General features: G+C 40.1%; 6 protein-coding genes, 1 long non-coding RNA gene and 1 other non-coding gene across 8 annotated transcripts; 3 read left to right on the plus strand and 5 right to left on the minus strand.

Annotated features, from left to right (window-relative positions):
- The first annotated feature begins 3,196 nt into the window (after positions 1-3,196).
- On the plus strand, positions 3,197-4,209 carry grp (gastrin-releasing peptide). Its single transcript, XM_034224094.1, has 3 exons — positions 3,197-3,350; positions 3,866-4,068; positions 4,156-4,209. Exons 1-3 carry the CDS (start codon positions 3,197-3,199, stop codon positions 4,207-4,209), a joined length of 411 nt encoding a protein of 136 aa, XP_034079985.1.
- Positions 4,210-6,821: 2,612 nt separating this feature from the next.
- Positions 6,822-10,080, minus strand: rx3 (retinal homeobox gene 3). The gene is made up of 3 exons (XM_034224159.1): positions 9,661-10,080; positions 9,092-9,321; positions 6,822-8,324 (listed from the first exon to the last, which is right to left on the minus strand). Exons 1-3 carry the CDS (start codon positions 9,917-9,919, stop codon positions 7,884-7,886), a joined length of 930 nt encoding a protein of 309 aa, XP_034080050.1. The 5' UTR covers positions 9,920-10,080; the 3' UTR covers positions 6,822-7,883.
- A 2,697-nt stretch (positions 10,081-12,777) lies between these two features.
- cplx4a (complexin 4a) lies at positions 12,778-19,794 on the minus strand. Its single transcript, XM_034224177.1, has 3 exons — positions 18,938-19,794; positions 16,259-16,346; positions 12,778-13,701 (listed from the first exon to the last, which is right to left on the minus strand). The coding sequence occupies exons 1-3, from the start codon at positions 19,099-19,101 to the stop codon at positions 13,474-13,476; spliced, it is 480 nt and encodes a 159-aa protein (XP_034080068.1). The 5' UTR covers positions 19,102-19,794; the 3' UTR covers positions 12,778-13,473.
- A 1,731-nt stretch (positions 19,795-21,525) lies between these two features.
- trnae-uuc lies at positions 21,526-21,596 on the plus strand. The gene has a single exon. It is a non-coding gene; the product is annotated as a tRNA-Glu (tRNA).
- Positions 21,597-35,362: 13,766 nt separating this feature from the next.
- On the minus strand, positions 35,363-35,730 carry LOC117551308. Its single transcript, XR_004569769.1, has 2 exons — positions 35,693-35,730; positions 35,363-35,526 (listed from the first exon to the last, which is right to left on the minus strand). It is a non-coding gene; the product is annotated as an uncharacterized LOC117551308 (long non-coding RNA).
- Positions 35,731-41,985: 6,255 nt separating this feature from the next.
- On the minus strand, positions 41,986-55,150 carry lman1 (lectin, mannose-binding, 1). Its single transcript, XM_034224133.1, has 13 exons — positions 54,859-55,150; positions 53,417-53,571; positions 51,084-51,191; positions 50,095-50,156; positions 49,649-49,748; positions 49,003-49,126; positions 47,723-47,781; positions 47,432-47,564; positions 47,065-47,252; positions 46,168-46,247; positions 43,330-43,486; positions 43,110-43,234; positions 41,986-42,494 (listed from the first exon to the last, which is right to left on the minus strand). Exons 1-13 carry the CDS (start codon positions 55,076-55,078, stop codon positions 42,458-42,460), a joined length of 1,548 nt encoding a protein of 515 aa, XP_034080024.1. The 5' UTR covers positions 55,079-55,150; the 3' UTR covers positions 41,986-42,457.
- A 2,411-nt stretch (positions 55,151-57,561) lies between these two features.
- Positions 57,562-60,077, minus strand: LOC117551304 (tripartite motif-containing protein 16-like). Its single transcript, XM_034224132.1, has one exon. It carries the CDS (start codon positions 60,070-60,072, stop codon positions 58,396-58,398), a length of 1,677 nt encoding a protein of 558 aa, XP_034080023.1. The 5' UTR covers positions 60,073-60,077; the 3' UTR covers positions 57,562-58,395.
- Positions 60,078-60,882: 805 nt separating this feature from the next.
- Positions 60,883-62,721, plus strand: LOC117551307 (pollen-specific leucine-rich repeat extensin-like protein 3). Its single transcript, XM_034224135.1, has 2 exons — positions 60,883-60,933; positions 61,845-62,721. The coding sequence occupies exons 1-2, from the start codon at positions 60,903-60,905 to the stop codon at positions 62,102-62,104; spliced, it is 291 nt and encodes a 96-aa protein (XP_034080026.1). The 5' UTR covers positions 60,883-60,902; the 3' UTR covers positions 62,105-62,721.
- The last annotated feature ends 8,166 nt before the right edge of the window (positions 62,722-70,887 follow it).

Consider the following 70,887-nt stretch of genomic DNA (forward strand, 5'->3'; position numbering starts at 1 on the left):
TCAAATGACATTTTAAAAGAATTAATTAGAAGAGACGGATGAGATCACTTATTCCTCACTTTGTTGAGAATGTACTAAATTAGCCCCCAGAAACATGAGAATATTTCGATTTTGTGTAATATAATATCATAGAATTATATTAAACATTTATAATTTATAGAGCAAATTTATATCAACATGTTATATTATATGTGTTATATACAATTTAAGAAATGTACATGACTCATCATAAAATTACATTTACTGAGTCAATAAGTCACCCCACAGTGCCATCTGCTGTTTCTACTCAACAAATGAAGTTAAATTAGAGGAAAACAGGATTGTGTAGTAATTGTAACATTATCCACTCTTAAGTTTTTTAGTTGTTGTTTTTTTAATTGTGTGTTTTTGAAATTAGTTCAGTGGCCTAAAGTAGGTGATGAAGGGCTGGCAATCATGAGTCATGATTGGTTGTTAGTGAACTCATGAGGAGGTTGAATATTTAACTAACTCCAGAAATCAGTCTTTTTAATAATGTCTGTGCATTATTAAAAAGGTAATTATAACAGATGTATTGAAGGTGGTAAGAGTATTATCACTAGAACTCCCTGATTTTTCAATATGTATTTCTTTGTATGTTCATATACGCAAAATAAAGCAACATCTTTCCATTGCCTTGGACCATAAGTGACTCATCCTGCTTTGTTAAGGTCATCCTTGGCCAGAAATATTCCCTTTAATATATTTCATATAGGTTGTGTGTGTGGGGGGTTTTGACAAGACAATACCCAGAGGAAGTCTCCAACCTTTTCAACACAAAATGTTACTTACCTGCGTGGACTCCTTATCTGTCCGCATCTATTCTCCTCCTGCAGCAATCTGTCTGTCAATACCATCATGAAAGGGATCAGTCAAGTAAGAGAATTTCACGCAGGCACATGCGTGGGCTCCTCTGTGTTTGAGGACAGCTTAATTCACACTGTTGACCTTTCCAGGGGGATAAATACACTGTAATAAACTGCATCGATAAAGGATGTGGACTACGCATAACGAGCTGGCGTATGCTACATTGTCACATTTTTGTAACTGAGCACAAGGCAGCAAAAATATGCATCATCACCCTTCAGGATCTGTGTTCCTCCAAAATCTTTGTTGATGTATTTTTTTTTTAAACTTCTGCATAATTTCCTCTGCTCAGGAAATAAGGTGGTGTTTAGAAAAATGTATGAGTGCATTTGGTAATTGCATGTTATTTGTACTTGAATTGACTAATCAATTTATTCTGCCTATTACTTCTACTCCCCCTTTATTTCAGAGACAATTATTGTACTTACTCCAGAAATCCAACAACATTGTGAAATGGGGACCTTCTGCATGACGAGTAGTTTTCATTATTTTATTTGGTGATAGTACTATTTTTCTTTTGTAAAATGTCGAGTGGACACATAATGTTATAGATTACTTTTACACTTTGGCATAACCAGTGTGGATATGAACTAAGTACATTTAGCCAATGTGCTGAAAGAGATAATTAATGGATTTTGTATTCCAGATCTATAAAGTTGGGAGACACATTTAGCCAATACAATTCAAGTCAAAATGAAAAAGATTATCCTCTAAACAAGAACAACAACATCAGTTGTAGCAGAACATATGATGACTGTATGTCTGGGTTCAAGGGAGGGATCTTTAATGTGTTGTCCTAAAGTAGACAATGTATTTTGTTTTATGGTAGGATCTGATTAAACTAAACACAAGGCAAAAGTACAAGTCAGGCTCAATTAACATTGGATCCTACACCCATGTTTCAAACCTGTTAGATCTTCACTGCCTAATAAATGCTCCTTTTGTAACACAAGCTTTCTGTTGGAGATATTAACCTTAATGACTTCATCAAGGTGGTTTCTCTCAGACTTGAAAAATACATTTTGTGCAGTCACTTACCCCTTGGCTGGCCCCACTTTCTGATCTGCCAAGTCATTCTTTCCACTTTGAGTCCACTTTGAGTCCACTTTAAGTCCAAATGTGAAAACAACATGGATGCTTCTGCCAAGTGTAAGACCATGGACGCAACGGACATTTGCTTTATTGATGTAACATAAAGATGAATTGCTATCCAAGTGGTGCAATGGTTTTATTAGGGATTTCGGCCAAGACTGTTTGATTCACTTGTACATTCCTAAGACCTTTTAGCAAATAATAAAAATATAGCACTTGAATTAATAAAACGTTCCTACATATGTCAATAGCCAGATGTGTTCTAAAATGATGCAGACTTCCATTTGCAAATGTAAGCAAAACACACCTGAAATCTCAGACTAAAATGTAGCCTGTCAAGTGCATTGTGGGTAATGTAGGTGGCATGTCTTGACAAATAAATTCAATGAGAGGAATAAAAGACGGTTCTGCTGCGTCAATTTGATCTTTTAAATGATATCCCAGAGGAATGCAATGCAAATGTTGTGTAGTTTTCTTATTTCTCTTGATACGTTATAGCCTACTAAAATGTTGAACCATAGTTTCACTTGATTTATTTTACGTTTATTGCTACTTTTAACATTAAGATTTAGCATTCACAACAATAGAACACGTTGTGAAGATTCAATATTGACTGAAAGGCCAAACAGGCTATATAAAATATAAAGTCAACATCTGACATTGTAATCAAAGTAGAGGGGCCATAGTGGAAGTCTACCATTACTCCCTGTAGCTTAAGTGTGCTTACATTTGGCTAATATTACATACAACTGGTTATTTTACAAGTTATTCTTACAAACATGATCTGAATAATTTCCATTTTCCACACACAATGAAACGGAAGCAATTACCCAGAAGTCCCGTCAATCATCGTGAGGTGACGTTGACACCCCCCGCAATCACTGGACAAACAATGACGAGCAATAATAATTACAGGCTATGGATGCTAATTTGTCATCATGACTTTCTCGTCACCGTGGTACTTTTAAAAACAGCTGCTGACGTACAGTTGGTATCAGGAGGGGCATTTACTTTCATCCTCGGTCATTTCTATCAAAGGCATCGGGAGTGTAACTCCAACAAGTCTGCAGCTGGAGCACTTTCCCCCCCCCGCTGCGATATCGGTTCACGCAAATACCGAGTATGGTGGAGACTTTCTGAAGTTAGATCAAACCGAATAACTGCGGGGGAAAAAGGATTCAGAAAGCTGCTGTTTAGATCTGACCTCTCCTCTGATAACATGGGTGGAGTGTGCGTGTGTTATTCATGGACTTGCAGACCGATGTGGCCACTTTTCATTATTCTGGCGACAATGCCCTGCATGCTGCACAGCTCCGAGAGCCCTCCAGCTGCGGTGGGCAAAATGTATCCACGAGGCAACCACTGGGCAGTAGGTAAGATAAATGTCCTCATATTTAAACAAAAACTTAAACTAATATTGAATTTTAGATTCGTTTTTTATTTATTTAATTATTTTTATAAATTAAATATCTCATATCAGATTTGTTTTAAAGCATAACAGTAGCCTACCTCCTAGATATGTTGTATAATATAATATAATCTTATTATTGAGCTTTTTTTGTAATGTATTTTGTATAATAAGGCAGTCATATGCTTTCTCATCCCTGTTTAAGGTAACTCATAGTTTACCTCTTAATGTAATGGAAAGATACATCTTTCTTTTTTTACTGTGTAGGTTAGCAAAATAAATGAAGTGAATGGAGAAAATAGAAAAAAAAGCTGTTCATCTACTGAATACATTTAGCTTTATCCTGGCTAGCAATGGTGTGAAAATGAGTTAAAAAAAACTAATAATTACAGTTGAATTACAGATTATCATGTTGCAGTTGGACGACAATCAGATATTTTCCAGAATAGTTCATGTTTAACATTGCGTCCTACTCCCCAGGTCATTTGATGGGAAAGAAGAGCATCGAGCCGCTGCAGGAGTCAGAGGGTGAGCGTGTCTACCTCTCTCCCTCAGAAGCAGCAGGGGTCACAGAGCGCCTGTTGGAGGCTCTGATGCAGCAAAAGGAACAGAAACCTGCAGACCGGCTGCTCCTGCTGCACAGCGGCTGGAGACAAGAGGAAAGAGACAAATATCTCAGAGAGGTCAGTGTGTGGGCCATCAGTTTTCTTCATATGTGACGATGTTTGAAAATAAGATCTTATGGATGTATTTCTATTTTTATAACATAGATGTCAAACCTGCTTCTTCTGGCTTTGAAACTGCGAGACAATGGTTCCACCTGAATGCAAGACGACTTCCCTCAAGTCATCACAAAATACAAACTTGTGCCCTGTAGTCACATATTCATTTAAAGTGTATATTTTCTTCTGCTATAAGAGTACGCTGGAAACTATATGTTTGTTTTCACTAATTTAAAATATTTTAATATGCACATCTTGCAGCAGTTTGGTTGTGAGCTGAGAGTGTGGAATAAATGTAACGTTGTGATAACTGCATTGTGGATGTCTCTTCATGCTTTGCAATGTCTTTTCACTGTTCTTTCTTAAAGGTTACCTATTATGCAAAATGCACTTTTTGATGTATTTTATACATGCATATATGTCCCTGGTTTGTAAGGAGATTCACAAAGTGACAGAAAATACAACCCTCTCACTTTTCCTCCTCACCCACATTTCTAAAAACGAGGGTTCAACGGAGCTGATCCAGATTTGCTGCGGGCTTGAAGTGATATTGGAAATGCGTGACGTGCATTGGAAGTAATATGGTCTGTGTTTACATTACATATACAAGCATTGCCAGCACTCATAGCTAACGCTGTACTTTAGAGAATATGTGTAAATAAGCTGGATATAAAAGGTACTTGTGGTATAGAGAGAAAACATTTGAGCTCCATACTGTTTCAGAAATAATGCTTGATTGGTATGGAACATAATATGGCGTTCAATCACGGCAGCATTTAGCTGAATTTCTGCAAGTAGCAGTGGCGTTTTTATATGTACAAAAGTGGTGGGGCACAAAAAACGTAGATGTTTATATATAAGCTTCTGCAGTGACGTGCAGTGAGGTTCATGGCTGGTGAGGCACTGGCACTGACTCTTCAGGTTTACAAATATTCTATTTTGACCTAAATCAAAATATTCTATTATTTTCAAACGCTATTTTAGTCTGATGCTTCGATTAATTTTAAACAGACAGTTCAACAAAAAGATACCCCAAAAATGTAATTTTATCATTTCAATATTGGATTGTTCTCTCTTAGTAAGATCCCATTTTCAATAAAATGGTGGTCTTACCTTGACTTGAAGATGAAGTCCATTTGCCTATCCCTCTGGACAAAAATCTCTATTACTTTTTTGTAAAAGTGCATTTATCTAACAGGTACGTTTCCCACGGATCTTATTTCCAGCTATTTTCTAAAATCCTATGGAGAAATCTCATTGCTTTTTTGTCGAGGGAAGCCATGCGCAGCTTACTTCCGGGTTTAGGACGCATCACTGCACCTCTCTCGTCTCCTCTTCACACACTACACTTTTCGCGGCACACGTACTTACAGCCAATCAGCTCTGAATGATGTGAGATGACGTATGGTGGGGATGGCAGCTCTATGCCCCTATGGTCATAATTTTTTTGCCACACACATTAAATAGGAAAATACTCTGAGCATGCGCAGTGTAGTTTTTACAGTCACCGTTCACTTAGACAGTGAGAGGGAGGGGCATGATCGGGTTTTGTCCCACATGGCTCTAAACAGCTCAATAGGCACACACTGTAGACACTAATTAGAAGAACACAGACTAAAACAGCAATGTACAGACGAATCAGAGGATTAAACATGATCTTAAAATATATTTTATATATTTTTTTTTTTGCATTTCTTTGCATTTTTTTGTAATCATTATTTGTAATACTTTCTGCTAACACTAGGTGGCCCCACCTGCCCCTAATGACCAGTCGCCACTTGCCAGTAGACACCCTTCTCTTCACAGAGCTCACCGCTCCAAAGGGGCCGTGGTCAGCAGCAGCTCAGTTAAATACAGACTACAGACTCAGAATCAGCACTTTAGTAACAGGGCTGAAATAGAGGGATGTGAGGCATGGGTGCTACAATGGGTGATCTGTTTGGTATTTTGAGCAAAACACTTCAGAGAGCTGTTTTGTATAGATATGGCCCTATAATATATTGTTCAAATATAGTATAATATGGGACCTTTAAAATATGAACTCCACCTGTGTACAGTAACCAGTTTGTGCCACCAGATGGGAAAGAAGAGCATCCACATTTTGAGAAACTTCACTTTAAGGTGAAGCATTTCATGATTATAATTACAGATGACAAGAGCAGTTTATGGTCCATTCAGTGAGCTTTGATGCTGCTCTTCCTCATCAGAATAAACACAAACACACCCCAGTGTGTATTTAGGACAGTAGGATAAATGATGACTATTATTAGCCCACAGGGGTTGCAGACAATAGGAAATGCTAATTGAAAGAATTTGGTTACACATATCTTTTTTTCCTAAAGTGTTCTCTTCTGTCCTCATTTGTCGTGGATGATTGGACAACAATAGAGGTACAAGCCACTTTCACCCCGTCATTATGAGCCCAGGAGTGATAGGATACATTTGACTGGAGTTAATGAAGTGGAAATAAGTGGGTTGACAAAACTATATGCAAATCAGAGAGAGGAAGTCTGGGAGCTTAAGCTGCCTCTTTATTCCACCCTTCTTTGTCTTTAAATTAAATGATTACATGTTATTAAACTTGATACCTTTTGTAGTTTGATGATCGGCCTTATTACATCGTGTTTAGACAATAACAAAATAATCTCAATGTGAAAAAAAGAAAGAAACTCCTAAAACTGTCAATCGACTTTCCCCTTGTAACAAGTTTTGCATTTAGTGTTAAATTGATGTTTTATTGATAATGTTTCCCAACAAGGATAGTCATGTTAGAGGAATCCACCACTAAGGGGTGCTGTATTCATGTACTTCCACTCTGTAGCAGATTTATGATACTCAAATATTTTTGACATACATTTGATTTCAACAGATGAACTATATAAATGCTGTATTGCAATATATTTCCTTTTGCATCTCCTGAACATTTTATTCATTTTGCCAATTTGTGACAAATTGCCCATTAAATGTAAAACATTCTCTAAGAAAACAGGCCAGCCACAATTTTGTTTATGAAATGTACATATCAAGTTGATTGTGTAGAGAAAATATTCACATTTTTATAAAATCTTTTATGATGAAGATCAAAAAGCAGCAGGGACAAATTAATTAAAATGAGGAGTGCTCCATTTACAAAAGAAGAATAAATACTGATGGGTTATAATGGATTTGTTATATCGGCAACGTAACACGGATAACAATGGGATGGGGCTGAATGAATGTAAAGTAAAAACAGCTTATAGAGGAAATAAAGCAGAGAAAAAGCACCAGATCATCAGTGTAGTTTTCATAATTTCACAGGAATTTCACAGTTATTTTCACAGATTTTCTGATATCTAAGAGTTTCTTAAGGGTGACATTTTCCTCTAAGTCTCCCTTGGCATTCATAAGCAAAAAACACACATTTAACAAGTGATTTATAACACATCATGATGTGGTTGTAAATAGATACAAGGACATTTTAAGTGTTTATTATGTACAGTATAAAGACCGAATTGTGTCTGTTAATACCTCAGCTAACTGGTAGGCGTGAATTATAGTTGTATCTTGTATTCACTTACAACTTTATCGAAGTGTGTTACAAATAATTTATTAAGTATTTATATCCTGCTTATGAATGCTAAATAGTGAGAAGTAAAGTGTTACCCTTATTAGTGACGAGTCTCTAATCCTGCAGTTTTCCCTCTTCCAAAAATAACAATCCCGTCATCATGAGGAGTCCGTTTCTCAAAAGATGCAGCATGATGCATTCTGGGTCCATTTTATACCTCCCCTCTTCATCACCACGTCTTCCCAATAGACTGAATATGTTCCTTTGCCCTCATCCTCAGTGAAGCAATGCTGGTGTTCCTGGGGTCAGCAGAGCAGTGGTAGGCGGGGGGCGGGGGGCACATGGAGCCCATGGAGCCCATGTGGGGCAGGTGATGGCTGTGTCCCAGGAAGGAAGCCGGCATGGAAGAGGTCATTGAGGGTGGAGTAGAGGGGGTGTAAGTGCCCGGGAGGCCCTGCGAGCCTGTGATGAAGCCGGGGAGGGACTGCAGGGAGGTGGAGGTGGTGAGGGAGGTGGAGAGCCAGGGGTCCAGCTGCAGACTGGAGCCCAGGGAGCTGCTGGGGGATCGGCTGAAGGAGAGCAGGGAGGAGGAGGTTTCCTGCAGCTTGATGGAGCTCACCTCCAGCTTCTCCTGGCGACGCCACTTGGCCCGTCGGTTTTGAAACCACACCTTGAAAGTAAGAGGAGGATTTAAATTTTCAATTCAATTCAAATGTATACAGCTTCCTTTATCCAAAGGCATTATAACAGATAAGAGAAGAGAGGGAGAGAAAAACAACTTTTAGAGCTAAAAACAAAATCTTTAAAAAGAACAAAAAAACGAATATTGTGTAAAAGTCTTTGAACATGAGAAATCTGGAGGTTGACAATAATCAGTTACTAAGCACTTAGGATTTAAAGTTATATCATTGTATAATCATTAACAAGGGATTGTTACAAATATAATAGTGAGAGAAATGTCGTTCATTATTGAAACCATGATGAAAGCTAATTGAAGTTTAACATTCTGTGAATACATTTTAAATATACATTTCTAAAATAAATTAAATCAGTTTTTGCTGTTCCTTGAAAAGTACAAAATGCACTGATCCAAACAATGTAATTTCTATCAGGTTTATTAGGTTAAAGATTACAAATTAAATCACTTTGAACAAAATAATTGCCCAATGTCATAACTTGGTTCTTTATTGGTGTTTTTTATACATCTTAAATGTGATGTAGTAAAATAAGATCTACACAATATAAACTTTAAATCGAACATTTCCAACATGCTTTTGGAAACACTTTTTGGTGTTCTTCTATATTTCTCTATATTGCCACAAATTCCTATTCACTTTTTTTTATAGAGACATGGTTCCTAATATATGGCGGCTGAATACATATGGCTATACTCAGTGAGAAACAGGCCGATGGCAGAGTTAGTTTCTGGGACTTTACCTGCACTCGGACCTCCGGCAGGTTGACCTTCAGAGCGAGCTCTTCTCTGCTGTATACATCCGGGTAATGGGACTTTTCGAAAGCTCTCTCCAGTTCGTGGAGCTGGAAGGTGGTGAAAGTAGTCCGGTTCCGACGGTGTTTCTTCTTCGGGTTATCGTCATCCGACAGTTTGCCGTCCGAAGAGTCCGGGCACACCGAGGCTTCCGCGGCGCCGCCGGAACAACAAACACCTGCGGGGAGAGGAGAGTGTGAGCACCGGGAGAAACAGCCGGGACAGCTGAGCAACATTTATTTAACATCTCAAATATAATGATTTTAATTTTGTCTTCTTTTTTAGTATTTTTTTAAATCTTCTGAAAGATTCAATAATGTGCGCACTATCATGAAAATTAGACCTGACTCCAAACTAATAACAAGTGGTTGCGTTTCATCAGAAATGGCTAAATTGAATATAAAGTTATAACGGTAAGCCTCTCTTTTACAGATATATAACATGACGTGTTGTAGATTATACACTCTTTACACTTAATTGATTTATTATTTTTCTGGAGAAAAAGCACGAAACTTACTGTCAAAACTTTCTGAAGAATGACTTTTCTTCAGTGGAGACATAATGACATTCCGCTCAGCATCTTTCACCAGGACTTTCTCCGTCACGACGTAGCAGGCCGACTTGTGGAAGAGCTGGTCCTCTTTAAATCCCAGTATGGCGTCTATGCTGTGGATTGTGGCCGGGTTGTCACCCGGGCTCTGGACGGAGCGTGCGGAGGGAGACAGGCGCTCATCCATCATCATCATCACCTGGGAAGCTGATCCAAGAAGCCACATTGGTCGAAAGTCCCAAAAAATAGTCGGAATAACGCTGTTTAAAGATTTGCAACTAGGCTATTCAAATATATTGCTACTCTTTGTGCTTGGTAAAGTTGTAAATTGCAGAGCCAAGAGTGGAGAAGTTACGCACAAGACTCCAGTAAGCCCGTCTTGCTCAGTGGATAGGGAGCATCTTCTGAGGGGGCTTTTAAAGTAGTGCCGGCTGTAAGACCCCCTACCCATGTGGCACCCCCCTCCTGCACGTCAGAAAGGGGACGTCCTGTTGGATTTGGCCCCGGATTTAGGGGTAACTGTGCGCCCATGCAGGCACCAGTGCGCACACCCTGCCCGTAACTCCTCCCCATTTTAAGTGCATCAGTCAGTGTTGGCTCTAAACCTACTTACATAAATCTTAAAACCATCTTTTCACTCCTCCAGATGTCATGTTCATGTCAGTCTGCGAAAAAAAGAGGAAGATTAGGCCCACGGAGGCACAGATTAAGGTACAACAAAATCATAATTACAAGATTTCTGGTCAGGACATGGATTGCAAGATGAAAGCTTAATATTTAATCAAAGATATTGTGGCCAAAAAAGAAAGACATTTCATTTAGTTTATTTGTTTTGTTGACCTTAAGGACAAATCATGCACCTCCTGACACATGTTGATTAAACAAGACTTTTATAGACTCATTGTAATGTAATTAATAAATCATATTTAAAATAAAAGGGGATTCTCTAACCCGTTTTTCATAAGTGTTGAGTCAATTAGGGTTACAAAGCCCAAACGACAACACGTTTTGGCTATAACCACTTAACAGCAAACAAAGATTGACAGCAGTGTGGTAATCCTGCTTAAGGGGATTACATTATTTTACTCAAAAGAGTTAAAACCCTTAAAACTATTTAGCTTCTCCTAATTACAGAAGGTGACCTTATCCTTTGTTTGGCTAATGGGAGGGGGGTCAGAGGGAGAAGCATGCACTGTTCTAATTAGCAGCAAAAAGTTGTGACTTGATGCAAAAGTTTATATAGCAAAGGTTCTTGAAGAAGTTCTATTTTCTTGTGGCTGTCTGGAGCTTTGACAGCATTTAAGGTACGCATTCAAAGCTTTATAATAGTTTCTTGAGGTCTATACCTGAAACGTTTATTTGAGTTTGAATTGACTCAGTCTTATTGTTAAATGTGAAAAAAGCTGATCATACAGAGTCTGTCAGATGCTGGTTAACCTTGAAAGATGCTTGAACACAAGCTGAAAGAAGCTTCAACATAATAACTTTCAGTTTGCACAAATTAGAAAAGGAACCAAGTTAGAGAGTAAAAGTCTTGCATGTTTCTTATGTGTGCTATTCATCTCAAGTCAAACTTAATTTGAAAGTGAAACTTCCACAATCTGAGACCGATCATGGTGCTTATTCTACAATTTGTTCAATATTATTATAAGGAATAAAACATTTAGAGTTTTAAAGTAACAGTTTAACATTTTGAAAAGAAAGGCCACTCTTGTAATTGTCTGGTAAATGTTCTGCTATAGCAAGCAGCTGGTTAGCTTAGCTTAGCACAAAGGCTGGAAGGGAAAGGCTGAGGGAAACAGCTAGCATGGCCTTGTCAGAATTTTGTTTTTTAATGGGCCACAACATTGAAGCTAATTCATTTAAACGTTACAATTGCGACATTGATCATCATACTAAAAATAGGATGTAATGGTAATGTGTGTTTTTTTCCCAGGGGGTTTTGTGCCAGGCTTTTTCTTTGCCGTTAGCAGCAGTGAATCAGTTTATTTTAGTTTGACTGTTTCAATTGTTTTTTTGCTTTTTTGCTTTTATTGGACAGATTGAAATTGGAATATCAGGAATCAGTTATAACAGACACAACATGTTAGTTAGTGAGCTTTAGAAGTGTCGGTAGGTGCTTTTGGTTTCCTTCAGTTGGAGCTGCTTCATTGGGTTTGCAGTCTTGTGCTAAGCTATAAGCTAACAGTTGCCTAGCTGTTACTCTATGAGAGCAATATCAACTACTGATATAACTCCCTGCATAACAACAGATGAGTTTATTTCCAAATGTGTCTTACAACAGCTAACATTAGCTTGTGCTGAAATAGGACTGAATAAGTGAGTTTAATTTAGACTTTATATTTTTCATACTTGATGACAGGCTCTGTCCTATGACTATTTTTTCATCCTCTTTTTCTTGAACAAGTAGAATGCAATTTCTGCAGAACTTCATTTTGTCCTGAGCTATTCTCAGATCCACAGAAACAGAGAGAAAGAGAGCGCGGTGCACACACTGAAACCTTGTCTCTGCTGATCCTATTAGATGATAATCTCCAGACTTGCACAGCCGTTTAAACTTGGGTTCATGTGAAACTAAACGTGGAGTCCTCCTCCCCCCCGTTCTGCCTAATCACTCCTCACAAGTGTTTGGATAATGCCCAATTAAATTAAGACCATTATCTTAATTCACTGCATTAGCCCTGATTCAGGTAATTGGGATTAATTGAAGTTGCTTGATTTAAAATACTTAATGGTTGTACAAGCATAAATCACTGTACAGACACACAGTGACTTTTGACAAGCTAAGGATCTTTTAAATGAATAATAATTGGCTTACACTTGGAGCTTAGTAAAGACATGAAAAACCATATTACGTTGTATGTGAAATGTTGGAATACGTTTTCTAGCACCACAACACAAGCCGACATATTTCATGTATTCAATATACATCTTTATTTAAACAATACATTTACAAGTATACCTCGATTCTTTCATCTGTGTTTATGTACATTGCTTTAAGTTTTGTGGAATAAATGATTCAGTATTCTAAAGTTAGTTTCTGCAAATGCTTAAGGCTCAACACCTTTTCTTACAGTTCAAATGTGTATGTGTAGAAATGTTAAATAAATAAAACATGTTGGGATTTATGAACACTGCTTTGTGACAACACCAAAAGAAAACAAAAATCTAAAAGTCATAATTAATTCAAACACCACATACATACAAAAAAAATAATCTAAAATAACCAACAAACCAAAAGGAAAGTTGAAACACTCACACAGGGTAGTTTTGGTTAGTTATATATTTGACTGAAAACACACTTTCAGAGACTTTAACTGTCTCATTTTACAACAAACAGAAAAAGTGAACATTAGATGGCGTGAAATCAATGTTTTGAAAAGTATTGTGGCCTTTAAATGTGAAAAGGAATACTTGGCTTGGAAAATCACTTTTCTACAAAATGCATCAAAGGAAAACAGCCATTGGGGAGAGATGGGGCACTGTGGTTGCAATTCAAATATGTTCAGTTTATTGCAATCATAAGTTGTAAATGACTACCCATTCGTAAACAAGCTAACAGGGAATGTTACAGTAAATCCTTCAGTAGATGTTAGCAGGATGATTTAGCTTATAATAAAAGTAAATTATTGGTTTGCTGTTGTAACCAAATCCCAAATGTATTTATACAGCTCAGCCTGCAGATACCCAGAAAGTGTTGGAATTCATTTTCCTGTGTCATTCTCTTCCTCGTATTCCTCATCATTCAAACATAGACTACCCCCCCCCCCCCTCACATGTTCACATGACGGAGCACTTCTCCTCTGCTTTTGTCTTCATTTCGGTGACGGTGGCTGACGCCTTCTCCTTTAGCTGGTCCATGTCCATGTTCTGCAAGTTCTGAAACTGGCCCATGAGGGAGTCCTTGCCCTCCTCCTCCGTGGCGTCCTCATCCACCATCTTCAGCAGCTCCTCGGGAACGTCCACGTCGTCCCCGGCCATCTCAATCATGTTGTCATCCTGCTCGCTCTGCACACCAGGAGAGAAACACAGACAAGATTTAACATTCAGTGTGTGTGTGTGTGTGTGTGTGTGTGTGTGTGTGTGTGTGTGTGTGTGTGTGTGTGTGTACATTACATGTTACTTGTGTACAATCAGTGTGTATTGAGGAGGCCTTTGTTTTCAATCTATAAGATATCATAATGGCTCTTAGTTGGTATGAAATCTCTTTGTCATCCAGATATATTTCTTTATGGTAACATCTTGGAAGGAAACAGGTCATAATACTCTATTTTAGAGATTTTCAGGTAACGTTTGGGTAATTTAATTGAGATGTACTACATTAATTAATAAACATTCACAAATGTTATCTTTAAATCATTGGTGCTTGTTCTTAAACACTATAAGGTCAATTGTAATAGTTTCCCCAAAATATTATTGTAATGACAAGTTATGATATATATTAACTTTCAAAGTACCAGACAGGACCGAGGGTATTTTCTATTGTTTTCCCCGATTATAACAGACTCTATATTTTTGGCATTGAATTAATATTTGCAGGAGTAAACAACTTAAAGGCTTTTTACAGGATTAACCTGCTGTCAGTCTGCTGCATATCCAAAGCATTCATAATATCTTTGACAAACATTGCAGGTGTCAAGCTCAGTTTGTTACATAATTTCTAGCTATTCATTGATTAATTGAAAAATGATACTGCCCTTCTTTTATTAAACTTCAATTCCAATGTAAACACATAGCAACTTTCTAATACTGCAGATTGGTCTGTGTTTGTTTTCAAATTGTAAGACCTTAGGCAGACTAGCGAACACAAATAGAAGAGCTCTAGGATCTAGGTCTTAATCCACGTTCAAGAAGCTGCTCTCCAGGATATTCTGCTCTCTCTGTTTTCTACATTTTCTTAAACAGACTGGAGTCTCCTTTGACTTTACTTTATGTGCCTTTTGCATCATAGAAATGCTACATTTAAAGCCTTTTCCAACAAACTCAATCTAATCGCTTGAATAGTCATGCAACAGGCAGCGTGCTGGGACTACTTTAAACTCAATCTGTGGGATTACTTCGGACCTGCTTTAGCCTTTCCTCTGAATCCCAGCGATAGTCTAAAGATATCCACTATAGCGTTGCACGAGACCCTAATTCCATTAGACATACAGCACCAACTTCCTATTTCTACCGCACACTTGTACATTCAAATATATATATGATTAGATTATAATTGTTTCTAACTAACTCAGCATGTATGTACATTCCAAACCTCCTACCCATTCAAAGAAACATAATTAACAGCACAGGATCCCTTTAGGTTCCTTATTATTGTTTGAAAACCCATTTAAATGCACATTTCACCTCTAATAAAGGCACTTTGTCATTTGTTCCTTTTCAAACTGGAATGCACTGTAAACACCATTGAGGGAAAATAATTAGATCTATATGTTTAGACTAATGCTATTGTCCTCATCATATATGTGTGGTTTCAATTTAAAAGACAAACAGTGAAAATAAGTGCAGCCATTGTTTGAAGCAGGAGACTGAACAATAGAGTCTGTCGCATTACATATAGGAAAAACCTACAGCAGCCAAGGTCATCACTGCATTCAGATAAACACAAATAATGGTATTAGAAAAGCTGTATAAGAAATCAATTTTGCTCTTATATCATAAAAACACACTGTTAAGTACTAGTAAGTTTTAAATTAGATTGAATTATAGGATAGGAAACACTCCTGTATGAATCTCTAAAAGACCTAATTAAAACCCCAACATACCTGTTGTGCTCCTGCCATTACAGATTTTTGTTTAACAGTCCTTTAAATCCTGCAGTTGCTCGGTTTACATCCACTAAAATAGATGCTGCTCACACTGCCGGCGTTCCCTAATGAGCCTGGGACACCTGCTCAGAGGCATTTGGCTTTCTAAGACCCAAGGTACTACATGGGACACATATTAACGTCTTCCAGAGCGCAGGTTGAACGTCCTCCTCGCTAATCTATACTGGCACGGCTTCCACCTCCTGTCGCACACGCTGCAAAGTGCTGTTGTTGGATCATTATAACCTCAGCCATGATCAATTCAGAATTTGATATATATAAAAAAAGTATTTAGTATGTTGGATGGTTTCTTATTGGCAACACTTACATTTGTATTCTTATTTGTCATTTATTAGCAGCAAAAATAACCCTATGTTTTTAAGTCACTATAATTTAGTGAAAAAGCAGATGTTAGTGTTTATCAATGTACTTATCAAGGAAGTTAACCCCTGTGTGCCTTCATAAGTTTGAGCAGCTGTATAAAATGATAATGAAAGACAATATATTAAAATATCGTAATCATATAAAATATGTCTTCATCTGAGAAGTTATAAACCTTGAAAATACTGGCCATTTATAAAACACTTAAAATGCCCTTTACTCTAGTGTATTAAAAATCACTTATTAGACATTCCTTTGGTCCTTGTAATAATAATAATTTATATTAATAGTAAAGTATTATGCATTTGTGTTCCTTTTCAGAATATGAATATAGAGTACAGATTGAATTTTAAATATGAGAAATGATAACTCTTTACCTTTGGCAGCCTGTATTTGTCTCTGAGGCACACCCTGAGTGTCGCCCTCTCTGCTTTCTTGTTTAAGAAATCTGCATCTCTCTCCATCCTGAAATAGAGATTGAAAACATGTTTACTACGATAAGCTTTGCTGCCGGCCTCAAGAACATCCCAGGTTAACAAGAATTGTTTCAGTTTAATCCCTTAGAAAGGAGGAAAGCTGCAACAAAATACCAACAAAGTGGAACATAAGGACCTTGTGTTGTCATCAGTGCTTAAAAGACAGCATAATACATCTTTCAGAATTTGAGTTTTATGAAAAAAAAATTCCCTTTTGTTTTGTTTGTTTGCATACATACACATGGGCCTAATTATATAGACAACATATAACTGTTCAACTCAACACCACCTACTCTACTTTTGTTGTTATTTTGTTTTAATTGCTTGTAAGTGCTTTGAGCACCAGGAAAAGCGCTTTATAAATGTAATGTATTATTATTATTTTATTATTACTCCAGTTCACCTGAATAACAATAAAGCATTAAAGCTGAAAAAAGACAATTAACTAAAATAGTGTTTACTGGGATTACGTTTAATTAAAAATAATAAATGTTGACCCCATCTATCCCTTCAAAATATAGCAATACCTCTCATTTGTGCTGGAGGGGCTGTGGATGGGTGGGAGACTTCACACATATATTTTGGGACTGTCCAAACATTCAGGGCTTCTGGAAGGATGTTCAAAAGGAGATTAAACGGGTGCTGGGCATTACCTTTACTTTGGACCCAGCACTTTATATACTGGGTATACTGCCCAGTGATATGGACAAAAATGTAGCTTTCTTACTAAGAATTCTTCTTCTAATTGCGAAAAAAACGATAACGGTCTTGTGGCTGAAGCCGCAGCCCCCCAGCATAGTCCATTGGAGAAACAGGGTAACAAATGTTTATTTAATGGAGAAAATCACAGCAAGACTACAGCTGAAAACTGATACATTCCAATAAAAATGGTCCCCATTGTATTAAACAAGCAACACCAGAACTCTAGCAGCACCTCCTTATTTATTTATTTGTATTTATTTATTTTTCATTTATTTTATTCACTGCACTTGTACTTGTTTTATCTGGAAGGTAAAGCACTGGCTCTTACTATCATAATGGTTCAGGTATTGTGCGATCATATTGCCGATGAGGGGGAGTGATAATGTCTGTAATATGTTGATAATGTTTGCACAATATGGAAATTGATAACATCAAGAAACTGTATGTCCTTTTGGTGTCCAAGGAGGGCATGAATGATTAACCCTGATGTGCAGTTATGTAAGCATTTCCATGTATGAAAAAAAGAAATCAGTGCAATAGGTGTATACTGTAAACATTACAAATATGTTTTAAAATTGTTTGTTTTCTGCAAAGGTTATGCAAATGAGGATGAAATCTGATGCCTTTGGTGTAATAGTACTTTGTTGCACTACCTAATGGAAAATGTTTAACACTATTGGGCTATTTCCAGTGTCATATCCTATTGCTGAAATCTGTAATGTGCACACCTTCATGTATTTGCCTAATTCATGTTATAGATATTATTTCATACTAATACATGTATTTCAGTATTTTGATTTGACAAAGACAGACTCACATACTTTCCTTCAGCCACTTACAGATGGGATTATTAGGCCAGACTGAGTCAAGCAGATTGGAAATCAAGCCAAGACGCCACCATTTAAAAATAATTGATGCAACAAAACAGTGGAGTGAGGTTCCTGACACACTGTGCATTTTTTATTTTGACTCTTGGTCTGGCTAGATAGTTTATACAGAAAACATCCGTTAAATCCAGTCTACAATAATGGAGAATGTTGTCATCTTTTGAAATCTACCTTTATATTTACAATTACTATTTTAATACCCACATGTTAAGAGTGGGAAGGCTGGATTAATCTTCTTATGTAATACGGGATCTGTTCGCTGCTGCAACATCTTTTCACAAAAGTCCAATTTGTAAGAGGAAATGATTTTTCACACTAACTTGTTGCTAAATGTACATTCATACATTAAAATCATGTGTATTATTTGTACATAAAGCACAGCAACATGGCAGTGTGCAAAACCAAGCTACCTGCTGTATAAATAACAATCTACTTTATAAAAAGATGTATATATTCCATTAGAAATAAATGAAATCTCATTTATCATAGTGTTCGGTTTGAATAATCCAATATGTTCTGCTGTCAAGTAAAAAAGATTCAAGCAGAGAATAAACTGCCTTTATAAATGCTTCAAATTGAAATTGATGTTTCAAAATCTAGAAATTCCCCAAAGTGTTACATATTGTTGTTCTTGCTGCAGAAATAGAGGGCAGATTATGGGAGATTATTGATCCAGGCAGGACCATTAGCCCCAGCGGGTCATCATGCAGGAAAGATCGAGTAGGGTGGTACCTGTGACCTTCAGCAACAGATGCACTTCTCAAAAACACACCCAGCTTGTTGTAAACTCATGAAACAAATATATAAATGAGGGTTTACATTTAGTTAGGGTACGGGTAAAAAATATGTTAGAGCAAAAGAGGGGAGAGTAAACAGTGCAGTGAAGTAGAAAGTAGTTAGTCAAGGTCAGATTGGACATTCTGCAGCCATACTGTTTTCAATGGGCCAATGGCATGAATTGAAAATGGAGCACCGTCCATGTTGTACTCACTTCTCCTCCACCACCTGTTTTTGATACTCTTCATACTCTTCTCGTGTCATCCCTGCTGCTTTGGCTGGATCTGTGGGGGCGGCCTCCTCTTCTTTGTCACCTCCACCACCAAGGCCAATTCCTGACAGGGGGTTCCCAATCATGCTCTTGATCAAGAAAGCCATCTTGAGTTGCTGTGTTCACTCTGCGAGGGTGAGAATATTTTTTTTTGTAGGTGAAAGAGATGCTGCTCCCCTGATGGCGCCCTCCGGTTTGGCTTTCTATAGCTGTCAAATCCAGTGGTAGCTCTCTAGCTAACCTGCTGCTTGTCTACGGAGCCAAGGACACACTGACGACAGGCAACAGACACACACACACACACACACACACACACACTAACACACACGTACACAACGACCATAATCTGGATTTAATCCTCCCTGCTCCACTATGCTAAGAGGCAGATGGCCTGTTTTTTGTCTATTTTTAAAGCATGTAGACCTGTGTAGATGTTTATCTTTATTAACTTTGACACTTTTTGCATTCTTTGGAGGAACTAGGTGCAGCTCTCATCTTAAAAATGGTTTTGGAGATGGCTGTCCTCAGTTTAGGACCATACATGTGTGGTTTCCTCCCACTACTGCTTAATCATATTAGTAAAGTACTGACTGGCCCGTGTGCAGCTTACAGCGCAGAGACCGAGTAGAGAGAGAGAGGAGCGGGATTACTGCGTTGTTTATCCCCCACTGGGGCCATACCGTGCTATTGTTCAGAGGGAGGTTGATTGACAAGAGTATGAGCGATGGGGAGAAGGCGGCTCTGGTTTCATTTCATCAAATCACTACATAGCTATTTGCAAGCTTTGGTGAAGGACTTGTTGATCACCCAAATATTCTTGATTAAAAACAGAAGATGTTCATCTATAACCAGGGGTTAAATTGATCGTGGCTCAGCATCCAACGCTCTTACGTAAAACATTTTTTAAAATGCTATTCAAATGAGTGCGCTCCTTATAAAACGCTGCTGCATACCAAATCCAGGGTTTCCTGCCAGTGTTGTAGTATAGAGATGTTTTGACTTTTGAAGCGGTTACCCAAAATGTACAAACCGTATTGTTGGTTGGCTTGGTGAAGGTGGCTCTCTGTATGTTTAAAATAATGAAAAAAGTCGTATGTTGTAGATATCATGAAAAGCATAGTATCTTGACCAACATGAAAGTCATTTTATAGTATTGTTATGAACCTGGGTCATTATGTCTGCATTTTCTGATGTGTGTGTGTGTGTGTGTGTGTGTGTGTGTGTGTGTGTGTGTGTGTGTGTGTGTGTGTGTGTGTGTGTGTGTGTGTGTGTGTGTGTGTGTGTGTGCAGGTGCTTCCTGGTGATTGGACCAGTTTGCCGATTGGCTGCCTGCTTCCTGATTGGACTACCTGAATGACATCAGCACTATTTGTGAAAAAAAGTCATAGTATAGTGTGTCGAAATGTTTGAGAAAAAAGTCATAGCGTGTTGAACAATTTGAAAAAAGTCATCGTATACTCTGTTATAGAATTGGAAAAACGTCATAGTAAAGTAAGGGGAAAGATTTGGAAAAAAGACGCAAAAGATGTCCCATATGGTAGCGGTTAGGATTCCTGGTTTTTCACCCAGGCGGCCCGGGTTGGGAACAGGTTCTATATGGGAAAAATAATCAAAGTATAAGCTGTTTCAAATAAATGGAAAAGTGAGTTAAAAAATAGAAAAAAGTCATAGTAGAGTATGTCCAAACATGTGAAACAAAACGTCATAATCTAGTGCAGGGGTTCCCAACCTTTTTTCCCAAGAGCCCCCCAAATGACTCCTGTTGGAAGTTGCGCCCCCCCCCCCACACACACAAGGGGGGGGGGGGGGTCGCAACAGCGGTAATTAAAGTTTAAAAGTCTCAAAAATGCTACAACTACTGTCACAAACTGGATGAATGTGAAGTATTTTGTTAAAGGAGGATGAAAGCGTAATTAAGGAGCACTATTGGAGTGACTTTGATGGTTAGTGGACTCAGGATTAATTAAATGGAATGGAGGAGACCGATCTGATAAATAATCCAACTGAAACCGGCATGGACAATGACTATGTTTTAAAAATGCACTTATCCAGGCAAGCCTGGTTTGGACACTTTACGGGCAGAAGAAACATTTCTATTAAAGAAAGAATACATTTCTGTCTTTTTATGCCTTTAATACTAACTTGAATTTGTATTCAAATTAATTAATCAATTATTTTTCATATTGTATTGTAATGTAGAGACAAGGCTTTTAGTGACAATCATGTATTGCGTTACAATTATATGTAAAAAAATAAAAAGTCTAAATATGATATTTGGCCTCAAATCATCTGAGGCCTGGCGCGCCCCCCAGGTTGGGAACCACTGATCTAGTGTATCTCAAAAATTTGAAAATAAAGTCTTATTGTGTGTGAAAAAAGGTCATAGTATAGTGTGTGAAAGAAATTGAAAAAAAGTCATAGTACAGTATGTCCAAACATGTGAAAAAAGTCATAGTATAGTGTGTCAAACAAATTGAAAGAAAGTCATGGTATAGTATGTCAACAAATTTAGAAAAAAGACAAAAAACATGTCCCATATGTCTAGCGGTTAGGATTCCTGGTTTTCATCCAGGTGGCCCGGGTTCAACTCCCAGTATGGGAACAGGTTTTATATGGGAAGAATAATCAAAGTATAAGCTGTTTTAAAGAAATGGAAAAGAGTGAGTTGAAAAGTAGAAAAAAGTCATAGTAGAGTATGTCCAAAAATGTGAAAATTCATAATATATTGTGTCAATAAATTGGAAAAAAAGTCTTTCTGGCAAGAAAATATCTCCATGGAGAAAGGCCATGAGCGTGAAAACAGAAAAAAGAGTGTCGAAAAACTGAACGCAGGTGCCGAAAAACAAATCTCCAGGTTCACTTTGAAATCTATAAAGAGAGACTTGGCTTTTATAATTTGGAATTGAAAATTGCACGACAGTCTTTCTTCTCCGACATCATTGCCAAAAACAAAAACAACGCACGTGCCTTGTTTGCTACCGTGGACAGACTAACAAACCCCCCAGTGTCAGTAGCCTCTGAATTTCTATCCACCAGGGCCTCCTTCTTCACTGACAAGTGCCTCTGTATCAGGTACAGCAAATGTTTTGTCCCTGTGTCCACTTAAAATCAATTCAAACACCGTGACACAATTCCATCAGATTAATGATAAAAACCTAGAGGACATTATTCAACTTCTGAAATCTTCCTCCTGCTGCCTTGATATTATTCCTACAGGATTTTTCAAAAATGTTTTTCATAGCATGGCCTCCGATCTACTTCATATAGTAAACAAATCTCTTCACTCAGGTGTTTTTCCACAGGCCCTAAAAACGGCAGTCATTAAACCGCTCTTAAAAAAGAATAATCTAGATGCTTCAGTAATGAACAATTACAGGCATTGGCCTGTCAAACCTCCCATTTCTAGGTACAACCATTGAAATAGTTGTCTTGCAACAGTTGAGTAATTTCTTGCATTTAAATAACTGTTTTGATGTGTTCCATTCAGGCTTTTGTCCAAACCACAGCACTGAGACTGCTCTTGTAAAGATCTTCAATGACATCCACTTAAACACAGACAGTGGCAGAACTTCAGTGTTAGTATTATTAGATCTCAGTGCTGCGTTTGACACTGTTGACCACAACATATTACTAGACCGACTGGAAAACTGGGTGGGACTTTCGGCAACAGTTCTAAATTGGTTGGAATCCTACTTAAAGGACAGAAACAACTTTGTTTCTATAGGTAAATACACATCTGAGTTGACAAATATGACATGTGGGGTACCTCATGGCTCCATCTTGGGGCCTCTTCTCTTTAACATCTACATGCTGGCTCAGATAATGAAAAACTACAAAATAAGTTATGCGGATGACACCCACATTTACATAACCATTTCACCAGGAGACTATGCTCCAATTCAAACACTGAGTAAGTGCATTGAACAAATAAATGACTGGATGTCTCAGAACTTTCTCCAATTAAACAAAGATAAAACTGAGGTAATGGTTTTTGGAGCCAAGGCAGAACGTATAAAAGTTAGCGCTGAGCTTAAGTCTGCAATGTTCAAAACAACAGATAAAGTCAGAAATCTAGGTATAGTCATGGACTCTGACCTGAGTTTCAACAGTCACATTGAAACAGTTACTAAATCAGCCTACTATCACCTAAAGAACATATCTAGGATTAAAAGACTAATGTCACAGCAGGATTTGGAAAAACGTGTCCATGCGTTTATCTTTAGTAGACTCGACTACTGTAATGGTGTCTTCACAGGTCTCACTAAAAAAATCTATTAGAAAGCTGCTGCTGATTCAGAACGCCACTGCTCGAGTCCTTACCAACACTAAGAAAGTGGATCACATCATTCCTGTTCTGAAGTCTTTACATTGGCTTCCTGTGTGTCAAAGAATATATTTAAAAATACTGCTGCTGGTTTATAAAGCACTGAATGGTTTAGGCCCAAAATACATTTCTGACCTCCTGCTAAATTATGAACCATCCAGATCTCTCAGGTCTTCAGGGACTGGACAGCTTTCTGTCCCCAGAGTCAGAACTAAACATGGTAAAGCAGCGTTCAGTTATTATGCTCCAAATATCTGGAACAAACTCCCAGAAACCTGCAGGTCCGATGCAACTCTGACTACTTTTAAATCCAGGCTGAAGACTTTTCTTTTTGTCGCTGCTTTTAATTGATTTATTCATATCTTAAACTGCACTGTAACTTTTATTATCTTTGCTTTTAAATGAGTGTTTTTAAATGTAATTGTATATCATTGCTTTTAAACGAGTGTTTCTAGATATCATTTTATAATATGTTTCTTAATGCTCTTAATGTCTTTCATTTTTGTAAAGCACTTTGAATTGCCTTGTGTTGAAAGGTGCTATATAAATAAACTTGCCTTTCCATTTATTTAAAACAGCTTATACTGATTTACTATGACGTTTTTCACATTTTTGGACATACTCTACTATGACGTTTTTTCCAATTCTATAACAGAGTATACTATCCATCCATCCATCCATCCATCTTCTCCCGCTTATCCGTGGTTGGGTCGCGGGGGTAGCAGTTCCAGCAGAGAGCCCCAAACTTTCTTTTCCCTGGCGACATCAACCAGCTCTGACTGGGGGATCCCAAGGCGCTCCCAGGCCAGCGAAGAGATATAATCCCTCCACCTGGTCCTAGGTCTACCCCTTGGTCTCTTCCCAGCTGGACGTGCCTGGAACACCTCCCTAGGGAGGCGCCCAGGTGGCATCCTAACTAGGTGCCCGAACCACCTCAACTGGCTCCTTTCGACGCGAAGGAGGAGCGGCGGCTCAACTCCGAGTCCCTCCCTGATGACCGGACTTCTCACCTTATCACTAAGGGAGACACCAGCCACCCTGCGGAGAAAACCCATCTCGGCCGCTTGTATCCTATGACTTATTTTAATTTTTTTTTACTCACTCTTTTCCATTTCTTTAAAACTGCTTATACTTTGATTATTTTTCCCATATAAAACCTGTTCCCATACCGGGAGTTGAACCCAGGCTGCCTGGGTGAAAACCAGGAATCCAGACGGATAGACCATATGGGATATCTTTTATGTATTTTTTAAATATTTTTGCCATTTTATACTATTACCTTTTTCACAGTTTTGTATGGCAAAAATAATCAAAGTATAAGCAGTTTTAAAGAAATGGAAAAGAGTGAGTCGAAAGAAGAAAAAAAAGTCATAGTATACTCTGTGATAAATTGGAAAAAACGTCATAGTATGAGTATGTCCAAAAATGTAAAAAACGTCATAGTAAATCATGTCGAAACATTTGAAAAAAAGTCAACTCCTGGTTCAACTCCTGGTATGGGAACAGCTTTCATATGGGAAAAATAATCCAAGTATAAGCAGTTTTAAATAAATGGAAAAGAGTGAGTTGAAAAATTGAGAAAAGTCATAGTAGAGTATATCCAAAAATGTGAAAAAACTCATAATCTAGTGTCGAAAAAATTGAAAAGAAGTCATAGTATCTTAACAAATTTGGAAAAAAGAAAGAAATCATGTCCCATATGGTCTAGTGCAGGGGTATTCAACTAAAATTCAACGAGGTCCAGTGAGAGAAAATCTCACCATTCAAAGGTCAAGGAACATCAAAATGTCTAACTTGCTTTATGAATTATATTGAAGTAGCCTGTAGCTTTATCAACGTCTGCATGTAAACAACAACTCACTGCCAATCAAATACAGAAAGTACAATTCATAAACAACAATATTTATTGTCAATTAACATTGAACTATACAAATATACAGTAAAATACTGTGGATATGTGTAATGTTCCTCTCAGGCTGCATTTAAAAATAAAATAGAGAAAATAAATAAAATAGCTTTTGAAAAAGTGTGCATCTTAAAAGTGCTTAATTTTAGATAAATAAAGTGTAGCAGCAGCTTGAGTTTATATTTTTCTTTGTTAACCGTTTCACATCATGACTTAACAGTTTCAGACGATTATAGAACAATATCAGTCTTTAAACATCATAACAATTGAACAGTTTTAAAGTTTCTCTTTCTTTCCCTCCTATATTGCAGACCCTCACTCACTTTGTTCTGTTCAGTGCGAGAATTGAGCTTGAGTTTAAATCTGGGCTGAAATGGTGTCAGGGCCATTCTCATACACACATGCAGGTGCTCATTGGTTAGCCTGAGCTGGAACGATATTTATTTTTTGTGACCTCAGTTCTGACTTGAGAGGGAATGTTTGGTCAAACACTTTGTGCTCATAGTGGCGTTTTGGCACTTTTAATGAGCTCCACGGTCTCTGAACAAATGAGACACACTGGTTCTGTGCTCCCAGTGGGCAGGATGAACATGAATGAGTCCGTCCACTCAGGGTTAAAAGCTCTGTTCTCACTGTCCACTTTCCTCTTCTTGGAGAGCGCCATGTGTAATTATTTGTGTCTCTCTGTCTGCCGCTAACACGCCTGTTCACTCTCCTCTCCGCTTCTCTCCCTGTATCGCTAATTATTCTCTTCACTCACTTTCCTCTCCGCTTCTCTCTGCCGCGCTCTCATATCTCTTCTTCTGTGTTTCTCTCCCTGTATCGCTCACTCGTCTCTTTTGCCCCATGTCGGCAGCGGTTAAAATAGAATCGCCCCGTCAACATTTAAATCCCCTATTAATGTATTGATTATAGGTCCGGGTCCGTATAGGTCGGCGTCTGGGTCCGGATCCGGACCGCGGTCCGCCTGTTGCCGACCCCGGGTCTAGTGGTTAGGATTCCTGGTTTTCAACCAGGCGGCCTGGGTTCAACTCCCGGTATGGGAACAGTTTTTATGGGAAAAATAATCAAAGTATAAGCTGTTTTAAAGAAATGGAAAAGAGTGAGTCGAAAAATTGAAAAAAGTCATAGTAGAATATGTCCAATGTGAAAAAAAACGTCATAGTAGAGTATATCCAAAAATGTGAAAAATGTCATAATCTAGTGCAGAGGTGTCAAACTCAAACAGAGTGGGCCAAAATAAAAATATCGGTACTCGAGGGCCGGATTGGTTCAATGTTTATTGCAAAACTTATTGAAATGAAGTTATTGCACATATTAAGCCTGGAACTAACAAAGCTTAAATTATTGCCTATAAAAACAACATTAAACATTAAATAATCAGTTGCATTAATTTCTTATGGCTCTATCTGCAGCTTCTCCAGAGTCATTTCTTATGATTACATTTTTACACAGGCCAACAACAGCTTCAAAAAAACAATTTCCCTCAAAGAAAAAAACAAACATGCCATGTTGTCGCAAGGAAAAAAGTGCAGAAGGAAACATCCATTTAAACTCAGTTTGCTGCTCTGTGATGCTAGTTTAAGCCAAATACTTGGCATCTCATCTTGGGTGCAAGTTCATCAATGTTTGGGGTCAGGCTCTGAGCTGAGGAAATCCTCAGGATTGAGTGAAGGTCTGCGTGCAATATACCGGCGGGCCAGATCTAATAGTAATTAGAAGTGATCCTGCGGGCCGAAATTAAATCCACCAAGGGCCTGATTTGGCCCCCGGGCCTTGAGTTTGACACATGTGAAATAGTGTGTCAAACATTTTGAAAAAAAGTCATAGTATAGTATCTCAAGAAATTTAGAAAAAAGACAAAGAACATGTCCCATATGGCCTAGCGCAGGGTTGCCCAACCAGTCGATCGCAATCGACCGGGTCGATCGCGGGGAGATTCCCAGTCGATCGCGAGATGTGTCTAAAATTAGAACAACAATATTCTGTTTTATCGTTAATGTCCTATAACATAATCTTCCTGTGCCAGAATAATGCACTTGAACGCATCAAAGCTTTGTGATTGGCCGGCGTGACCCCATGTGTCGGGGCGTGGCTGGTGGGCAGTGGGTACTATTTCGCTGAGGTTGTCCGTGTCAACCGTGTCAACCGTCAACAGGAGTGACAGTCAAGACACACAAGACCGCAATTATGGCAGAAGCAAAAAAGCCCAAAATATATAATTTTCAATCCGAGTGGGAGGATGATTATTTTTGTATCTATTCCAATTCAAAGTCCATCTGTCTCATCTGCAATGCGAGCGTGGCTTTATCGAAGAAGGGTAGCCTAATTTAGGAGCGGCATTTCAAAACAGTGCACAAACGCTACGAGACGGAATTCCCTCCTAATTCTGCCCTACGCTCCCAAAAGGGGAGGGGCCTGAAAGGACAGCTAAATGCACAGCAGCCCATTTTCACCAGGCCCAACAACAAGAGCAAGGCTGCTACCAGAGCATCTTATCGTGTCAGTCACGTTCTTGCGAAACACATGAAGTCTTTCAAAGACGGCGAAGTTGTGAAAGAAGCATTCCTGGACGCTGCCGACGCGCTTTTGGGGGACAGTAAAAATAACAGCATTTCAACAGGTTTTTGATATAATAAAAACTCAAGTTAGATACCGTTATTAATCAGCTGTAAGTTTTAGTTTGTTTGAACTTATTCATTATAATTATTGTACAAAATGGTATAAGAATGCAAACATTAATCTGTTCTGTTTAAATTGATTATGGTCTATTATCAATTCAGGTTAAGAAACTAGTGTTGGTTGCATCCTATTTTAAAAGGCATTTCTTTTGATACTCTACTAAAATGCAACAAAAAAAGGGTGATTCTATTAATTTGGTCCTTTTTAAAAAAAAAATGCACTTTGGCAGCAGATTCCTGTGTAGCTTCAGATCTGAGTTGTCTTATTAGTAAGCCTAATGTATACTTTTGTAGCAACTATTTGTATATAATGGCAAAGAAAGGGTTCAGTGTCTTTTCTTTTTTTCCTGTATCACATGTGGCAGCACTGTTCAATGTTTCTTGAAAACATTACCCACTGTAGTATGTGACGTGTGAATAAACTCCAACTCTGTATCAACAACAGCACTGTTGTGTAACTTCAGTTAAATACTTGTATGTGTGTAGATTAGAAAGAGGTAAGATAAAGGATCTGCAGTATTTTATGAAGTATTAATCGTATTAGGTCAGTTTTATACAAGTAGAAGTGTGTATTTACCTGGTAGTAGGCTGTTCTACGGGGGTGCATAAGGGTGCATTGCACCCTCAGTTGAGTCGTTATGCACCCTCATTTGAAAAATGAAAAGTGAAAAAAAAAAAAAGTGAAAAATATTACATATATAATAATAATAATAGTAGTAATAATAATAATAAGAAGAATTTAGTTGAAATAAAATAAATTGGAATTGTGGTTAAATAACATTGCTGCATTTATTTGGTCAATTTAAACGGTAAGTAACGTATTATGTCAGGTGCGTGTGACCTGTGCCGCTGCACGTTCGTCATCTGCAAGGTTCTTACAAAGCTATCAGTGTCAATGATGGACATCAGAAAATTGTTAAAACAACCAGCTCTTATCGCTAGCAGTAACACTGCATCTACTGCAGGTAATAAGTTCAGATCATGGGGACATTACGTTACCCGCGGCCACTGTCGTGGACAATAACGCCCGACTCGCCGGCTTTGCCCGCCTCGCCCACAGAGACGGAGCAGCCGCAGCCGTCTTTGTTGCCCCAAACACCGCCACCCCTCAGCGGCCCGCATGTGCCAGAGGACCTCGGCAAAACAGAGCCTGCCAAGGTTTATTTAAAAAAGTGCCCAACTCGCCTGTAAGCTATTCATTTTGCAGCTCATGGTTTCAAAACAGAGATTGGCTGGAATATTCATGTAAAAAAGATGCCATCTTCTGCTATGCATGTAGACATTTCGGTTCAAGTAAGTCAGATGCCTTCACCACAACTGGCTACAACAACTGGCGCCATGCTCTTATAGGCTACGTGATAAGGGACTGGGAAGGCATGAATCAAGCAAAGAGCACATAGATCTCTTAATTTTGCTCTCAAAGTGCACCAGTTTGATGCTTTTAACTTCAATATTTAAAAAAAATTATTCACGGGGGAGCATGCCCCCGGACCCCCCTAGAGGAGGTGAGGACCCTCCTAGAGGAGATGAGGACCCCCTAGAGCAGGGCTATTCAATTACACATTCAGTTGGGCCAGATTTTATAACTAAAAAATTCAGCTGGGCCAGACATTCAGCGCCCTGTAAACAGCGGTTAATGACTGTAAGGGAAACTTCTGCAGCAATGGAGAGTCAGGACTCAGAGTATCAACATACGACTGCATTATCACATTCCTTACGGAAGATAAGGAGCAGGGCTGATCGTAAATGTCAACACACAGAAAATGTTTAAATATTTAGGAGTAAAGACAGAATTATTCTGTAAATGACACATTTTAAACCAACACATATTACTGCGATGAAAAACATGCAATTTGTATTCATTGTTCATCTAACAAAGGTACGTCAAAAAGTGCATAAAAACACAACAAATTTGCATTAATTTAACAGAATCTGAGGCATCTCAAAGTGCATTAAAAAAAAAGTGCACAGTTGTAGCATTACATTTGTTTGCTTTAGAAGTCAAATATTCAGGTTATTTTTTTTAACCAGGCACATCACAAAGTGCATTTAACTGAATACAATAATAGCAGTCTTAATAAATGTCCTCACTTACAACATTGGATGCATATGACACATGCACATCAAAAAGTGCATTAACAAACAGTTAAAGAGCTCCAATGTAACAAAAAGAGGTAGTACTCTAGCAATAGGCCTACTATTTTTTCACTTTTCAAGTAAAAACAAAAATCACATTGTTTTGATCACATTTGACCAGACACATTACAAAGTGCATTTAAATGAATACAAAAAGAACTGTCAAACCCTTCAGTGCACAAACCCATAACAAGGGATAAGGGCAACTAACATATAAATGAATACTACACTACAGTGACTACACGTCTAAGTATAGTAAACTAGGTGCTTACTATCACCTCATTTGTGATTTGTCATCGCTGACTTTCTCAATGGGAGAAGTGAAATGTTTTGTTTTGAACAAGAGCAGTGATTTTTGGCTCATAGGATGTCAATGCAATCCTAAGACATTGGTGAAGAGTGCTGTCAGTCAGGGAGCAGCGAGTGCTACTTTTTATTGAGTTCATGTGTGAAAAGCTTGATTCACATTTGTATGTTGATCCAAACATACTGAGCACACAGATCGCTACTTTCTGAACGTTAGGGAACTGCTGTTTTTTGACATCACTCCAAAACTTTGCGCTACTCTTGTGCCATGGTTACGGATGAATGCATAAGTTCCAGGGTAAATTTCCCCTCGTCGGTGGAGGGGACCACTTCCTTTGCTCTGGTTGATACGTCCCCCTCTATTGCAACAGTGAAGGGGTCTCTGGCAAAGCCCATCACCTCTGTGGGCAGAGCAAGTCCATCCAATCGACCGGCAAAAGTTCTCTTTCAACCTCGCAATGAAATCTGTCATCACATCCGTGATTTGTGCCGGGGATGTGATGTGTTTGAGGAGCGTCAGAAAATGCAGCATCCGACCCGTACTCAAGTCGTTCGCGAAAAGGTCCAGCTTGACTTGGAATGCGCGCATCTGCTCCACAAGATCAATGACGGTTTTGTCTCTGTTTACGCTTCAGAGTTGAGAGAGACATGTTTTGGAGTTGCCATCATAGGACCACCGTTACTAGCACCACTAGATGCACTTTCAAAAAAGGTGTTGCGTTGTGGTTTGGTGGTTTCTATGCAACGCGGAGTGTTGCGTTCATGGTCTGTACTAGTGTAGGAATTTGGCCACAGGAGGCTGGGCCACTCGGGAGTTGGTTCTGGGCCGCATCTGGCCTGCGGGCCGCCATTTGAATAGGCCTGCCCTAGAGGGTGTTAGGTCCACTCCCTACTTATAAAAATAGCACTTTACCACTGCATCCTCTCTAATCTCAGATGCACCCTGAGTCATTTTGTTCTGGAACCGGGCCTGGTGCTTCTACTGCAGCAGAATGTTGCACGCCTGCACAGTGTTATATTTGTACAGCTCAATGTCAGAAAATATTGTGCGGTTAGTATTGGAGTACAAGATAGATGCAAGCCTGTACAGTTATTCAAATCACTAGGCCACCAGGGTGGGTGGAGGGGGTCAGGAGGAAAGGACTGAGCTGACCGCCCAGGAGCACAGCAGAGGACCAGGAAGGGATCTCGGGCGGACGGCCCGGGGGCAAGGCAGAGTTCAAGGAGGGGTTCTCGGGCGCACCGCCCGGGGGCAAGGCAGAGTTTAAAAAGGGGTATTCTGGCGGACGGCCCGGGGGCAAGGCAGAGTTCGAGGAGGGGCGAATACCACAGCTCTCAGGGGACCGGGCAGGAGCAGGTGTTGACCGGACAGAAACCAGAGCCGGTGGAACAGGTGTCGGCAAGATTCCCCACGGAAGAGGACAAGGAGTTGGCAGGACCACCGGTAGAAGAGTAGTCGGCGGGGCCTCCAACGGCACAGGACACAGGGTTGGCAGGAGCCCCGGCAGGAGAGTAGTCGGCGGGGCCTCCAACGGCACAGGACATAGGATTGGCAGGACCCCCGGTAGAAGAGTAGTCGGCGGGGGCCTCCAACGGCACAGGACACAGGGTTGGCAGGAGCCCCGGCAGGAGAGTAGGTAGTCGGCGGGGCCTCCAACGGCACAGGACATAGGATTGGCAGGACCCCCGGCAGGAGAGTAGACGGCAGGACCTCCAACGAGACAGGACAAAGGGTTGGCAGGACCCCCGGCAGCAGAGTAGTCGGCGGGGCCTCCAACGGGACAGGACACAGGGTTGGCAGGACCCCCCGGCAGGAGAGTAGTCGGCGGGACCTCCAACGAGACAGGACAAAGGGTTGGCAGGACCCCCGGCAGGAGAGTAGTCGGCGGGGCCTCCAACGGGACAGGACACAGGGTTGGCAGGACCCCCGGCAGGAGAGTAGTCGGCGGGGCCTCCAACGGGACAGGACAAGGTGCTGGCAGGATCCCCAGCGGAACCTCCAACGGCACTTGAGTAGGGACTTGAGTAGGGACTTGATCGGAGACTCGAGAGGGGACCCGAGAGGAAACTTGAGTGGTCTGGAGAGGGGACTCGGGTAGGAACTTGACAGGGGACTCGGGTAGGAACTTGAGAGGGGACTCGGGTAGGAACTTGAGAGGGAACTCGAGAGTTGACTTGTAAGGGGACTTGAGAGGGAACTCGAGAGGTGAATTGAGAGTGGTCTCGAGAGGGGACTCGGGTAGGAACTGGAGAGGGGACTCGGGTAGGAACTGGAGAGGGGACTCGGGTAGGAACTGGAGAGGGGACTCGGGTAGGAACTTGAGAGGGAACTCGAGAGGTGAATTGAGAGGGGACTCGAGAAGGGACTTGAGAGGAGACTGGAGAGGGGACTTGAACAGGGACTCGAGAGGGGACTCGAGAGGGGACTTGAGAAGAGACTCGAGAGGGGACTTGTGTCGGTCGGTACGCCGACAGGACACGGGGAGCTGGCGAGCCGACAGGAGACGAGGAGCTGGAGTCGGCCGGTACGCCGACAGGCCTCTGGGAGCTAGCGCTGGCCGGTACGCCGACAGGACTCGGGGAGCTGGCGTCGGCTGGAGAGCCAACAGGAGACGAGGTGCTGGAGTCGGCCGGTACGCCGACAGGACACAGGGAGCTGGCGTCGGCCGGAGAGCCAGTCCTGGAGCCGAAACTGGAGTTGGAACCATGGCTACTGGGGCCGGAACTAGGGCTGGGACCATGGCTGTGTGGGCCGGTTCTGTAGCAGGGACCATGGCTGCATGGGCCAGTTCTGGAGCCGGATCCATGGCCTTGTAGGCCGGTTCTGGAGCCGGAACTGGAACCCTGGCCTTTCGTCTCTTAGGAGTCTTTTGGAGGCTTCGTGGACCTCCAAACGCCAGACCAGACCCCAAGAAAGGGTCAGAACATGAAGACTGGCACTCAGGGCTACGTGAGAAAACCCTAAGCCACTCGGGCAACAAGCTCCAGAGCCAGGGCATGCGAGCAACCTCCCGACGTGCCTCCTTCAACGCAGCCTCTCTACCCCGTCTAGATGAGGCGCCTTTCCACGTATAAAAAATGTACTCCAGAGAGTATCCAAGACTGTAGCATCAAAAGGGCTGAGTCTGCTGGGTCCATTTCTGGTCAGTTCATACTGTCACGGTGTGTGAAGCAGGTAGGACCCAAATGCAGATTAAAGCGAAAATTCCTTTATTTCAAGGCTAGGTGATAAACAAAGACGAAACAGAACACTCACCGACGAACTAGTCATGACACAAGACGAACCGACAAAGACAGACAGAAAAACCAGAACTTAAATACACACAAGACTAATCACACAAACAAGACACAGGTGAGGAGGGAGGAGAAAACACAGGGGCCACAGGTGAACACAATCGGGTAATCAGACACACCAGGGAAACTAACGACAGGGAACCACAGACAGATCTAAACAAGACAAAACACAACGCAGACAGAAAACCAAAGACAGATCTAGACAAGACAAAACACCATAAAGACAGATCGTGACAGATACACTGAGAGAATGAGCTCATAGGGCTGCTGATCACCATAAGTTAAACAGTCTGTATATTGCATTACATTTGTATAATGTAAGCTTCGTTGATTCTTTGCTTGCGGGAATACGAAAAAAATAGTTAGATATACTGAATATTATTTGATTTATTCCACCACTTAATTCCAAATAATGTAGAGGTGTGTTGTAGGTGCCTTAAATAACCCCTTATTTTCTAGTGAGATGTATTTTTATGTTCATATAATAGTGATTTCAATGCCACCACAAAATGATCACTGGTTCCATCCTGGCCACCCCACTGAAAATGTCCTGGCTCCGCCACTGGTCTTTTCACTGAATTGTCGTCTTGAAAAGGGTACTCACAACAATTCCGCAACAACTTCATCTTCACCTGTTGCACTTGCCATTTCAACGTTAAAAACAATAAAACAGCATGAATTGCTTCGTCGCATTCATCTAGATCCTCTGTTTCGAGCCAGTTAACTAGCGGGCCTTCTTAGAACCGAGGGAAACTCTGAAAGAATACGCCCATTGGCTACAAATCAATATATGATTGGTTGATCAAACTGTCAGTCCAAATGTACGCTCTCATTCAGTGCAACGGCCAGGGCATTCGATCAAGGATAGAATACCTTGGTTGAAGGATATTCTACCCAGAGACCCAGAACAAGATCTGATTGGTTGCTTTCTTTTCTAACACAAAACCACTGAAATGCGTAGTGCATGGTCCGAGAAGGACAAACAAATCAACGTAACACTGTAATATTACAGATCAACAACACAGATACGATTCTCATTTATTCCTTTTACATACATTTTATTTATATAATTAAATCAATTTTTTGATTTAATTTAGATTTTTTTTAGAGTGTTCCAGGGTATTCTGTGAATACCTTGAAGGCCCTGACGCCACAGGTTTTCACCCAAGCGGGCCGGGTTCAACTCCTGGTATGGGAACAGCTTTCAGATGGGAAAAATAATCAAAGTATAGCTGTTTTAAAGTAATGGAAAAGAGTGAGTCGAAAAAACGAAAAAAGTCGAGTAGAATATGTCCAAAATATATGAAAAAAAACGTCATAGTAGAGTATATCGAAAAATGTGAAAAAAGTCGTAATCTAGTATGTCGAAAAATGTGAAAAAACTTCATAGTAAATCATGTCGAAAAATTTGAAAAAAGTCATAGTAAGACCTTTGGAAAAAACAAAAAACAGAAAACATGTCCCATATGGTCTAGCGAAGTGTTTTTCAAAGTGGGGGCCCCGACGTCAGGGGGCGTCAGGGGGGTCACGCAAAGTTTGAGCGAAAGGGGAATTTTTTATTTTTACATTTTTTTAATTTTTTGTAGATGTTATTAATAACTGCATATCTATCAATCTATGTATCTGTGACGAAGGTAACTTCGTCACTATGGACTGACTCAGGCTTCGGGCCGGGTAATCTTGCACATGTGGGTTTGCACAGGACAAATGTCACTCAGCACTTTAGTGAACAGTTTGCACTTTATTAGCGGGATTTGCACAGTACAGTTAAACATTGCCTATTTGCACATTTTATACTATTTATTGATGTAGTGTGTATTAAATGATTCAACCGTATTAAATTGTGATGTCGTCTGGCAGACGCTGGTCAGGCTCTCGGCTCCACCTGGAAAGAAAGGAGAGTTATTGCGAGAGCGCCAAAGAGTTGGTTTGTGTAGATTGACAGCGGTTGAGATTATGTGCAAAGGATATGTTTAGCGTGTAAAAGTCATGATATAAGGTGCATTAATGGTACAAGTTACTCCTATAACAGTCAACATCATAACACTCACCTCCGCCTGCTCTCCCGTCTCCGGTCCCAAGGTCCGTCATCGTAAAGGGTCCCCGAGGAAACAGCGGATTCTTTTTATCGTTCCGGATGGGGTTAAAGGAGCAGGTTGGAGGCAGGGGTGATTTGTTATCATGTACATTCGGCTTGTTAGTTTATAACGGTTTTTTCTTTGCATACAGTAATTAAATATAGTGTAAGTAAAGGATATTTGTCATTCTCCACTAAATGTTTATTGTGAATAACTACGGTCCTTATCTGAGCTGACCATCTCTGCACATGCCACCCCTTTTGGATGGTACGGTCCAATGGGTGGGGCTATAAAGGGTGGAATGTTGGGCTCATTTGGAAAAGAATAGTGTGGGAGACAGTCATTGTGGGATATTGATGTGGTCAACCATGTACAAAAGATGAATGAATACCCACACCGGGTTGTATCAAGACGTTCTGCCTCTGTCTCCTTACTTGGTCGGGCCGCTCACTTGTCAGCCTCACAGTATCCTTTGATGCCAATCTTTTAATATATTAATTTTTTTTGTTTTTAAAACACACGACCGCCCTTCAAGCCAATCAGAATCGACCTGCTGCTACTGAGAGTGAAACTGAGTATCTGCTCAGCTTTTGGAGCAAGTGAGAGCTAGTGAATATTTCGCTCTGCAGCTGGATGAGAGCAAGGATGTAGCAAATATTGATGTTTATATATATGAATATAAATATGTTTATTGTTAATATTACTGTTGAATATCATATATATTATTAAGGCATAAGTAGCTTTCAAAAATGCTAAAAATATATGTTAATTGTTCATATTACTGTTCAAAATGATATAATATTATAAAGACATAAATCACTTTAAAAATGCTTTAAAAATATGTTTACTGTTTAATATTGTGTTAAGAATGTTTATAACAGAATACACAATGCATGTAATGAATGACAAACAAAAGATAAATACAAACATTTTTTAGAAGAATAACTGATTATTAATTATTAATACAAATATATATTAAGAAAATGTATTAATCTGTATGATTAATTTGTCATATTTTCCATCATAATGTACTCATCATTTAAAAAAAAAAATTGCAACAGGGGGGTCCCGCCAGAGGATAATGCTATATTGGCATGGCAACGTTTGGGAACCCCTGGTCTAGCGCAGGGGTTCAAAATGACTCCTGTTGCAACAGCGGTAATTAAAGTTTAAAAGTCTCAAAAATGCTACAACTACTTTCACAAACTGGATGAATGTGAAGCATTTTGTTAAAGGAGGATGAAAGCGTAATTAAGGAGCACTATTGGAGTGACTTTGATGGTTATTGGACTCAGGATTAATTAAATGGAATGGAGGAGACCGATCTGATAAATAATCCAACTGAAACCGGCATGGACAAATTATGACTATGTTTTAAAAATGTGCTTATACAGACAAGCCAGGTTTGGACACTTTACGGGCAGAAGAAACATTTCTATTAAAGAAAGAATTATACATTTCTATCTTTTTATGCCTTAAAAGCTACTAACTTGAATTTTAATTTTAATTAATTAATCAATTATTTTTTATATTGTATTGTAATGTAGAGACAACGCTTTTAGTGACAATCATGTATTGCGGTACAATTATATGTTAAAAAAAAAAAAGTCTAAATATGATATTTGGCCTCAAATCATCTGAGGCCTGGCGCCCCCCAGGTGGGAAACCACTGATCTAGCCAACACATCCTCACTCCCAGGTCTGGCCAAACTAACTTTAAAATAGGCATTTTCCATCGAGAATAAAACGAAGTTCGGCCATGTTTTTTTTTTCTTCAGGGAGAAATTTGAAGATCACGTAACGTCAAACAGAGCACATGGTGTAGTCCAAACGATAGCTGGGGATTCTGGGTAGTGTAGTGTCTTCTGCCATCCTTTACTCCGAAAAAACATTTGTTTCTCCGAATCGAAGGGGAAAAATACAAAAGCATTGCACACAATTTAAACCAATCAATGTTGTATAATTAACAAGGATAATCTGGTGTTTTTTAGTCGATGAGTAGTGCAGATATCACTGTAAAACAGTGGCGAAACGTGACTTTTATACCTAGGCCCTCTGACCCCCCCCTTCCCTCGGAAAAAAAAGAAGAGATATTACGTCTCAACGTAGACTTCAGCGGAATATCAAAACAGCGGTCCGGGGTGCAAAACGCATCAATGACAGCGACCCTCTACCACACAAAACAACATCATTTATACCTACACCTATCATGACAGGGCACCCACAGCCAAGTAGCAATTACAAATGAATTAAGTCGGCAAGGCGGCCCGCATTGAAAATGACTTAGGCCTGGTACCTTTAATGATCAAATCACTGAAACACAAAGTCCATCCTCCTGTCCTTTTGGATGAAGCACTTGCGGGTCATTCAGCTGATCCTTTGCCACTCCAGTTTATCATTGTAACTCAATCTTGAAAATGACTCGGTTAATAATTTCGCAACGATGTCCTCAATATCACTGAAGTGAGCCATCATCATGAACGAACTTATGCTAATCATAAATCTATCGAAATCTTTCGAAAATAATAAAAGTAGGGTAGACATGTGGATATTGACCGGCTGAACAAAACGTGCATTTATCTAACAGGTACGTTTTCCACAGACCTTATTTCCAGCTATTTTCCAAAATCCGCTATCTGTCGAGGGAATCCGAGCGCAGCTTACTTCCGGGTTTTAGGACGCGTCACTGCACCACTTGCATAGACCTCACAGCGGGCGGAACTTGTCATATAGTCCGCGAAAAATAAAGCCCGCCCATTTAGAGGGAAGATATGATTGGTCAATTGTACTGTCATTTGACATTACTCTCTCGTTGAGTTACTATAGCTGGCCCTCTGTGAATCTACAGAGGGACCAACAAGCTCTCCCGTCTTCACATAACTCGCAGAGACGACATTTAACCCTTCACATTCCAACAGAAACTGAACAGGCAGATTCGAAGGATTTATTTCTTTGGAAATATTATTTTAAATAAAATTAAATCAAGTTATTTTGGTAAAACTAATGAAAAATGTAACGACAAAAAAATTATAATAATAATATTTTTAAAAAAAACGTTTTTAAAAAAAAATGTTTTCAAATATTATTTTGTAGAATATCTTAGGCCCTCACAGAGGGCCTAGAGGGCCCTGACGGCTCGCCACTGCTGTAAAATCAATCGACAGTAAGGGGAATACTTACTTCCGGGTGTACAATTCTCCGTTATCCAATGAGAATGGACGCTCACATTGCCTTTAAGGGCAGCCGACACAAACGAATGCCGTGCTTCCATGAGCGTCTATAGAAGCATATGGACATCCCGGAAAGCTGAAAATGGACGCTAAGGGCCCCCCCCTTGCGTTGAAAATGGACGCTAAGGCCCCCCCCCTTGCGTTGGAAAAAGCCGACAGGGGACTTGACATAACGTCAACATAGGCCGACCTGGGAGTGAGGATGTGTTGATCTAGCGGATAGGATTTCTGGTTTTCACCCAGGTGGCCCAGGTTCAACTCCCGGTATGGGAACAGATTGTATATTGAAACGTCCAAAAAATGACATAGTTTCATTAAAAAGTATGGCATCAAAACAGTATACTATGATGAAAGAAGTCCTAATATAGTCAGTCAAATACTATATAAAATACACTGAACAAAAATATAAATGCAACACTTTTGTTTTTGCTCCCATTTTTCATGAGATGAACTCAAAGATCTAAAACATTTTCTATATACACAAAATAACCATTTCTCTCAAATATTGTTCACAAATCTGAAAAAATCTGTGATAGTGAGCACTTCTCCTTTGCCCAGATAATCCATCCCACCTCACAGGTGTGGCATATCAAGATGCTGATTAGACAGCATGATTATTGCACAGGTGTGCCTTAGGCTGGCCACAATAAAAGGCCACTCTGAAACGTGCAGTTTTGCTTTATTGGGGGGGTCTGGGGGGGTCCGAAAACCAGTCAGTATCTGGTGTGACCACCATTTGCCTCACGCAGTGCAACACATCTCCTTCACATAGAGTTGATCAGGTTGTTGATTGTGGACTGTGGAATGTTGGTCCACTCCTCTTCAATGGCTGTGCGAAGTTGCTGGATATTGGCAGGAACTGGAACACGCTGTCGTATACACCGATCCCGAGCATCCCAAACATGCTCAATGGGTGACATGTCCGGTGAGTATGCTGGCCATGCAAGAACTGGGATGTTTTCAGCCTCCAGGAATTGTGTACAGATCCTTGCAACATGGGGCCGTGCATTATCATGCTGCAACATGAGGTGATGGTCGTGGATGAATGGCACAACAATGGGCCTCAGGATCTCGTCACGGTATCTCTGTGCATTCACAATGCCATCAATAAAATGCACCTGTGTTCGTCGTCCATAACATACGCCTGCCCATACCATAACCCGACCACCACCATGGGCCACTCGATTCACAACATTGACATCAGAAAACCGCTCACGCACACGACGCCACACATGCTGTCTGCCATCTGCCCTGAACAGTGAAAACCGGGATTCATCCGTGAAGAGAACACCTCTCCAACGTGCCAGACGCCATCGAATGTGAGCATTTGCCCACTCAAGTCGGTTACGACGACGACGAACCGGAGTCAGGTCGAGACCCCGATGAGGACGACGAACATGCAGATGAGCTTCCCTGAGACGGTTTCTGACAGTTTGTGCAGAAATTCTTTGGTTATGCAAACCGATTGTTGCAGCAGCTGTCCGAGTGGCTGGTCTCAGACGATCTTGGAGGTGAACATGCTGGATGTGGAGGTCCTGGGCTGGTGTGGTTACACGTGGTCTGTGGTTGTGAGGCCGGTTGGATGTACTGCCAAATTCTCTGAAACGCCTTTGGAGACGGCTTTTGGTAGAGAAATGAACATTCAATTCACGGGCAACAGCTCTGGTGGACATTCCTGCTGTCAGCATGCCAATTGCACGCTCCCTCAAAACTTGCGACATCTGTGGCATTGTGCTGTGTGATAAAACTGAACATTTCAGAGTGGCCTTTTATTGTGGGCAGCCTAAGGCACACCTGTGCAATAATCATGCTGTCTAATCAGCATCTTGATATGCCACACCTGTGAGGTGGGATGGATTATCTCGGCAAAGGAGAAGTGCTCACTATCACAGATTTTTTCAGATTTGTGAACAATATTTGAGAGAAATGGTTATTTTGTGTATATAGAAAATGTTTTACATCTTTGAGTTCATCTCATGAAAAATGGGAGCAAAAACAAAAGTGTTGCATTTATATTTTTGTTCAGTGTATTATTATATATTGTGTCGAAAATGGGTTATGCAAATGCGAAGAAACAACATAGTATAGTATTTCCAAAATGTCTGGTAAAAACGACAGTCCAAAATAGTATGTCCAAAATATGCAATTAAAAAGGTCCCATATGGTCTCGGAATGAAGATTCTTGTTTTTCCCCCAGGGGGCCCTGGTTTGAGAACAAATCGTTTACGGGCAATGTTTTAAATATGCAAAGAACTATGACATAAGTCGAAAGAAATGCCAAAAAACAACGAAGTATACTATATCAAAAATATGCATAAAAACGACATATCGCTAAATCGCTAAATTTCAGGAAAAATTATATTGTATAGTATGTATATGCAAAAATACGACAGTGTAGTATTTCAGCTTTTGCAAAAAACAACACAGTATAGATAAGAGATGGACTTTTATTAATCCCTCGTGGGGAAATTGTTTCTCTGCATTTGACCCATCCTAGTGTTAGGAGCAGTGTGCTGCCATTTTGAACGGCGCCCGGGGAGCAGTGTAGGGAACGGTGCCTTGCTCAGGGACACCTCGGTAGCACTTGGTCTTGAACTGGTGACCTTCCAGTTGCCAAGCCAAGTCCCTATCGACTTCGCCACCACCGCCCTTTTTTTTTTCAACAAGTATGTTGAAAATTTCAGGAAATATATTGTGTACTTTTAATATAGTAATACTGTAAGATGGAAATCTCCCCTCCGACCGTCATTCATCAGTTAAGGATTATTTAAAAGAACAGAGTTGTCAATAAAGAAAGAATGTGTGATCTTACAAATATCCCTATAACTTCATACTGTTTTAAATATTCTCCAGTGGTGCAATTTGCTTTGCTTTTTGAAATATCATCAATAATCCTTCAATAATTGAGATGCACAAATCTTTGTACAGTAATTACTAACTAAAATACACTTTAAATCATGGACAACCAGGAGACATATCTTTACATAATGATTACCCTTAGTGGAGAGTATCTGACGCAATAAAATAAGCAGAGAGTGATTTGTTTGTTTTTTCATGTTTATGTAAATTGTTCATGTGTTCATGAGTATAGGTTTCTGACTCGATCAAAGCAGATGAACGGAAGCAGACATCTGCTCTGAGTTTTTGCCACCAATAGTTCAGCATTATTTTATACAAAATTGCACAGTTCAAAACACAGGTTTCTTTGTAGTCTGTTCAGTTTCATAAAATGGGACTGGGGCAGATTGAAAACAAAATCAAAACAGATCCAACCAAAAATACTGTAAGGAACATGTTACATCATGTTGGAAATCCAAAGGTCTCACAGATGCATTCATACAAAGCAAATTAGTGATCAAATAAAAAAATCTGCAATTAATGAAAACAAACTTCAACAAGATAATTTCTTTCAAGTACAATAATTTAAGATCTCAAAATAATCAGAAAAACCAAAGACCAAAATGGACATTCCCTCATTTACACACTTTCTTTTTAGAAATGTATTTTATCAAAAGAACTTCTTTGCTGCTGCTTCTTGTTGACTCCTGCAGGAGAGGAGAGACAAGGCGTTACAGACAGTAGTGAAAGATGTGCTATATTTTACTTTAGTAAAAGTCGTGATACAACATTGTAGAAATATTTGAACATTGAAAATGAACTTAAACTCTTACTGAACTACAAGTCAAAAAAGCATTAGCACCAAAAGTACTTGAACTAAAGAACACATTCATTATAGTTCATTACAGAATAATGATTGTATTTCACTGGATCCCAATTAACGATGCATAAATGTGTTTGACTAATGTTGGAGATCATTTCAACAAATCTGTATACTTTCTGTAATCTGCATAATAGAGCTGTATGCATTATTTGATCATGGGTCTAAGGAGAGAGCGGTACAGACTGTAAAGCACATTGAGACAAATGTGTATTCTTTGTATTATTGTGCTATATATATAAATAAAATCTGATGGACATTCGATTGATTTATATTTTTTATTGAAGATAACCTGAATATGTATTGAGAGGAATGTAGTCGAGTAAGAGTGTAGCATAAAATGGAAATTGTTGCAAAAAATTAATAGAATAGTATGTTGAAAAATAATATTCAAAAAAAGTCATAGTATGTTGAAAATGTTTTGAAAAAAAAGTAATCTTACTTGTACATGATGTAGCAGAAGAACAGGACTGACTGGACAATGATGAAGATTGTAAAGTGAACTGTGGATAGGCAGGAAGGCATGGGGGGCACCTCGGGGCACTTCACTGTCTTCTCCGCTGGATTCTGTGTGAAACATACAGAAAAGGGACAGAGTTCAGTCAATTCTGATGTTCTTTTCACAAACCACTCCATAAGATGTGTTCCCCTCGGATCCACACCTGAGCGTTGCGCTGCACCAGGTGCTCCACGTCTCTTTTGACCGTGTGCAGATGCTCCTTGATTTCGTTGAAGTGCTGGATGGTCTCGTACGTTCCCAAAGCGCCCGCGTTCCCCTGCGCTGAGCCGATCTGCTTCAGAGACTCATAGAAGGAGTTCCTGCAGACACAAAGAGAACACACATGATATAATCTTTTAATGCAAAAACCTTTTAATACCAAATAAATATCTTTGCAATATAATCAAGATGTTTCAATTTGAATCCATGTTGGGAAGCACGATGGCCATTCAATGTGATGGGTGGTATCATTTATTTACACTAATACTTTGTCCAGAATTAATCCTTTAATCCCCATTCACTGGAGGATACATATTCTTAAACTTGTTTGAAAACAGAAAATTACCATCTGATAAAAGAGGTCATGATTGCAAATTAATCCCTTATAAAAACATGTTCTTACAACAGATTACAGGAGGTTAAGAAACGGACCAGAGGAGAGGTCTAGTCTGGGCATGATGATGAAAATAGGGATCCAAAAAAACATGAAAATGGAAACAAATAAATGTATTGTACCCTTTTTTTGAAAGAGTGGTTTCAGAAAGTCTTTTCAACCTGAGCAGATCAAAAAGAAGCTGCAGCCTGTTAGCTTAGTTTAGCATAAAGACTGGTCGGCTGCAAGGATTAAACAATCCTGGCTAGCTCATTAATAAACATGTTATGTATCATTTGCCTAATCTGTGTAAAAATGACAATTAGTGGTCAAGAAATGGCACATAACCCCCGTAGAGTAATGTGCCATTTCTTGAACTGGCGACGTGACTTTCTGTAGTCTTGGTGTCTTTTTGAGTCAATAGGTAATTTTGGATTATGTTTTTTTGACTGACGGTTAATGCTAGTTTATCCTGTGTCACAGTGTCTATCTCGCAAAGGTTTATTTGTCCGATTTCCCTTCATCACGTCTTCAAAACAACCAAAATGTACAATCCAAAACCATTAACTCTCACAAGTTATACAATCTGAAATCGTTTTGTTTTTACTTTCAATTTCATTAGTAAATGAAATCAAGTAAACCATTCCCAGAAGAGAATGAAAACGTCTAAGCCCGGATCATATTTCTCCACCAAATTGAATTTCTTAAAAGTTGATTACTTACAGGGAGAAAGCAATAAGTTCCCCTTATCATCTTAAACACATCTAAGACGATTATCAGAAAAAAAAAGTGTCTTTTGCAAATGAAAGTAATTCAAGTCGCTCCACAGATGAATTGGAGGTTACTCATGTTTTGCTTTATGACAGATGTATTTAAAGACGCCTAATCTGATAAGGACTGAATGGTGCTAAGACGGTGGCCTTTTCTTGCTCGGCCACATGTCTGACAGGATGGACAGGGATGACATATAAACAAAATCTAATTTGTTTCACAGAGGGGGAAAATAAAAATCTCCCTTGAGAAAGTAAGTGAGCATTTATTAAACCCCACGTCTAATCTTCATCTGCTACAAGTGACCCATTTATGAGCAGAAAGCCCTCCTTGGAGTCTGAGAGGAAGTCCTATCACAAACTGTGTTTAAAGACCGGGATCAACTGAGAGCTTAATCTACAATGTAATACAGATCAGTCGCTCATATTAGCACATTAGAGGGGGCAGCTGCAACCTTTTGCCAGGGTCTCAACTTATTTACTGTGTCAATCAGCTTAGTCCTCTTCCCCTCTGATAATGTGCTTTATTAAAAACAAATCATAACAGAAACTGTCTTTCCCTGCCGTCTATAATATCATTTATGTTGGTAGAATTAATGAAAGTTGTAAGTTATGAGTCAACAATATACTAAAAAAAAAATCATGTCTGCAAAATCATTTGAGGATGAATGTCCTGTTGGATTTAGGGCATATAAACAGCTTGGTTCTTTTATGATACATGAGACAAAGAGATTAATGTTACATCAAATACAATCTTTAATATCTTGTGATTCTGATTAATTCTTAATGCAGATGGTGTGTTGCAATTAAGACACAATGAGACTGCAGCCACAGGACAAACATGCGACATGATTGAATAAATAAACGCAATTTCAAAAAGGTGGAGAAATAACTAACTTCATTATTTTGAACTCAAGAAAAACATTCTTGAAATCCCCGCTCACATTTAGGAGAAGGGTTTTGAGGAAGACATTGTTTTTGAATCTGTTGCGTGCTCACAATGACTAAGCCGACAAGCACCTTAGGCAAGCAATATGAAAGCACAAGATTGAAGCTAAACATCAAAAATGACTTTCTGAACACCTAATCAGGCTTACTTAGAAACACTCAGGGAAGGCATACCATCATAAAATCTCTTAAGCTGTATTATCCGAGCGTTCAAATCCTGCCAGAGTTGTGAGGAGACCATATTTAGAACCAAAGAAGAAGAAAAGATTAAAGCAGGCAGAACAAACTATACCTATCGTTGTATGGCTGGTCAAGGATTCAATTCTTCCAGTTTTTACATCAGGAGTAAATAATGCTAACCTCCAGACATTCATTTATTAATAAATACAACAAAAGAGTTAAATGGTAGAGCTTATATCATGCAGAGCTGAGGCTTCAAAATGTGTGAGTTTGAGTGTGTGTGTGCGTGTAAATGCAGACTGATACTGCGTATGGATTATGGGCTGGCAGACACCTGTGATGCTGCAGTCACCGCATCCTCAGATTAAATATGATTGGAGGGATTTAGCCGCCAGGATTTCCCTTGTTTTTCTGGAGTATCGCGGAGCTGTCGTTATGTTTTTTGGCAAAAACAACGGCTAGTTTTTAAGACCGATCAAATGTCAACAACAATGAGCCCTTTGGGACTTACCTCAGCTCGTTCAGGTTTTTGAGGACCTCCTGCTGGGTGGCTAGGACGGAGCCCAACTGCTGTTGACCCACAGTGTCCAGCTGAAGGGGAAAAGAAACATGGTGAAGGTCCGAAGGTTAAAGGCCTGTGTGAAGATTTGATAACGCTGTTGCTAAACACAGATTTAATGGCTTTAATAACCCATGATAAAACAATTAACGTAAGCAAGAGTACTTGTCTTTATAGTTTGTGTGGGCAGGATGCCAGTCTGTTGTGATCCCAGTACATTTTTAGATCACTAAACTGACTAGAAATAAATGTAATTGTTGTTAAAGCAAAACCACCAAATGTTATTCATATCCATACATTTACATGCACACCAATACTTTACTCTTATTCCAAATAAGACAATATAATGTGTAATACAGGTCATGTAAAAAGCTTACAACGCCTTATAATTCCAACTAAGCCCTTTTCAAAATGAAGCATATTTCCATGCAGACATGTGGGATTGGCTGACATTATTCAGATGAGGAGCCTTCTTTGACGTGGAAACAGAGCATCCAAATGGGCTTCTCATTCAGAGTTTTCTAACAGCCGTTTGCAACACATGGCCTTTTGCTGTTTACTGCCAGCTGTGTGTTTTGTACACAAGCCAACTAGAGATGCCCAGAAACGCCACATTTCTGATACTTCAGCACAACATTGACCTTCCTAAGAAAGTGGCTGAAGAAATGTAAGAGGGACAATGTGTTTAAGATTGAAAGAGTCTGCACCAGTGAAACATGTTTAGAAAATGTCTATTTTAAAACAGCTGACTTTATTAATTTATTGGAAGAAATGTGAACAGTGTGGGTATGTACACACATTCAGTGATCCTGTATCATGTCTCTTTGCATCTCTCCTAATAACTCTCACCTGTCCCGACTCGGCGTTGGTCCCCTTCTTGGCGACCTCGTCGGTGATGACGGACACGTATCTCCGCTGCTCGTCCAGGATCATAGCGAGCTGCCGGTGGAGCTGCTTGATCTCCAGGTGGATCCGGTTCTGACCCTCAAACACCTGACGGATCTCCTGGTCATTCACCGTCTCATAGATGTCCTCAACTGAAGAGAAACACATAAGTAACTACATCCACAGACCTTTCATGAGGTATTTGAATGTTTCAGAATATTTATATCTATTTGAGTGGATTCGCTAATATAATATAAAACTGCTAATAAAGAGTACAAATAACTTCATGATTTTGTTTATAATCACTTATGATTTGGTTTCAGAAACTAACTTGGCTCTCCTTGGATGTCGGGGTGCTCTTTCTGAAACTCCTCTTTCTTTTTGTCCAGCTCTTGCTGGAAGTTCTGAAATTCCTCCTGGTACTTGTCCTTCTCTTCTTTAGGAATCTCAGATTCAGGTGGGGGCTTCAGTGGGAGAGACAAAAAAAGCCCTTAGTGAACTCAATAGAGGCTGTGCTTAGACTACATTGTGCACATATATGCACGCTGAGACACGCAGCTGCAGGAAGGGAGCTGCACACAGGGACGTGAACGTATTGGGAGCTTTAGTCAAATGGAGTTACCGGCTGCTGGCCTGGCTCTGTGAGACTGAACGTTAAGAAGGACAAAACATCGTGGTCATCTGGAGGAGGAAAGAAATGATCAGTTAGTAAACGGCAACAGAAAAACATCTTAACAATTATGGAGGTGCTTTACTGCACTTTTATAAGACATGTAAAGGCGGTTATAATTAAGGAGGAAAGGGGAACTGGGGTAACATGCTGTCAGTAAAAGACCAAAAATGACTTGGTTATAACACGTGTTATATGATATCTAAATGTATTCTTCTCTAATAGGGGAATAGCAGGTCATACAAATGCGTGTCACACTAAGAAGAACATATAAATAGGGTACATAATATGATTAAAAAACAATGTGGTAATGGGGCAAAAATAAACAAAACCTTAATAATAGGGTTAAATCATTTTAAATGAATAATGGGGTAATGTGATGGTGTTGAAATATGCTGATGAAAAAGAGGATAGCAGAGAAGTAAAAAAAAGACTAGTTCATAATTCTAAGATGATAATCGGACATATAAGACATGACTAGGGATGGGTATCGTTTGAAATTTATCGATTCCGATTCCGGTTCTGCTTATCAATTCCGGTTCTTATCGATTCCCCGTTTCAATTCCAAAATTGTAAAATAAAGAGGTCAAACGTTTAGATAACAAAAATATCTTTATTCTTTTCAGCTTTAACTGACATTGTTACAAATGAAAAATATACATGCAATACAAATGTATTGCACAATAGCTGTGCTTTATTTTAACTGAGCTATGCCTGTGGCAAGCTATTAACACTGTGCCCAATTGTCTTTTTATTTTTTAGTGTAGTGGAGCCGCACTTCAGAGCGTTTACCGCGACCCATCTTTGGTGTTATGAAGTGACTGAGCTCGTGAACTGTCTACGGGAGGGCGGGGGGAGCCTCGCTGCGGGGCAACTGTGGACCTCTGTCGCCTGTCAGCGCAACTTACATGATGCCGTTTAAAAAAATTAAGGGCGGTGCCGGCCATCAGTGTACCGAGCCGGTACAGACGGACCCGCTGGAATACAGGGTCTACCGCGTTTAGGAACCGTTAAGCAGAACCGAAAAGGTGTATTTTGTACGGGTCCCCGGCATTTTCTTATCGGTTCTCATCTGGAACCGAGTTTCGGTTCCCAACCCTAGACATGACACTAAATACGGTCAGAAATCACCACGAGTAATTATCAGACACTAATGCTGAAAGTCCTCTCCCTTACTCACATTCAACCCACAGCTTGAAGAGTTTGTTTTAACACAGAGAATAGAGTTGTACCTGCTAAGCCTCCAGTGGCTGCCGAGACGCCGAAGAAGCCCTCAGTGGGGAGGACCATGTTGTCCACCTTGGTGCAGAGCTCATAGTCCTCTTTGTCTGGAGTGAAACCAGCGTTGAACATCACCTGAGGAGGAGGAGGAGGAGGAGGAGGAGGAGGAGGAGGAGGAGGAGGAGGAGGAGGAGGAGGAGGAGGAGGAGGAGGAGGAGGAGGAGGAGGAGGAGGAGGAGGAGGATGGAGCAATGATGAAGCTGAACAAAATACTACCAACTTTGCTGATCATAATTATAAAACACAATAACATTATTTGCTGCAGTGACAGTTGCCAAAGAAATGTCGTTGTACTTTGTATGACAATAAAGATGTATTCTATCACGGCCAAAATAATGGAGTGTTAATACGAAAACTTGCCTTTTTCCATTTTAGATTGTTATATTTGTTATATTGTTTTTAAAGTATTTAAATGTAATTTCATAATGTGTTTTCGTTGCACTCAATCTCAAAACGTTTATTTGTGTGTGTGATTTGAGCACTTTTAATTGCCTCGTGTTGAAATTTGCTACATAAATGAATGTGTGTTTTCTTGCATTACATATACACAGCTTTATGTATACAGGTAACAACTCTTGTGTTTATGGTTTCTCCTACCGTTAGCGTCTTCTTGTAGTAAGTTATTTTGGCTCGGACAGGATAGGGTTTGTTGCGGAAGTCTCGTAAACACGTGCCGAGGGCCTGTGTGGTGCCGTCACTGGATCAAAACAAGACAGACAAATAAACACACAAATAAATGCACCTATACAGCACTGGGCTCAACTTATTGACACACACACAGCATGATTAGACTTTCTTAAAAAGTGAATAACACTAATGCCCGTGTTTGTTTTGGTAAATACGTGCAGTGCAGTAAACAGTGTGAACTCTAAGACTGGAATGGCATTGGAAAAGTGATTTAAAGCTTTCACGGGCCCGGGGGAGATTAGGAAAACTGGAGGATTATTGACTTTCCAAGCAAATATAATCATATTTCATAATCTCCTTTAAATTGTTGAAATTTGAGTCGATGACATAGCGAAGCAAAATAAGTGTTTACTTACTTGTGATGGTCATAAACAAGCTTGCCATTGTTTCCCACAACAACTATAGCTGGGTTATTTTTCTGGAGTGAAGATGATAGAAAACAAGGGAACAACACATTAATCCTTTTTCCATGTGAAGACCAGAGGTGGCTTTGCCTTTAGGTAATCTTATTCCAAAATATCAAACCTGAAATAATAAATACTCAAATGTGATACAAACAGAAGCATGAGTCTTTTGTTTAGCATGACATTGATCTGTTTATGAACTCAAAACCATCGGAAACAGAATCAAAATATCTAATGTTTTATTTATAAGAAAAATATATGCTAGAGGGGGTAAGACCAGAAACGTTTTTTTTAAGCTTCTTCTTGCCCCTGTTGAACATGACAGAGACTATCTGAGAACTCTTATTGTTTTTTTTAAATTTTTTATTTGGTTTTTTTTTGTACTTTGTTATAATTATTCATTTGAGTGAGAAAAAAAAAAGGTAAAAAAGAGAATATATATATATATATATATTATTGTTGTATGTTTTTGTTTCTGACATGTTCAATAAACTGACTAAAAAAATAAAAAATACTTTAAATAAAATAGTTCATATAAACAGAGATAATCTCAAATAGAAATGTGAACATTGTACTACAATACATAACAAAAATAAATATGTAAATATATACAATTGGGTATAATATTTATGATTATTTAAATAAAAGAAATAATAAAAAACGGAATACTTAAAACATTCCAACAAAAGTATAATAGACATGTTTATATTAACAAAACAAGCCAAAACTAATATTAAGGATGATAAATATCTATATATAAAGTAGCTATAAAAGGAGGATAATCTTACAATTATAATTTGTATATCAAACTGCCCCTCTCATCAGTTGACAACAACCAAAAGGAGCAGTGAGAGCCTGAATGTGTCTTTGTGTGGTTTTCAAAAAAGGACTCATTTCAGGAACAAGTCATTATAAGTCGTGGCTAACCAATAAACACCCACCTTTCCATCGTTGTCAAAGGTGTCAAAGAAGACTCCCACTCCGTTCCACTGGTCGGCCGCTCCGTACACCGGGCCGTCGAGGCCCTGCTCAGTGGTGAACCACATGGCCTACAGACACAGAAGAGGAGGACATGTTAGTCAGTTTAGCGTCGGTTACAAAACACAAGTCACAAGTCAAAGGCAGTAGCATTTTAGATGAACCACATTTAACATCTTCATTTGGACATACTGGCCTGAGAGCTCTGGAAAACAATACCAACCTCAAATTAAAAACGTATTCCAGATATAAAATCATAAACAACAAAGTGCAGGCTAAAAACAAACCAGAAGTGTCCTTATTTTAACAATTGGACTGTAAAGTGTATTAGTGCACTGTCTATTAGGGCTGGGTCATAGTGATTATATTAAATATCACAATATTTGTGTTACTATTGCCTTGGTGTTGGTATTGCAAAGAAATGGTAGGGTTGAGTATTGTAGCCTTTCTAAAATATTCACACAATAATATATTTGTATAAATAATCATCTGTAGCTTGGCCTAAAGGACTAGTGTTGTGAAATGACATCACCTTACTGTAATGCAGCAGATGCAGTCTCTGGGGACAAGGTTTAGAAATGAGCTGTAGCTTTAAACTCTCTGTTCATATTCACATGTTCATGCTCTGTGTGTGTTCAATTAAAGATATCAATTCACTTTTCCTTTGTAACCTTTTTTGTTCTGCCTCTTTCAGGTGTCAGTGAAACAGTGAATGGGGAGTAAACATGACATGTGCTTAAGTATTCATGTGTTTTCCTGCAGCTGTGAATGGATCTACAGTTGTCCCCCTTGATATGACTAGAGGCCTGTTTGACTGGGGCAAAGCCATGCAGAAAACCAAAAACGACTTACAAGCTAAGTCAATATGTTTAATGCCGTTTATGAAAGTGAAACAGGATATGCTTCATTCCTATAAGTGTTGACTGCAGAGTCATGCAATGAGTGCAAGACATTGCTCTAAGAATTAACAGTCAGTAAATAGCTGAGTTTCTGTGACAACACCAACTACCAAACACAGTTTCTGGAGACATGTTTTGACCTGATTTCCATGTATTCCTCTGCATACGTATAATATTAGAGTTGAAAGTAAGAGGGTTTACTGATTTAGATGATGACATATTGAATTAGAGCACAAGGAAGTAAGACTGTAAGCCACTTTTGATGCTCGAGTGCAGCTGCACAGAGTAGGAGATGCCAGCTCAGGGTTCTGGCTTTACAATGTATATAATGTAAACTGCCTCATTATTAGACACAGCAGTCTGACCCCTCCTTACTAGTGCTGTAGCGACGCGTCGACTTCAAAATATCGTCGACGACATATTTCCGCGTCGACGCGTCGCTACACACACGTGGTTCACCCAAAGCAACAAGCAGTTCGCAATCGCACTTCAAACACAATGGAGACTGAAACGACTACCACCTCCTCCTCACAGGATTGCGCACGAAGCCCCCAAACGAAAACATCTCGCCCTAGGTCTTCAAAAGCATGGGAATATTTTAAAGTTAGTCCAAAACGCAAAGATATTTATATATTTATATCTCACTGAGACTGCTGCATAGCCTAGCAGAAGCAGCAGCTAGCTGTGGTGGCTACCATTAGCAGCTAGCATTTGCTCTCCGATTTTTTACATAAAATGGAATTATGGATTATAAATTCAATCATTTTTTTATACATAGACGTTAAAAACCTATGGATTAACCGATTCAGCCGCGTTTTTTCTCATTTTAATGCCATTGAACACGTCTTTTGATCAGATTGACAGCTACGGTGGTAAAACGATCTCCCTAGAAGCTCTGTGAAGGTACGTGTTGTGATGACTGTATTTGCTTCCCCTGTCGCGAGTCCGGATCACTCAGTGATGATACTATATACCTACATAATCTGTGGAGTCTCAGCTTTAATCGGATATATTGTATGTGCAGCTACGATAAGTAATAAGGGTACTTTTATCTTGAGTTCTGTGCCAATGTCCGTTAGCATTTTTCGCTCAGGGGTCATTTAGATGCTTCTTATGAGACTTGTGTTTTGTGTTGGTAAACATGGTTTGTATCGTCAATTAGCTGAGATTATTTCCGTTAATCTGGTATAACACATTAATAGGTTCTTAAATATTAAGATCCCCTGAGACACAGTATCGTGAAAAAAAAATTTTTTACATTACGTTTTTTTTTACATTACGTTTTTTATGAATTGAACAACAGAAAAATAATCGTTAGATTAGTCGACTAATCGATCAAATAATCGCCCGATTAATCGTTTTCAAAATAATCGTTTCCCCCCAGCACTACTCCTTACCAAACCATCCGCTCCCATCCGGCCTCGTCCAGACACTCTGAAGGTCACCTTGGCCTCCCAGTGTTCAAAGTTGACTTTGTTTTTTGTCCACACAGAGCCCTTCTGACTCCTGAGGGACGGAGTGATGCGCACCTGGTCTGCACTGGGAATAGTATCTGAATGGAGAAAAGGAGAGAATAAGGGTTTTAGAGGTAGTGTATGTTCAATGATCTCAGGGGAAATAAAACCCATTAACTCATTTACAAAAGATCAACAACATGTGGTTTATAAAACAACTGCACTAAAGTAGTCATTTACTGTGTGGCCTTCTTTTACTGGAGAAAACGCACATGCCAGCTAACCTCTGGTAATGGTATCAGAAGCCAGCACTATCAGGCTGTGTCTACTGTCTAATCGTTCAACAGATTCACACACAGTAAACGATTGACCTCAGATTTGTTTGTTCAATCTGGGTTTACACTTTCTAAAACCAACATTAGCATACTAAATGTTTAACATGTCGCTATTCTCCGTTTCATATCATTGTAACTTCTGACTATAACGTTATAAGTGCTGTACGGAGAAATAAAGGAGCTTAAATATATCACCTAATGTTTTCTTTTTAAATTTTGCTCTAGAAAATAGTGGATCATTATTTGTTAAAGTCATAACATGGTTCCAGCTCTTCGGTTTTGAGGATGTACATCTTTTATTTGTCTAATTGTGTTGTTAACTTAATAATTAGGATTTTGGACTGCTGGTTGGACTAAACAAACAACTCATGCATGGGGGCCGAGCAGTTTAAGACACCAAGCACGTTATCAAAACATCCCTAATTTGGAGTATGGCTGCAGACATTTTATGCCATCCCACATCTCTCTCACCTTGTTTACTGTCAATATAGAGAAGCAGTATTTTGGTATCTTAACAAAAGGACAGAAAATCACCCCAAAAATGCTGATGATGTCACCTTTAACCCTGGGAAATTGTGACTGACTAAACATAGATCAGCAGAATAATAATCGTTGCCGATTGAGAGGGAATACAATATAATCTCGTGCTGCTGCAGTTTATTGAATGCTCATATCAGCGATTGGACAAATCACAGGGTGATGCAAGAATCCAAAGGCCCATTTCTGAAAGATGAAAGTTCAACGCTTGAGTTGCATGTGTGTGCAGCCTCTCCGTCAGTGCTGTTTTTAATTAGCCCAGGACACGTTGGAACAGGACTGGGACTCGGACGTAAAAGCTACGCTGCTAAAAGGTATGATATCTCTGGTGCAGTTTTGAATGGACCGAGAAAACCGCTATCTTGACTGTACATCCTTCACGGAAACACTTCAGTGAAAGAAATAAACCATTAAAACATAACCGACTCCAGCTGTCCTATTGTCGTGTTGTTACATTTGTGTTTTAGGTTGAAACAGCAGCTCTGTGATGTTGACAGCTGGATACAAACTTACTTCCAGTGTGGATCCAAAACGGGATCCCGCCGTCTTTCTGAGACAGGTGGGGTCCCTTGAAGCTGTATTTGTACTCAAACCGGCGGTGAGGAAGCTCCTCTGTCGTCGGGGCACCGGCGGGGACGTCGGCGAGGCTGTGGTGAAATATTAACGTTGTGAGAAAAGTTAATATCAACAAACGAGTGTTGGCAGCTGGGCGCTGTGCTATGGACACCGCCATGTTTCTGTATCACTGCTGACGTAGCGCTGAGACCACGAGAATGACGGGATGCGTGAAGGGCCAACAGGGCGCTTTCTGATTGGTCCGCTGCTTTGGTCCTTTTTCCTCTCTTCTTCTTCTTCAGTTTTTTAAGGCAACAGCTGACTCTGGGGTTGACGACAGGAGAATGTACACAAAACGAGTAACGGATTATATGTAACGGTAACACGTAATCAAGAATCAAAAAAGTAAACTGTAATGCCTACATTTAAATACAAATACGTTATTAGATTACTGGTAAAAGAAATACAATAATACAAAAACATATAATAATAATAAAAATAACAATGGGAGCAGGATTACAATGTATCATTACATTTCAAAACAAAGAACGGCATGCATTAAAACCAAGTTTTTTAATGCAGTAGATAGACAACTAAACATAAATAGGCCTACTATATGCGTACATTATAATGATAATAATAATAATAATAATAATAATAATAATAATAACTTTAATTGATATAGCGCCTTTCATCAACCCAAGGTCGCTTGACAAAGAAACATATAAGGACAAGACATAAAAAAGGTGGCAGAAATGGAAGTGTTACATTGCAGGGGGGGGGAGAGTGAGTTAATGTTGGAAGGCTTTGTTGAACAGATGAGTCTTCAGGGTTGATTTGAAGATGACATGACTTTCATGGAATAAACTTAAACAGAATTTGTAAACTATACCATTCAGCAGGCCAACCCTATAATTTAAAGGTGGGGTAGGTCATTTTGTGGAAACCAGCTCGAGTGCGCTAGAATTTGAACATACACAGCCGTAAAAAAATCTGCCACTTCCTTACAGAACCCCTCCTCCAGCACGCACGAACGCGCCCATGACCAATGAGGGCACGAGATAAATTTGTGCACAGATGGAAGGCTGACAGGCAGATAGGCAGTGGCGGTTCTAGAACATTTTACATGGGGTGGCAAAGGGGGAGCAAGAGGTCATGCCAGGGTGGCATGGGAGGGCGGACAGTACGTGGTATCTTATACTGTATATAACCTATTTATTGTTAAATCATGCCCTAACTTAATGCACAAGAGAAACAAGGTGTTCAGACCAACAAACTCAAATATAGTGTAAAACAGCAGAAAATACTCATGATACCCTAGAATTCTGTTTACTGTAAGTACAGTAAAGGTACTTATAATGAAGTACACAAATGACATCACCCATCTCTTAAGAGAGCTAAAGGTGACACATTTCAATACATATTTGTCAATAAGAGCCGCTAGATTGTGCTGCTATAATGGCATATGTATGCAAGGAGAATAATAACATACCATGTGGTCCAGCTGGAGTCTCATCTGCCTCCTGATCACTGCCTCTGTCCCTCTTTCTGACACTTCATCTGTATTCCTCACATACATTTCTTCTTCTTCACTAATGTCTTGATCTCTTCCTGGCTTCCTCCTGCTCTAACCCTCCTGGTCTCTTCAGTGTACTCTCTTTTCCTTTTCCTCTTTCTACTCATCCTGATCACTTCTCAGATAGGCCTATGTCTTTTTGTTGTTGTTGAATCACTCCAGCTACTCTGGCCTGCAAGAGTTACTTGTGAAAAGCACTGGTACAAATGCTTGTATAACTTTACACGTTAGGGCCAGCTAATAAGCAGGGCCATCCCTCCCTACAGGCCGATCATGCAGACTGGGAGGGTGCCTCATCTTGCGGAGGGTGCCTGATCTTGCGGAGGGGGCCTCATCTTGCGGAGGGTGCCTCATCTTGCGGAGGGGGCCTCGGAGGGTGCCTCATCTTGCGGAGGATGCCTCATCTTGCGGAGGGTGCCTCAACTGAGCCGAAAATACTGCGCACCCATGAGCTTATGCGGCGCAATTAGTGTGGCGCGGCACGGTTTTGGTGATGATGAACACTGTGCTTTGTTTCAGGAGGAAACTCAGTTATTCAATCAGGAGAGACGGTTTTGATGTAAGAATACATATTTATTGCCAGGAATACACAAATTAATGTAATGGAGTTTTGGTGATAAGGCCTCGTTCTGCGGGAGTATCATTCGGGAGGGGAGAAGCGATCCGATGAAACCCCCCGGGGTCTACACTGGTGGTGGTGAATGGATGGTTGGGTTTGGTCTGAAGGGGAGGGGCTTAGCTTGGATTCAGAGGGACAGGAGGTGAAAAGGGGAGGAGGAGGGTTGCGTCGAGTCACCTGAAATGACAGCTGACAGAGGGGGGAGAGCAGACTTAAAAGGGTTAGCGGAGCGCTATGATAGGCTTGTGAGAATAGAGCGAAGTGATTGGTTAAGCTGGGGAGTGACGCCCCCGATCACTTATTGAGAGGAGAGAGAGTAACATGGAAATAGTAAATGAATGAGTAAAGACGGTCTTCCTGGTTGAACTTGCGCTGAGCTTCATTTAGTCTCAGATCACTTCCACTTTTTTTTGTTTTTGAAAGACAAACCTTTATTAATTATCCAAACATTTAATTTGATCACACACCCCATCAGTAAAGTCTGTTCAATGATTTCATGATCAGTTTCACTTTATCCACACCATGAATGTGTTTAATCTCAGCTATTTCAAACAGAATCATACATGATTTCCTTATTGATTATTATCATGATAATGTATGTTCTATAAAACATCAGAGTACCCACTTTCTGTTTGGATAACAATAACAACAACAACAACAACAAGAAGAACAATTAGTGTGCAAAACAATAACTGTAATATTATACAATTTATTTCCCAAGCAAAGACTCTAAGCTATTTACAGGAGAATAATAAATGATGTACTTATTGATTATGATCATCAAGTAATATCATTTTAAATAAACATGTTATGATGAAATAAGTGTTATAACCATCTGGGGAACTCATGTGTTAGCAACAATAACATTTAATCTGTCAAAATAATACATTATAAATTATATTTAATTATTATAAATGTCTCTATTGTTTTAGAAAGTGGCCAGAATAAAATGTGTACAATAAAAGAAGCTGTGCTGCTTTCTCTCTGAAGACTTGTGCACTACAAGAGAAACAACAACATGAATCAAAAGAAATATCCAACACATATTTAGAGCAAAGTTTACATATCAGTTCAGGTTAACAAGGATCCTCCTGAGCAGTGACAGCCTCCATGGCTACACAGACACAGGAAGGAGCCGGAAGAAAGTCCAACATCTACAGAACAACTCATGAGAAGATGTTGAAGCACATCCCATAATGTTTGATTGACAGCTGATCTCTACAGTGAAGACATGGACAATCAGCTCTGATGAACACACGGTGAGTTTAAGAAGTAGAAGAGTTCCTTCAATGACTTCAGGCTATTTGAGTTTACAAAACTCAGAAGTGTTTCCATAATCATAATCAAGATAAACTCCAGCATGCAGCGGCTGAGTGAATGTGGTCTGCACTCTGTGGAGGAGAGTCATGGCTTCAGAGACGCTGTAGAAGGACAGAACACCTGCTCTGTGATCCAGGTACACTCCTACTCTGGAGGACTGAGGACCTGAGACGAGAGTGTCGATACTGTTGTAACAAAATGAATAACTGTTTTTGTTACAATCTAAGGACCAAGATTTGTCATTGAGTCCAAATACACATTCATCCCCCCACCCTGCTCTGCTGATATTCTTGTATGCGACTGCTACACGAACTGCTCCCCCTCTCCACTCCACCTCCCAGTAACAACGTCCAGTCAGACTCTCTCTACTCAGGACCTGAGCATAACATCCAGTGAATCTGTCTGGGTGACGAGAATAAGACTGTTGTTGCTTCACGAATGTTGCTTTTCTGCCCCCCTCAGATAATACCAGCCGTGTGTTTGCTGTGTTTGGATCCAGAGTGATCTCCTGTGAATATTTGAAGAACCCAGCTCTGGTGGCGGGCTCTGCTGCTGGCAATAAAACATCCACTTCAGTCGGTGAGATGTTTGTCCATTCCTCTCTCAGGACGTCCTGTAGTTTGTCTCTGACTGCTGACAGGGCCGCCGTCACGTCCTCAAAGTAGCTCAGAGGACGGATGTTGATGCTGGAGGAGTGTGTAGGTTCACTGAGGGCTGACAGTGAGGGGTAGCTGTGCAGAAAGTGGTTGTGATCCTCTGTGTGAGACAGCAGCTTCAGCTCAGCGTCTCTCCTCTTCAGCTCAGAGATCTCCTGCTCCAGCTTCTCCTGGAGCTCTCTGACTCGACTCACTTCTCTTTTCTGCTGGGATCTGAGCTTCTGCTTTACATCAGAGCTTCTCTTCTCCATGAGACGGATCAGCTCAGTGAACGCCTTCTCACTGTCCTCCACTGCTTTATCAGCAGAGCCATTGACGGCCTCTACCTCCTGCTGAAGCCGCTTCACCTCCTTCTCTCCGTCCTGGATCCTCTGCTGGATGTTTAGTGGACTCCTCTTCAGCTCTCTCTGCCTCTCAGCCCTCTCTGCTGCAGCTGACACCGTGTCGTGGCCTTTGTGTTCGTCCACAGAGCAGAGATAACAGATACACTGCTCATCAGTGCGGCAGAACAGCTTCATCACCTCGTCGTGACGAGAGCAGATGTTCTCCTGGAGCTTCTTGGAGGGCTCCACCAGCTTGTGTTTTTTAAAGACAGCTGATTCATAATGAGGCTGGAGGTGTTTGTCACAGTAAGAGGCCAGACACACAAGGCAGGACTTACAGGCTCTCAGCTTCCTCCCAGTGCAGACATCACAGGCCACATCTCCAGCTCCAGCATAGCAGAGATCAGCAGGAGCATGTGGGGGTCCATTCTTCTTCAGCTCCTCCACTAAAGCTGCTAGCATGGTGTTCTTCAGCAGGACAGGCCTCGATGTGAAGCTCTGCCTACACTGAGGGCAGCTGTGGATCTTCTTCTCATCCTCTCCGTCCCAGAAGCCTTTAATACACTTCATGCAGTAGCTGTGTCCACAGGAAGTGGTCACCGGATCCTTCAGTAGATCCAGACAGATGGGACAAGATATTAAGGTTTCCCGGTCCAGCTGAACTCCTCTCTGCGCCATTTCACCTCTCAGTGGGAGCGAGTGTGTGAGTTTCACTTCCTGAGAGTTGAAACTAGTGTGACAGGTTATCTGAACAGCTGTTTGTGTGCAGTGAATGTGGCCTATCAGCTTGTGTACTTTACCCACATGTTAGTTACACCCCTCCTCCTCAGTGTGGATCTGAAGGGGAGGAACCAGGAAATACAGAGTGGAACTGGCTCTCTGGCCGTTTCTCAATCGCGAGGATGCTGGCTTGGTAGTCGCGTACTTCCAAGTCACTTCCTTCAGAAACGAAGCAAGTATACTTCCAAGCCACGGCTTCGGAAAACGAAGAAGAATGGAACAGGCTAACAAGTGTGCCACTCTCTCTAACGGTTTCAACATAAACTGTACCGAAAATAAATACCTCACGATGTCTATCTAATTATAAACTTGCTTTACTTTCACGGAACACATTTATGGTGGTAACAAATTTAACAAAGTAACACATTTACCAACACTACACATTTTCTACGCCACTATACTTACATTTAAATGTGTGCTGCGTCGGTTCAGTCATTCTCCGCAAGGGTTTTTGAAATTGGTCCGTGCGCAAAGCATTGTGGGGATTTTAAGGACGCGAAGGCCGCTTCTCAATCTCGAGGATTCTGGCTTCCAAGCCAATATTTCAAGGATGCTACGTCATCGAGTGCCGCAGAAGGACTGTTCCAATGTCCAGCATACTTGGAATTCCACCGAGGCCGCGTCCTTGGTTTGGGGGAAATTTCGAGGCTGCACATGGGTAGACTTCGCATCCTTAAAATCCCCACAATACTTTGCGCACGGACCAATTTCAAAAACCCTTGCGGAGAATGGCTGAACCGACGCAGCACACATTGAAATGTAAGTATTGTGGCGTAGAACATGTGTTGGTAAATATGTTACTTTGTTACATTTGTTTGTTATCACCATAAATGTGTTCCGTGAAAGTAAAGCAAGTTCATAATTAATCTAATTATGAACAGACATCGTGAGGTATTTATTTTCGGTACAGTTTATGTTGAAACCGTTAGAGAGAGTGGCACACTTGTTAGCCTGTTCCATTCTTCTTCGTTTTCCGAAGCCGTGGCTTGGAAGTATACTTGCTTCGTTTCTGAAGGAAGTGACTTGGAAGTACGCGACTACCAAGCCAGCATCCTCGCGATTGAGAAACGGCCAGTGTCTACCCATGTGCAGCGATGTGCAGCCTCGAAATTTCCCCCAAACCAAGGACGCGGCCTCGGTGGAATTCCAAGTATGCTGGAGATTGGAACAGTACTTCGGCGGCACTCGATGACGTAGCATCCTTGAAATATTGGCTTGGAAGCAGGAGGAGGAGCAGCGCTCAGACTCTGACCTACACAGAGCCTCGGTTACAACATCCTCTTGATTTGAAAAGAGCTTTCAGTTGTAAAATAAGTTGGTAAACTTACAAAATCTGAAGGGGGTTAAATACTTGTTTCTTCCACTGTAAATGTATAGCCTCAATGTCCTGAAATAGCTGATTGATTGATTTAATAGTTGAATGTACAGTAAGTTGTTTTTTACTGTAAGTACTAGTAGTAGTTGGAGTAGTAGTAGTAGTATTGTGTGTGTGTGTGTGTGTGTGTGTGTGTGTGTGGGGGGGGGGGCTTTTATATAGAACAAACTCCTTATTCTGTGCATTCACACTAAATATGAACCTGAAAACGATATACGTCCTCTTTAACTGACACCAAAATGATAATTTGTGGTTGAAACCTTCTTTTAAATATTTTCTTTTTACCCTCCAACAGATGTGTCTCAATGGAGAAGAAGAAACCTCAGATTCCTTAGAGTCCATCGAGGTGAGTTCCTCCGAGGAGACGTCTCCCGCTGTGTCCCTGCAGGATACCCCCCCCCACAGGACCCCATCACAGAGACACCCCTACCTAACGTGATCCAGGAGACTGAACCTCCTTCCTCACTCCCTTCCTCACCTCCTCCCCTCCTCATCTCCTTCCCTCCTCTCAGAGGACCCTCAGACCTCCACAGACCCCCTCCCTCTCCACCCTGAAGTGAAGACCCAGCTAACATAGCTCTATTTGTGGATGTTTCTCCGAGCGCTGCTGACCTCCTGAACGTCCTTCCACATGTGAACGCCTCTGCCTCCCCCTCCCCAATTTCATAGTTTCCTCACCCTTTCTCCACAGCAGCCCCCACCCTAAAGATCCCTCTAAGCACCGCTCTGACCGGGGTCCCTGTTTGCGTCACGTTCCAGTTCTACACCCCCGAACCAGAACCAGAACCCAGAGGAGACAGCAAGTGATCCAAAGAGACGTGTTTTGGCCGTGCTGCTTTCTGACAGAGGATCTGTGAGGGTCTGAACGAAATCTGATTTTAAATAAAATACATCATTACGGTCTGGTTATTATGTACTTTATAACTCTATCATCTTTATTTTCCATTTCATTGTATTTTTGAATGACTTTTTTTATTGTTTTTTAATCTATTTTATTTTCACATTTTTATCAATTGCTTGTCAAACCCTTTGAAGTGTATTAGAGGAGCTCTAAAAGGTGCAATATCATTGTTTTAAATGTGATAACATTTTATCGTTATTTTTACTTTACTTCCTTTATTCTACCTATTTCTATTATTAAGATTTAATCATTTTTTTAATCATAATTTTTTATTCACTGTATTTTCACTTAAATGTTGTTTATGACTTTTATTAGTTTATTTTCAACATTTTACCACTTTTTAACATCGTCATGTTTGTCAATTGGTCGTCAAACAGATTAATAAAGTATTTTTGTTATATCATCAGTTTTATTTTCTATTTCCCAATAATTGTCATTGGTCATTATCCAATCCAATCCACTTTATTTCTATAGCACATTTAAAAACAACAGAGTTGAACAAAGTGCTGAACATCAACAACTATATAAAAACATAGCATACATACATACAAAATAGACAGGACATGAAACAAATGTAAAACACGAGACACTGAAACCAGATCAGAAGCCACAGACTGAAAAACTCTCCTATATGACGTAAAAACAATACAAAACACTAGTAAGATAAAAACCCAAATGTAAAAGCACAAGTGTCACCTGGTCTGTAAATGCAATGGAAAAGAAGTGGGTTTTTAAACGAGATTTAAAAACAGGCCGAGTTGGAGCAAGTCTAACCTGGAGGGGCAATTCGTTCCATAATTTTGGAGCTGCAACAGCAAAGGCTCTGTCTCCTCGCTGCTTTAACCTCGATTTAGGGACGACCAGAAGGAGTCTGTCAGAAGACCTCAGTGACCGTGTGGGTGTGTATGGTTTTAAAAGATCTGCCAGGTACGGTGGGGCTAAACCGTTTAGGGCTTTGTATGCAAACAATACCATTTTTAATTATATTCTAATATTGACTGGTAGCCAATTTAAAGAGGCGAGTACAGGCGTAATATGTTCACGCCTGCCTGTCCTTGTAAGGAGGCGTGCAGCAGCATTCTGGACCAGCTGTAGGCGAGACAGGGCTTACTCCAATGTACAGAGCGTTGCAGTAATCCAGTTTAGTGGATATAAAACAATGTATTACTTATTAAAAGAAAGGAAAGGCTTGATCTCCTATCGTCTATCCTTATCGTCTATTCCTTGACCGCTGTGTGAAACGTCACGGGGTTAAGGGATAGTGGATAGGAGATTTCAAAAGGACTTAGGAGAAGAGACTGCAGTGCTTTGAGAATCTGACTGCACTTTCAATATCCAACGTGTTTATGATGCGCTTGCGCCAGCAGACGTCATAAATGTGCGTCTGCTGCTGTGGGGAAACTACAGTTTTCTATACAGCGGAGCCCACCCCCACTCAAAATACCTTCCCGCGCCTCTGCATGCCTATTACAGCTGAATGCCGCGATTACCATTTGTTCAGCAAAACGCCTCACAAACTTATTAAGATCAACAGCTTTAGTGCGTTTCCATTCAATGCTGAGTACAGCCAAACTTGACAGTCTCTTCTCTGTCATTGTAGACCGCAAATACTTAATTCCTTCCCTCTGCTTGGGTCCGAATGCTTCTCGTTTTGCGCTGTCCCCCCATTCAAATGAAATCGCCGCCAATCATATTTCCAAGCTAGCGCCAGGGGGAGGGGTTACAAGACTCGCGTCTTGTGCTGAATTCACTTGCACTCGGACATTAGAGATTTTCTCTGATAAATGTCCGATGAGCCACAACTTTTCTTTCAAAACAAAGATTCCAACCGGGGTGGCAGCTGGGGTGGCAAGGCTATTTTTAGGGTGGCAGTTGCCACCCCATGCCATCCCGGTAGATCCGCCCCTGCAGGTAGGCCATCCAGTTAATTTATCCGGGCCGGCTAAAATGATTGGTCGTGCTTTTTATAGCGCTACGGCTTCCACAGATGAATTTTTTTAATGTATTTATTGTCAAAGCATTTAATATATTCATTGCTATCTGAATGTTAAGAGCATTCCATGGAATATAACAAAAAGTGTTTCTGAAATAAATTACATACCCCACCTTTAATCTGCATTAATTAGGCCTGTATATTGCATGCATTTGCTGTGTTTCTCCTTTTTTTTGACAGTTTAGTAGATGCACACCTGATTTATATATATAATACTGTGGGTACTGTCACAAATACGTTGTTTTAAATGAAAAGAATATCATATGCTGATGAGGTCGCATTTTTTATCCAAAAGTAAACAGAAAGGGATCAGGTTCAATTACTTTTATATTGTAAACACTTTGAGTATGCTACTGATTACATTTGTATACAGGTATTAAGTAATCGTAACAGAATACCCTCCTAAACCTGTAGACAGGTAACGTTGTCAGGAAGATAAATATTATTGACATGAACAGATGTAACATACTGTATATCAAGGGAATATGCATACAAAGTAGGCTTGCAAATAATGTTGTTTTGTCTTTTAATGATTGATTATACTGCACAATTTCCAATTTGCATTTAACATTTCTGTACATGGTCAATAACCCATATACATCAGAATAAAGCACACATTAAACAACAAATACCAGTGAAACATCACAAGAAGGACACATATGTCTGCCTGGGTGGTGTTGATAAGGGTTTGTAAAGGAAAGCTTGTGCCTGGAGGGGAGGAACTGATACTTAGGGTGGAGAACAGTTAAACAATGCAAACAAGTTAACAATATGTGTGTTCCCTCCCACAAACTAAACTGCTGATACCTAATGTTTATACTAATCTAATGCTCATTACTTAAAACATATTTATTGGAAATGTATTAGACACGTTTCGATGTTATGCATTCATCTTAAAGATGTAAATATTGTCCATATACCATTATCACACTTTTTAACTAAAATTTCAATGTTAATAGGGTATATTGGCTTTAATTCCTTTACACTATTTGACACTTCTTTGGTAATTTACTGGCTTTATTTCTTACGTTACTTCAATGAGACAAACAAACAAAGTTAGAAGGGAATGAGAGGAATTTTAACAAGTAAGGCATATGAAACATATCTTTATCATTGCTGAATCATGCACAGATTGCACCGGGCACACATGATCTACAAATTAGCTGAATTAGCAATCAGACGCTCCCACTGTAACACGGAGCGGCTCGTCAGCCTGTGTGAGGTCAGAGAGAGGTTAAGTGACGTAGCTGTGCTGGCTGCTGGAGCTTTCACTGCAGTCTGAAAGCCTCAGCAGGAGACGGGAGATTACACAATTATGTGTCACTCGCTTTCTATTTACTTTCAGCCAGCTTCTTCCTATTGCTTCTGGAGGTGCAGCTTCTCTGTGAGGGCCTGTGATTACGGGTTCAGGAACAAACCACAGAACAAACAGGCCATTGTAGTGACACTAATCTAGGGATTTTGGATATAATGGCAAGTGATCAGCAAGTGGGAAGGACTGTGCACAGGTTTACAGTCTTCAGGTTTCATGCTGCAGTAATTTAGGAAACAATGTCTTACTTTAGGGATTCCATTACTGTTTGAGTGCATTTTCACTTCCAAAAAAATGTGATAATCATTTCACTGTTCCAAACAGCACAATTTAGTTAGCAGTTCCAATCCTATCACCACTTACATCATTTACACGGTTATGTTATACTTTATAAGGGGTTAGTCAATCTAGTGAATCCACATTGAATAAAGATCAATGAGAACTGTCCAAAAAATACACAAAAATTGAAACTTTAATTATTTTTCTACGAACCAGTAAAACTTGGTTTTGATTGTGCAGCGACAAAAAAATATCTGTCACAACAAATGTGTCCCTCCGTGTGCAGAAGAGGTTAATATCATAATGAATCTAATCAAATCTGTTTTATGACAGGAATGTCTGCTTTCTCTTCCGGTTTCATGTTGGGCAGACAGTGACCGTTCAGCATATATTAGATATATATATTGCAACTTTGAAAATAAATATTTGAGGAAAATATTTGTTCTTAATGTTCTCTAAGTGCATTTACGAGTAATGTAAATAAAGATAGAATAGGAATAAAAGTAAAGTATTTGAAGTAGAGTGAATTCCCTTATAAAGGACATGCTAACTCTATGTAACATTTAAAACTCTTGAAAACTAACAGGCTACGAGTGGATTTAGAGAGTAGAGAAAATAGACGCCTCTGTCCTTTGTCCGAGGAAGTCCTCATTAGAGAGTTAACCCAAACTCTTTGTAAGGAAATGTAGGATTTAAATAACAAAAGCAATGCTAATGTATCCATTTAGGGGTGGACAATGGGAACATGTAGGATGTTAATGGGTCACTGAGACTGTGAATAGCCTATCACATGAGTCAGTGCAAATATGTGGCCAGGAATTATGGGATGCTGTAGTAAATATTGCTGGAGCCTGAAAATAACACTTTATTTGAAGTTGATCTATATTTAACTGCTGTTACTGTATATATTTGACCATAATAACGCATGTGACTTAAGATTGTCTAAGTCACCTCTGCTCGCTGTGTGTATCTAAGCCTTCATTTGAATGAGTCAACATTTACAGATCCTAAACTGGGCTTATGGGACAGAACAAAGAAGAGTTGTGTTGTACATGGGGTTTCTTGTTCCTGGGGGATCTAAAGATGTTTGTATTACCCATGTCGCATTAGGGGGAAAGGGAGAGTGGCCTGTCACCTCCTGGTGTGACAGCAGGGCTTAGTTTAATGAAGCCTGTTGCTCATTGTTGTTCATGGTGTTTATTCATACCTGAAAAGCACAAAGCAACCAATTATCACATGAACAAAATGTCTGCATCCTAAGGAAATATCCTGTGGTCGAACCCACTGTGCTCTTAAGTTTACCACCATGATGCAAATATCTAGCTGGCCTGCAGAGGAGGATGAGGAGGGTGTGATTTTTAGGTTTATTTGACCATATGTCGCGCTTGATTTCCTTCTGGATTGATGCAAAACACATACAATTGAAGTGAATCAAAGAGGAGACAAGCGCAATTTATTTAAGCTAAAACCCTATTGTGATGATGATTATTCCAAACTAATATTTAATGAAGACCCCACATCAGAACAGTGTTGACTGGCTTCACTGCTATATTATTTTTCTGTGCACATAGGCCACACACTCACCCTCAACAATGGCGAAGGACTAAAGCTTTATTTCAGATTGCTTCAACACGGTCCAGTGTGGTCCAGCCAAGAGAGGGCACTTATTTTCCACTGAGGACTTTGCCACATTCATTTGAAGAGCGGCCCTCTCTCATTATTAACAGACACACTAAACGATGGGCCCCAAACAATACCGAACAGATCCCTTTATGCGGACAAGTGCTCAACGTTTCGGCAACCACTGTGTGCCCTCCACCACTCCCTCTTCTTTTCAGATACCTGCACATAAGTGAAAGATGTAGAGCACACAAAAGATATTCTCAACTTTCCTTTTCTCCCATTCTGTGAAACAGGCCCATTTTAAAGCTTTCATTTGGGCAAAGCCTCTCATTAACTCTGCTCATGCTGCCTCCCTCGGCTTGCCATTGCTTAAGTACTGGGTGTTGTAAAAAAGCTACCAATTAGTCCCTCATCAGCTCCAATTAGTGGAGACAAAGCCTGAGTAAAGATAACTCAATGAGAGGGAGAGGTGGAAGGGTGAGGGCCGTCTCCGTGTGCTTCTGTGTGTACATGTGTGTAGCTGGGCCGGCACAACATAGTTTGTAATCATTGAAGAACTTGTGGCCATTCACTTTGACCCGCTGCAGCACAGGTCCATTCACTCTCCAGGCTCCTCAGCGGGCCCTTTTCTCAGGGCCAAGTGTTGTTGTGCTGGGAAGACAGGCCCCCCAGGAGTCCCAGAAAGAGAGCCATTCAATCCTCTCTACCTGCTTGCAGCATATAAAGCACTTAAGGCCAGGCCGATCTCTCATTATTGTCTCCTTCACTCTCAATACTTCCTTAAACTTAGGCCTCAACAAGGCTAAGCCCTTTTAGAGGGGAAATAGGGGATGTATGTTAAGGGGGTGCCTTTCGCCTCATTAGAATTGAATTTGCAGTGTCTTGTAATTACGTCGGAGGGCAACAATGTATTTTGTTCATCATAATCTTCACTGAATGGGGGATTTTTGGGGCAGTTAATTTGCTGCCCACACTAATGCATTAATGAATGAATTGGGCAACACTAATTTTCCCTTTGCTGCCTCAATCTGTTTGTTTCCTCCATCGGTCTCCATCAGTTCTGGGCAGCCGCTACTAATAAAATTACCTCATTAAGGCTTTTATCGCAGCACAGTAACTCACTCATTAATTTGCTATTAAACATTTTCTTTTGGAAAGGGGGCTGGGGGTGTCCCCATTCAGTGTTGCATCTTTTTGTGGGTAGTTCTAAATAATGAGGGGGACAAGCAGGGAGATATAATTAGGAACAAGGGGGCACTTCAGCAAATATTGGAAATCTTTTAAGGCTCTCCCTTGTATGATGGTGATTAATTACTTCCACAAGGGATTTTGGATAAAAAATAATGCCAAGTTTTTTTGTCTGTCTTTGCTCGGGCGAGACGACTGAAGCTTGTTAAAAGGATGTGCACAGGACTTTAATTTCGGCCCCTCTTTAATCATGACATGTACTGTTCTCTGGAAATGGGCTCATTGTGAAACCAATACACTGTTAATATGTTAACAATGATCGTTTTAAATGAAGGTGGCGCTAGAATAAATTAACAAATGGTTTTTGTTTGTGTTATGAATGAAATGATTAGTGGATATGTGATCATATTGATTTATATGAAGATACAGTATTTAGTTGAAAAAAATATGCAAATAAGTTGCTTGAATCTCATGTTCTAATGTAATGCTTTCTTCCAGGAACAAAATGCAACAGGTTCACATTTTGTTTTTACAACAATTACTCATAGAGACAGGCAACGTATTCATTTGGGCTTTTTGAGTTAGTCTCATCGCTGGTGGCAGCCTGCCTTGTTGTCAAACAATCTTTTAGTGGAAAGACATCAAATATTGTTGAGTAAGAACATCTAATTTCAGTCAATGAGTCTGAAAATAAACAAGAAAACACAGATTATCCACGCTGGGTGAACATCTCCACAAAGCGTTATTCATAATTGTGTTTTGATTATCGTCACGTGCTCCTCTGTGAACTACACTGCAGTTTAATGAGTTCACTGAACACTGAGTGCTGTGCATCAATCAGAGGGAATGAATCACACAGTGCTCATACTGACTGAGAAATGACTGCCACCTAGTGGATTTAGAGTGGTACTGAATGACAGTTGGGGCACTGCACTGTGAAGAGTGGTATAGAAGTATTAACAGTATCAAAAGTGAAGTAAAACTCATCATAACTCAGTCCCTTGAGTAGGTAAAAAAGTGCTATACTTTTGTGTGCACAGGAGTGCATTTTAAGCTTTAGCTTGCTAAACCCCATACTACGGGGCACCCAAATCAAACACAGAAGACGCCTTTAAAACTATTAAATTCATAGGATGTATTAATATAAAGACATACATACGGCAGACGCCTTCCCAGCTCAGGTGCACCTTGCTGAGCAATACAGCACACCTGAAACCAGAGCTACCGGAGCTGGGAGAGAACAGCACCGGGAACACATAAAGCCATAACACAGCTTTATAATTAAAACTATAAAGAAGTAAAGCATGTCATGTCGCTGCAGGATAAGCTGAATGTTGACGGATAAACATGATTTCATACCTTCCTCACAGCAGTGGCGAACCGTCAGGGCCTTCAAGGTATTCAGAGAATACCCTGGAACACTCAGATAAAAACAAACAAAACAATCGATTTAATTGTATAAATAAAATGTATATAAAATGTATATAAAATGAATAAATGAGAATTATATCAGTGTTGTTGATCTGTAATATTACAGTGTTACCTTGATTTGTTTGTCCTTCTTGGACCATGCTACGCATTTCAGTGGTTTTGTGTTAGAAAAGAAAGCAACCAATCAGATCTTGTTCTGGGTCTCTGGGTAGAATATCCTTCAACAAGGTATTCTACATCCTTGATCGAATGCCCTGGCCGTTACACTGAATGAGAGCGTATGTTTGGACAGACAGTTTGATCAACCAATCATATATTGATTTGTAGCCAATGGGTGTATTCTTTCAGAGTTTCCCTCGGTTCCAGGGTATTCTAGAAGGCCCGCTAGTTAACTGGCTTGAGACAGAGGATCTAGAACGAATGCGACGAAGCAATTCATGCCGTTTTATTGTTTTGAATGTTGAAATGACAAGTGCAACAGGTGAAGATGAAGTTGTTGCGGAATTGTTGTGAGTACCCTTTTCAAGACGACAATTCAGTGAAAAGACGGACATTATAATGGCGCGGGGGGGGGGGGGGGGGCGGCGGTTCACGGGGGGGGGTGGGTGTGT

The sequence above is a fragment of the Gymnodraco acuticeps genome, unplaced genomic scaffold (assembly GCF_902827175.1).
Source record: "Gymnodraco acuticeps unplaced genomic scaffold, fGymAcu1.1, whole genome shotgun sequence".
In the NCBI taxonomy this organism is placed as follows: Eukaryota; Metazoa; Chordata; class Actinopteri; order Perciformes; family Bathydraconidae; genus Gymnodraco; species Gymnodraco acuticeps.

What these genes read in the sequence shown, in the direction of transcription:
- grp (XM_034224094.1), top strand. Translation starts at nt 3,197, where the DNA reads ATGGGTGGAGTGTGCGTGTGTTATTCATGGACTTGCAGACCGATGTGG. An exon ending in AGGCAACCACTGGGCAGTAG is followed by an intron (nt 3,351 to 3,865) that starts GTAAGATAAATG and finishes CCTACTCCCCAG; the next exon opens with GTCATTTGATGGGAAAGAAG. An exon ending in GAGACAAATATCTCAGAGAG is followed by an intron (nt 4,069 to 4,155) that starts GTCAGTGTGTGG and finishes TTTATAACATAG; the next exon opens with ATGTCAAACCTGCTTCTTCT.
- lman1 (XM_034224133.1), bottom strand. Translation starts at nt 55,078, where the DNA reads ATGGCGGTGTCCATAGCACAGCGCCCAGCTGCCAACACTCGTTTGTTG. An exon ending in CTTGTTTATGACCATCACAA is followed by an intron (nt 49,749 to 50,094) that starts GTAAGTAAACAC and finishes GTTTTGATCCAG; the next exon opens with TGACGGCACCACACAGGCCC. An exon ending in CGACATCCAAGGAGAGCCAA is followed by an intron (nt 47,253 to 47,431) that starts GTTAGTTTCTGA and finishes GTTTCTCTTCAG; the next exon opens with TTGAGGACATCTATGAGACG.
- LOC117551307 (XM_034224135.1), top strand. Translation starts at nt 60,903, where the DNA reads ATGGCTGAACCGACGCAGCACACATTGAAAT. An exon ending in GACGCAGCACACATTGAAAT is followed by an intron (nt 60,934 to 61,844) that starts GTAAGTATTGTG and finishes ACCCTCCAACAG; the next exon opens with ATGTGTCTCAATGGAGAAGA.
- cplx4a (XM_034224177.1), bottom strand. Translation starts at nt 19,101, where the DNA reads ATGGCTTTCTTGATCAAGAGCATGATTGGGAACCCCCTGTCAGGAATT. An exon ending in AAACAGGTGGTGGAGGAGAA is followed by an intron (nt 16,347 to 18,937) that starts GTGAGTACAACA and finishes TCTCTATTTCAG; the next exon opens with GATGGAGAGAGATGCAGATT. An exon ending in ACAAATACAGGCTGCCAAAG is followed by an intron (nt 13,702 to 16,258) that starts GTAAAGAGTTAT and finishes CCTGGTGTGCAG; the next exon opens with AGCGAGCAGGATGACAACAT.
- rx3 (XM_034224159.1), bottom strand. Translation starts at nt 9,919, where the DNA reads ATGTGGCTTCTTGGATCAGCTTCCCAGGTGATGATGATGATGGATGAG. An exon ending in TTCTTCAGAAAGTTTTGACA is followed by an intron (nt 9,322 to 9,660) that starts GTAAGTTTCGTG and finishes CTCTCCCCGCAG; the next exon opens with GTGTTTGTTGTTCCGGCGGC. An exon ending in TGCCGGAGGTCCGAGTGCAG is followed by an intron (nt 8,325 to 9,091) that starts GTAAAGTCCCAG and finishes CTTACTTTCAAG; the next exon opens with GTGTGGTTTCAAAACCGACG.
- LOC117551304 (XM_034224132.1), bottom strand. Translation starts at nt 60,072, where the DNA reads ATGGCGCAGAGAGGAGTTCAGCTGGACCGGGAAACCTTAATATCTTGT.